Here is a 72,089-nt window from a genome sequence, read left to right on the forward strand (position 1 = left end):
AGTGGATTGATTGCGGCCATGGGTGTTCAGGTCGTCACCTGAAACGAGCGGGGAACCACTTGGGTATAGACGACCGAGTGCAACGCGGCGTTGTCCTCTTCTGAACTTCAGCTAATCAATTAACGTGATTTAATACACAGTCGCTACACGTGGACACCAGCATGGCTCAGTGTTCTCCTAATTTATACTGTATCGACCGTCGCACACAAATGCAGAGGACGGGAGAGAGAGAGAGAGAGAGGCGAAATCTGAAGAATTGTTGAATGATTCTGGGTAAATCCGGATCTCAAGGCAAACATTAAATGATTGTTTTATTTTTTACAGTCACACATTGCTGCTGTTTAGAGGGGCTGTAAAGAAAGCGTCGGAGAGCATGCGAGGCAAAGAGAGACTGACTCAGAGTCCTCTCCTGTGAGCCTTCGCCTACCCTTTGGCATAGAAAGTGAGCCTGCATATTACTCAGTCTATCACAACACAGCAGGAGAATGGGAGGAGAATTAATACACTTGGCTTTCATGCCAGCAGCAGTTCTCTCTCCCTCTTCGCCTTTCTACTCTCCTGCTCTAGCTCTCTTCTCTTCAAGCTCCACTGGGCAAAAGCACTTTGTGTGCTAATAAAATTAACTTCTACATTGCTTTAGTTTGTGTGTGTTTTTTCTTCTTCTTCTTCTTCTTCTCTATAGCCGATAACAACCACGCTTAAAGACAAGTAAAAAAAAAGAAAAGAAGAAGCATAAAAAATCCTTGAATCTTGAGATTGTTTAAAATGTTCTGTTCATTGTGTAAACACACGTCTGCATGGTGCTGCTGAGGCTCAGGGGCAAACATTTGTGTCTGTGTGCATTTCAATGACCCAAAATATATATATATATATATAATATATGAATAAACTGTATCTAGCCTGCCATTCCCTCAGCATCCATCTATCTGCCTCCCATAAATCTGAATGACATTAACATTTAAAAAAAAAAAAGAGAAATCCTGTGCGTGGATGGGCCTCTCAGACAGACAGGCCTCCATTTTATTTATCCACACGGCGAGCAGGGTAGACAGGCACTGCCACAGACAGGCATAAATCTGTGCAGGTTAGAGCCGTTGAACCTCCTCAGCCGGCAGGTTAAGTGAATATCACCCTCTGCCTCCTGAAAAAAGCTCACACTCCTATTTCCCACTCCCATTAAATATGTGTTTCATTTCTGCCTCTTTTTACCCTCTTTTATAGAAGGTCATAAAATATATAGTGTTTTTTTTCTCTCTCTCTTTTCCCTTTTTTTTTTTTACGCTCTGCATAACATTTACATTCTCTATTGTATAAATGTGATCGCCGCGACACGGGGGCTGAATAAAACATTCATGGCAAAAGCCATTTTCTTCTGTGACATTTGGTCTCCTATCTATCATCAGTTTTCTATATGCAGCCGGGAGAACAAACGCTGGTCAAATGTTTAAATGTGGCCTCTCCACATCAAATTCAAACCCCTGCTTTTCACATTAACACCCGCCGGCTATATATGGGAAAATGCATTTTTTTTTTGTGTGTGTGTGTGTGTGTGTGTGTGCAGATAAGAGAAAAGTCGAATGGAAATGACTCGCAGGGATGTTGTGGCAGTGGGGAGCGTACTGATGGGCCCGGGAAATTGAAGCATGTCAGTACAATTAGAAAAAAAGCCATCTCTGCCTCAATTGGCCGACATGTAAATGTGGCAGAGTCGCTCAGATGAGTCCATTACGGACCGTCGTCCCACGCAGCCTTTTCTCATCAGAAATCCCATCAGTATATTAAAAAGGTATAGCCTTGGCACTGACAAATTAATTCTTTTTGACACACCCCCCCCCTGACTGATTTGAATGGTTGCTGAACTCGGTGATGGGCAGCAATTCAATATTATCATTCATCTTCCTTCAGCAGATGAAAAGTGAAAATGATTTATTGGAATAAAATTGTCTTTTCTAAATCTTTGATATTAACATGTGATAAAAAAAACTGTTTTATCAAACTTTAGATGTTAAGAACGGGGCATAGATGTTCTGCCACAGAGTCTTCTGAACAAAGCACCATTATTTTTTATTCCAGTTATATTCTATATAGTAAGTTTAACTCTCTCTGGCAATTTTGAGGAGGTTTTGTGTCCCATTAGAAAATAGCAAAATGCAATTTGACTTCTTACACATTTTTACTGGATGATGGAGCTGTAGATGAAAAGTCCGGGCGTCACCGAATTTCACAAAGACACTGGACGTCTGCACCAAATTGCATAATAATCCATCCAAACGCTGGCGAGATCTTTCACTTTGTGTAACCTCACGCACGGAAAGTCAGCGGGATAAATGAAGTCATTGTGATTCATAATTTGGGGAAAAAACGAATGTCTGTATCACAAATTTGTGCCAATCCATCGTGTAGATTTTGAGATATTTCCCTAGATAAGTGAAGATGGTGGCGCTAAAATGAAAAAAAAGTCATCACGATTCATCGTCTGAGAAATTTCCTAGCGGTTCATCCAAAAGATGTCAAGACATTTAACTAAAATCCCAAAATGTCAATGGAGCTAGAGAGAAAGGAATCAATAAATCCTGTCGGCTTCATCCTCTGGGGACAAAGACTGTTTCTGTACAACAGGTCATGAAAACCTACAGACTGATATTACCATCCTAATCACGGATAAAAGGTAAGGCTGATTTTTATTAAATGCAACCTCATTAGTACAGTGAGGTTGCCAGGACAACAAATCTCAAGTCAATAAGGTCAGAAGGTCGGAAAAAGTAGCCAGCAAGCAACCCTTTAAGTGTAGTATAACAAGGTTCCTTTGTGCTTTGAAGACAGCAAACCTCATTTTGAATTAAACCGCTGTTGTTATTGAGGTTTGGTTTATTCATTCAGTAAAAAAATAAATACTACATTTCAACACATGCGAGACAAAATCAAGACCAGCTTTCTCTCCAGACTTCCCTGTATAATTTAGTGAATTGACAATCAAGGAGTTAACCCCTTATGATCAGGAAGGCTGTTTTTACACCAGCTTTTTCCCAGTTTGGAAACTGTGCTGCCCCATTTCAGGCTGCGTGAAGGACTCCCACAGGTACTCATTAGTATTGTTTACTCGTGCACCCAAAGGGGCCGTGTGTGTGTGTGTCTTCTAATCATAGATTTCGCAACACCTTCTCTCGCAACGTTTTCCCACGTGACTGATCTTGGGAAGAAATATTTCAGGTCAACAATTGCACAGAATTAAAACGTACAGCGTTTTCAGTATGGAAACCTGTCTTAGTTAGTTCAAGCTCAAATGAAGAGTACGTCTGTGGCGCTCGGGTGCCCCCGATTATTTCAATAAGTCCAATTTTAAAAAAATGCATCTGTTGTATCCGGATCTCGCCATTAGTGTCCATCACGACCAAGACAATCGATTAGTTTCAGCGTGTGTGCTGGTTTATAAACGAGGCAGTGTATGTCGAGTTCAAGGTGCACGCAAGCGCAATATTGAATACCGCATACGATTTCATGGGAGGAGATCAATAACCTTCTTATTATGCCATGTCATGAAGCCTCGCAGCCTGAAGTAAACATACCATAATAAAACCTTTCTTATGGCCAACAGAAGACACGCAGAGATGAAAGACACCAACAGTCAATTCAGCATGTTTCTGTTATCGGTGTCTCCAGCAGGATTAAAGTAATCAGGGAGTGTGGATGTTGAAGGGCTTGTTTAGGGGTTGTAACACGATTTGAGAACTTAAAATTAAAACGCAATCAATGGCTATCAAATCATTGAATCATGCTTTATAGATCCGTAATAAGCCGCTAATAAATAGAGCCTCTAATTACCAGGTTGTAGAAGAAAATTCCTCTTGTAGCAAATGTTTATTAATCATCCGTTATTTAGCTTTTATAAAGCCAAAAAACGTCTAAGTTATTAATTAAGTAAACCATTAATTAATTGAAAGAGAAAATATGTTTATAGTACATAAAAATGTATACAGCCAGAAAACGATTGAATAAGGTATTAACTTTTACATTGTAGAAAAGAAAAGGGATCAATTAGTATAAATTTGTTTTTGTTTTTTTAATATGGGTAATTAAGGAAATATGTGTATTATGTGTAATTATGGATTTTGGCCTAATTTAGTCGCAAATCGCTGCTGCCTTGTCAAGTGCAACTTGGTAGCAATGTCATTTCCGACAGCAAGTGAATGCAGCATTGAGGAAGAGCGGGACTGCCCGACCGCCCCACTCCCCTCCCCTCCCCTCTCGCGCCTCGCCGCGCGCGAGCCCGCCGGCGAGGGCGCGCGCACAGGAGGTGGCGGGGGGGTTGTGCTCGCTCTTGCTCTCTCTCTGCTCTCTGACCCCAGTGGCAGCTCCGACTCACTACACTCCGGCTCCCCCTCCGTCACACGGAGGCTGCTCTCTCTCTCTCTCTCTCTCTCTCTCGCGCGCGCGCTCCCTCTCTCGCTCTCTCTCTCTCTCTCTCTCTCTCTCCCCCTCTTGTCTGTCAGTGTCTCTCGCCCTCCTCCCCGGCTCTATCTCTCCCCCTTCGCTTTCTTGTCTGGTTTCTTTCCACAGGAGCCAGCCGAGGTCCCGCCGGGTCGAAGGTTCTGCCCTATCCGCCCAGACTGCCGCAACCCCGGCACGGCCGCGTACGACCCCCGCTCTCCCGCTGCTGCTGCTGCTGCCGCATGGACCCGCGTCTCTCAACCGCCTCCGCCGCCGCCGCCGCCGCCGCCGCCGCCGCGTAGAGGGCGACCCCGACCCGACACTCTTTCTCCGGCCAGCTAAAAAAAAAAAAAAAGAAAAAAAAAAAAAGAAAACGCCAAAAAAAACCAAAAAAAACCCTCCACGACGAAGGTAGAGCAACCTTTCCGCTTTTGAGTACCGAAGAGGGAGGGAAGGGGAGGGGGAGAGAAAGAGAGAGAGAGAGAGAGAGAGAGAAGGGTAGACGGGGAGAAAAAAAAAGAAAGAAATTCCTGACACAAAGCCGTTGGTTAAAAGGTGGCTTGTCTTTTACGAGGACGAGCAAGAGGTTAGCGCCGCGGCGCCGTGACACTGACAACCTTTGGGTGTTTTTTATTATTCCAGGAGCAGAGTTCAGGATTGCACGGACCTCCTTTTTTTTCCTTTTCTTTTTGTGTACATTTCTGCAACAACAAGAGGCGCATAGCTCACCTCGTGCGTGTATATTTATTTATATATTTATATATATATATATGCACATGCATGGTATCAGTAAGGGTCAATTGATTCGCCTTTTACCCTCTCTGCTTTCTACCCGTGAAGTTAGCTATTGTACGTGTAGTAGCTGGAGGGGGGTGGAGGGGGCTCTGTATATTCAAAAGCACAGGACTTGCCGTGTGTGTGTGTGTGTGTGTGTGTGTGTGTGTGCACCGCAGTTATAGAAAAGCAGATCAGGGCGAAGGTACAACCTGCGTAATATATTCATTATTTTTTTTGTTTAATCTAGTGCCAGTGCAGGTTTAGCAAGCTAAGCTACAGAGCTAGTTGCTGCTACTGTAGCCATAAGATAGATCACACACACACACACCCGTACACACGCATTCATACATACGTGCACGCGCACACGGCGAGGAGTCGTGGAGCATGCTGCACACAAATCGGCCTGCATTTGCACACACACACACACACACACACACACAAAAAGAGAGCATATTTTCAGAGCATCGGGAGTACTTGACGGTTTTAGGTTTTGAGAGAAGTGATTGCTGAGGAGAAGGAAGTGTGTACAAAGCATCTGACAGGGTGGCTTTTAATTTAAGTGATTTAAAAAAATATATATATATTTTAAGATCTGCCAACTTGTACTTACAGCAGCAAGGATCAAATGGGAGTTGGAATAAATACCTTTTTTTTAACACTGTCTGCAGGAATTGAGTTTACCCTCCTTTTTTGTTTTCTAGGCTGGCATGAATCTTTCTGACTTAAATGCACAGCACATATCATAGGAAGTAGTATCCAGCTGACCCAGAAAACATAAATCAATGCTTCTGTGAAAATAGGACAGTCTTCTTTTTTTTTTTTTTTTTTTTATATTGGGAGGTTTGCTTTAAGATATTCCACAACTGGAGTTTTCTTTCTTTTTTTTTTTTACTCCCCACAGGATTTTATCATCAAATGAACTCCGAAGCTGCTGTTTACCCTAAAAAACAAGTTGAATATAACTATTTTTTTCTTCTTTCTTCTTCAATTGCTCGTGGCTGCATCAGGAGGTCTGGTATAAAAAGCCCACAGTGGCCACTTCACTATCAGTCAGGGAGGTCAGGCAGGAGGGAAGCTCAGGGGTTTACAAGGAGACGCACACAGAGAAGCCCGGTGAGTGAGCTCGACAACGACAACAACACACTTGTTGTGCAGCATTTTAGCAGCTTTTCCCTGCAGAATTTAAGTATGTTTTTACCTAGTTTTAGTCTTTGATGTATGGTTTTTACAACGCTATCGAAGCCGTTCAGATTGCAGATTAATTGTATGGATCTTTTCAGACTTGGGCATGGAATAAGAAAAGTTTGTCTTATTTTTGCATGTTTTCGGAGTTTGTAATCAAATCTTTTCCGTGTCGTCGTAAATTGTGGGGGAAGGTTTTTTCCTGGAGGCATATTTGATCATTTGCTTGGTTTAATTTCAATAGGCTAATGCCGTAGAGGCCATGCCTGCAGTCATATTTTCACATTTGATTATATTAGTTTGCATTAAAACCAGCTGTGTTATGAGCAGAAGAGCAGCAATTAAAAACGTGTCTTCCAGATTGTAAATTGTCTCCCTCAACGGTCCAGTGTTCCGTTTAAAAAAAAAAAAAAGAATTTCTATTCCCTTAACATAATGCCGTATTGTTTGAAAAGGTAGAATACGTCTGCTTATTGTATTTATTTTGCCTCGGTGCATTTATTTGCTCTAATTAGGACTTTATGAGAAATGTTTTTTTTCCCCCAAAATGAAATTGTGACAGCAAAAAAATAGAAATGATTAGAAAACAATCCACTCCTTATTTCACGTGTGCTCAGTCAATTCAGCTCCTCAAGCCACCTGTTTGTTTGTTTTTTGCTGGTGCATTTAGTTTTTTCCACTGAAAAAAACACGTGTTTTATTTATTCAGAGGTTCTTCTTATGTGAAAGACTTTTCTACCAGTGTATTCAGAAGTGTGTGTGTGCGTGCCTTGTGGTCCTGTTTGAAGCAGCTGTGTGTGTGTGTGTCTCCTGTCGGTGCAGACTGCAGTGTGTCGTGGTTGAGTCGGTCGGGCCAAGTCGCTGCCGCTGGGAGACTTCCTGGGCTTCTTGAGCGGCCCTGAAGGATGACCGCTACACGGCTCGCTGCTGAATCCCGGTGAGCGAACGGCGTCTCATGTCCAAACGGCGGAAGGATGGCTCATGGCAAAGTGACCATCGCGGTGGACGAGTACAGCTCCAACCCCACGCAGGCCTTCACACACTACAACATCAACCAGAGCCGCTTCCAACCTCCACATGTCCACATGTAAGTGTCTACAGACACACACACATGATCTCACACACACACACTGTGGATCACCTGCCATGGGAACTTAAATCAGAATGAATAATTAGTCATTTGTACTTTTCATCCTGCCTGTTTGTTAATCTTTAATGGACAACTGTAACTTTTAAACAGGACTTTTTCTCTTTAAAACATTTTTTAATTAATTAAATTACCCATTTTAATTTTTTTGTGGTTTAAGGCTGGTTTTTCAGAAGATGTAATAATTCAGACTGCAGAAATGTAGATATTCTTGAGATGCGATAGGAAGCCAATCAGGTGCCTGTTTGATGCAGAGTCTTTGTTTATACTCTCATTTAATTGGTCCAAGCTCAGAGCGTACGGTGGCCATGGAGGACAAAACTTTGAGAACAGACGGTAGACTGAAAAAAAAAAAAAAAAACTGCTCAGAACTGTGCTGTGAAACTTTTGAGGACATTAGATATCACCGGTCCCAGGAGAGTGGCGGATGAACACAGAAGTTAGATTTTAAAAACATGCAACGCTTGAAAACTAAACGCTTTCTGTGGTTCACTCAGATTGAAGTGAAAAGCTTTCTTGTCCTCCCTGTTCTGCTCTCGTTGCCGTTTCCTGCGAGAGTGTGATCACTTGTGCCATGTTGTCATTGTGGTGCGTGAACGCTTTGTCCGCATTAGGGCGCTCTTTTTATTTTATTTATCAGACCGCTTGGCGTGTCTCTTGTCTGATGTGGTTACGCTCTGCCTCTCATTAGTGGGTCAGAGTGCTGTGACCCGTCGGCCCCTCGGCCACGCACACACTCGCCAGAGTGCAGTGTTTTTTTTTTTTTTATATCTGTGGAAGATATTGGCCTCCCACACAGCTGCATGCTTTGTGTCTTCTCCCAGTTACAGTAGATTTAAGCTTCTTGGTTGTGGTTTCATGCACAGTGTGCTTGAGATATTGCATCTTCACTGACAGCTGCAGTAGGGACAGGAAGTGGTTGAAGGATTAAGCGGCCTGTCCGATGTTTTCACAGCGGATCTGTGTGTCGTGTCTCATTTTATTTTTGCTCTTTTATTGAACTCTATTCTTTGTTGGGTAACTTTGGCGTGGTTTGGCTGCTTTTGTATTCGATGTACGATGTTTATTTCGGAAGAGGGGAGAAAAGCCGACGCACAATCCTGTTTCTTTCTCTTTCTCTTTGGCATTTTCTATATTATAACCGCCACAAATAATGATAGATGAAATTTGCTTTTGCTAAATACTTTTAACGTGACGCATGTTGGTTTTAGGAAGTCACACACCGAACAGGCTTTTAATGTGAGAAAATAGAGACTGTCGGATTTGACTGTTGTGTAAATATGTAAAAACAACACAACCAGGTTCTGATATTGTTGAGGGTAAAAACAGAAAGCTTATTTTCACTTTTGTCCTTAAAGGACATGTTTTTTTCCTGGTGACATCTTGATCAAGTAGCATGCCTTCAACCGACTCACGCAAACACTTTTTACATGCAACTTATTTCAGGAATTCACGTATCATGTGTATCTTATTAAAAAAAAAGTCCTTGGCTGTTCAATCCTCATCTGCAGTTTTCTGTTGTGGTCCCCGATAATATTTATATTATATAAGTGTACTAAAGTAGAATATCACGTGCCACGGTGAAGCCACAAATACCGTTTTACAAATTATCTTGTATGTTTTTGCCATATACAGATTTTTCTATATAATTTATTTTGACTAGTTTACTTCCTAATTTGATTTATTTGCATCGATCATGTCCTGCAGATGTCTGTTTGAACATTTGTATTAGATACAAAGTGGACTGTTTTTTGTTTTCTTCACCGTCAAAGACGTCGCTGTCGGAAAACAACACCGGTGGTGGGCGCCTCGCCATTTTGAAAGCGCGACAACCAATGGTGTCACTTCCTCACTCGCTCCCTGGTTCAAACAGATGCTTATTCGGGAAACCGCATCGCCGTAATGCCGCCTGCCGTTTTAAAATGACGCCAAATCCACAAAGTGCAATGCTTGTAAAACGCCTCCATGAAGACACCTGTGAGACGGAGAGAGCTTGAGGCGGGATGACATTTGACAAAGTAATTGTCTATAAAGGCAAAAAACCCGGCCACAGATTGTCAAGGGAGGTTAAAAAAGACGGACTAATACTTGACTGTTAAAGAACCATTTCTTTACCACAAGTTTTTAAAACCCTTTTGATTGACTTTGGAGATCCTGAAACACATATAACTCCGTGTTACGGTGAGGTGGACGTGAAGTGGCGTCTTCATCCAGTTAAACCAATGGCGGCCGGTGGGGTTGACACTCGGTACATGAGTTTATGTTACATGACATATATATATATATATATATATATATATATATATATATATATATATATATATATATATATATATATATATATATATATATATATATATATTAGAGGAAGATTTGTGCAGCAGTGTCAAATCTATGAGAGACGAAAAGCAAACCAGCCGCTCTCCCTCAACATCCGGCAAATTAAGATTTTTTTATTTTTTATTTGTTTACCTGAAACGCTCAAATTCCCACAATTCTGTTTGCATAATCCCGTTGATGTAAACGTTATTATTTTGGGGGAGATAAGGTCAAAATGAACGGCGTAACTGGCCGAGTGAGAGTCTTACCCTTCCTCCCGCCGGTGTTGGCAGAGTTCACATTAATTGTGCCATTGTGTTGGTTTGGGATTCCTCAGGGGTGAGTGAGCCGCGGTGCCAGCACGGCGAGCGCCGTTGCCTCCCCAATGTGCACAAGGCGCCGAGGTCACCCGGCAGTTTGTGTTGCGTCGGTCCATTTTAATGGTTGACAAAGACGACAGTGAATCGGGGGCCAAATGCTTCAATAGGAATCAAGGTTAACAAACGGCAGACGGAATAAATTATAGTCTGAAGAGTGGTTTAAAAAAAAAAAAAAAAAAAAAATTGTCCTTTTCAAATAGGAAAATAATAAATAATACTAACAATGTTTTCGCGGCTCTAAAACTCGGATTACCCGTGCAACGTTCCATTTTTTTTGGTGAAATTTCACGGCTTATTTGGGGATTTGTTATTTCGGATAGACGGATCGTGTTGAAAGGTGTGGTTCATCTCAGCCTTTTTATTGTGTATAGTGTTGCACCGTTTGACCTTAAGCGTCGTTCAGTTAGAGAAGCACCTTGCATGAGAAAAACCTCTTTTGTAGGAAAATGGAGAAACAATGTGGTTCTGTCTGATGTTTAAGAGGAAAATCCTTAAAAACGCTTACGTTTTTTTTTATCAGCCAACATCATTTTTATTCGAAACGATGTAAAGCAGGAGCAGATTGTGGACGATACTGTAAAATAAACTGTTTATTGAGTGCAGTCAGACAGCAGAAAACAAGATCTTGCAGCTTCTGCATCTCTTGAGAAGCACGGGCGATGAAAAAATGACACGGTGACGGTGGGAAAGCAGTTTGAATTCCTGAAACTTGGAAGAAATAATCAAAACGCTGATCTAGCTAATCAGTATAATCTGTATTTTTTTTTGTGTTCGCATTGTGCTGCCCTGCAGTTTCTTCCAGTTTTTGGGAGGTGAAGCCTCAGTAGGAAAGGGATGTGTTGAAGCCGTGGGGCCTCTCAGCAGATATGTGTTTGGATAAATACATTAGGCTGTTTCCTGGCTTCCACAGAGCTCGCACTGTTTTACTCTGCCATTCTTAAACTCAGACTGGGAACCCCAGGATCACACACACACACACACACACACACACACACACACACACACACACACACACACACACACACACGCATGCACACACTCCTATAAGCCCATCCCCCCGCTATGTTTAAGTGCTTATAGAATAAGCGCTCTGTTCTGGGAAAGTAAAGGCTTGTTTAGATTTGGGAGATAATGATCCGACTTGCTTAGGAGGTCTCGCTCGCCGCATCCACAGTATTTGGACATAAATAAAGTTGTTGCTTCTCTCGACACACGAAGATAGAGAGAGAGAGAGAGAAATCCAAGCATGAGCGAGGGGGTTGCCCGCCATTTGAAATACAATCTCTGCTCTAATGTTTTTTTCCCCTCCCGAGTCAGAATATTTAGATTTCCGTGATGGAGTACAGCGGCACCTTTTTGTGTGGTGTGGAGGGCGCTCTCTGAACCGCGTATGAAAACACGCATGGAGAGCATGCACACACTCACGCACGCACGCACACACACACATGCTCAGGAACGTGACCCTGAAGTCAAAGTGGGCTTTTTTTATGCGGAGCATTGGACGTCTCCCTCTCTGTCTGTAAGTAAGCGACAGACTCGGTCCAGCCCTGTTTGGCTCTGGTTTATTTTTCTGCGCCGTCTTTTTTTTTTTTCCTCGGCCCCCTCTTCATCTTCTCGTGAAATGAAATGCTCAGCAACTTGAAACATATGCTTCGAGTTGGGACACTAATGGTTTCAAATCCAATTTGAGCAGGATCTGGGCCAGACTGCACGACGCAGACAGACAAACTGGCCGAGTAGGAACTAAAAGGACTCGGAACTGGAGATCTGGGGGGCCGTTTGAATCGTTTTTTTGCGAGCCCTAAAATAGTCTGGAAAAGTCTTGAATTTTAAAGAACCAAAAAAAAAGTCTTGGAAGCGTCTCCTGTTATTGGAAAAATGCGCCTCACGTTTATTTTCTCAAAGCTTCAGAGAAAATCCATTCCCCTCAGAATGAAATCCTAATTTTCGTTATCAATTCATCTTTCAGAATGCGCTTGTCATAATGTGTCACAGCCCAATGTGACGTCTTCAAGTCAGCAATGAAGCAGAGAGTCGGGAAAACGACCCGGTCCCCAAATAACATGGAGTTCATCATTTGCTCCACGTTAGATTTTGCAGGGATGATGATGATGATGATGATGATGCTGTTCGTGGTTGATCTTGATCGCAGATGTGTTTGCATTCCTCACTCGGTGGCTTAACTACATTACACCATTAACAAGTGTTAATGTATTTAATTCTCGCCGCGCGCGTGCCATGCAAGCCATCAAAACTGTGTCAGAGGAGGAAGTGCGGCCAGTGTCGGCAATGAGAAGTTTTATTCTGATTTTATATGTATCGGGTTTTTCTTTTTCTTTTTAGTAATCGGTAAAACCCTGAAATCACTGAAAAGAAGCGCGGTGGGACCAGCGAGGCTGCCGAAGAGAAAGCAAACCTGATCAAGTCGTCGTCGTCGTCATCCACTCCCCGCTTGAAGCTTTTCCAAATAGCACTTAAGACGTGACTCTGCTGAGTTAAGAGCTGTCGGAGCATCTTTGAATCACTTGTGTCTTTCTCAGTTTCCCAGACTGCATGCGTCTGCCACCGGCTTTGTTCTTGCATTGACACGGTCTTCGGTTCAACTGAATCCGTCCTTGTAAAAACTCCACATGTTGCGTTTTTTTTGATGAGGTGACATATATATATATATATATATATATATATATATATATATATATATATATATATATATATATATGTTTGCAGCGTTTCAGCCGGTCGGGTGAAATCCCTTCAGACATTTTGTGTTCCTAGATACAGCTTCTCCTCCGGGTCAATTCAGGGTTAAAGTGTACGTGTGAAAGGGGACTTTATGCATAGTTCAATTCTGATAAAACAATACGTCGTTTGCACAGGACTTATCCTAAACGGTGGCTTGATATTTTTTTAAGGGGTATTGAAGGAGAATATTTCAAGAAAGAATTCGCTGCATCGACCCAACGACTTAAATGTTTATGTACAACCTAAAAAGTTTTGAGGGAGACGAAACAAAAATAACAACTTAAAACTGTTGACTGCAGCGAGTATTTTCTGAGGCTCAGAAGAACTAATAAACCCCGGACAAGATGTTGCATCCCTTTCCCTGTTTTTATTTACACTCTATAAAACATAATTCACTCAAGGCACCTGAGCTCCAATACGTTCGTTTTTAATGCTGGGAAATGGAAATTCTCTAAACCCCCCCCCCCCCCCCCAATGTTGGTTGGGGGGGAATCCACATTTAACAAACTCCTTCTCCTCCAGATGCCTTGTTAATTATTCCCGCCCTCTGAATAATTGAGGCGCTCGTAAGTATGAATCATTTAATGGCGCCGCCGCCTGCATCCATACACGTGGATATTTATTCTGACTCAAGCCGGTGAGGAAACGGCTCCAGGAGATCGCGGCCTTTTTGACGTCGTCCTAGTTTTTATTAATGAACTCCTCGAGGATGTTCTCGGTATCGAGGAACAATGCTGTCAATGCGGTCGAGGAAATTGTTTTGACTTGATGTATACTTGATGAGAGGAGCAGCCCCAGGTTTTAAAAAAGAAATATATCTTTATCTTTTGCCGTCTCCGTTTACGAGTTTTTTTTTTTTGAAAGGATGATGCTCAGTGTGTTGAGGCCCTTGACTGATGATAATTACACATTTCCTCTCCTGCGTTATTGGCTTGACTGCTGATCCGACGCCACACAAAATGGACTGTCGAAGGGAGGAAGGGACCCCCCCTGTGTTCTGGAGGTTAGACGTTGTTTACTTCAACAGCGGGGAACGCTTTAAAGACGAAAATACTGGCGATTTTTAACTGTGGACAAATGTGTGACTTTCACACGGATAAGTGGGCATTTCAAAACCCGCCGGGTTGTCTGATTTTTACCGTTGGACACATCACAGTCTCTCTAAATGTTCCTCCCTTTCAAGTGGATGAGTGTTTTTAGTTGTTTGCTGCGTTTCCAGCAGTTTTTATAAAGTTTGTGGTGCGGCTACAACCTGAAGCTAAACTCCATCCAGTGTCTGTTCTTGTTTGTGGTCGTCTGTTAGGGAAAACAAGTGTCTCCAGATGATGGGGATGCTTTTTTTTCTATTTCCGTGTCGCGTGTGGCTCTGATCGTTCCACAGATACTTTGTGTTGGTTTCACGGTTCTGATCGGTCACTTGTGATGGAAACAGTTGTTCTTCCAGCCTTGTTCTAGACCTTTTTTGAGTGTCTTCACTGTATTTTTCTTTTGGGGCCAGAATCTGCTCCACCGACCTGTATGAGATAGATGAAGTGTGTGGTTTCCACTTACAGATATAATGGCTTTAAAATCATTTCCTTTGGTCGAAATAAGAAACGGAAAGGGGATCGTTCAGATGTTTTGAAGTGGGGGTTTGTATGAGGTACTTATCCTATTAACCGGTCTGTTTCTCAACACCGCACTGTACCACAATGCAACTTTTTGGGGTTTGAAAATGCCTCCGTGGTCCGTAACTCTATGATTTTAATAATCCAAAAGAGTTTTTCCGATTTTAATGGTGCAGACTCTTTTTTTTTTTTTTTTATACTTTTGTTCTATTTTTCATCCCGAGCCATTTGAGGAGCAGCAGCAGCAGTCGGGCTTCAGAGAACAAAGAGCCGGTCCCATTTTGTGGCCTTTTTTTATTTCTCTCAGCCTGCCCGCTGCTCGCCTGCAGGAGTGGAGGGGCTTTGGTAACTGGAGAACCCTTGATTAAGTTCCCTCTCCACCCCTGACCTGCTGCTGGAGCCCGGCGGGACGGTGCTGGTGGTGTAGTTGATGGTGGTGGAGGGGGTGGAGGGGGTGGGGTTAAGTGACAGTTGACAGAGGACAGGTCTGCTGTTTTTGAGATTGAAGCTCTTTTGATGTCTTTGAGATTTTTGGACTCTTAGCCCGCGCAGCCTGGCATCGCAGGGTACGGTCTGCTGATGACGTCACTTCCCACTTGACATAAAAAAAAAAAAGGAGGCAAAGCTGCCCGAGCCTGCAACTTCTCAACGTGACACGTCCTCCATTCATGCTTTTTACCGGTAATCGCGATACTTTTCCTCGACGAGTGCATCCCCACTCTGCCTTCAGAGACGTTAGATTTATCCTGTGAGTCGGTGAGAAGGGAGACAGAGCACGTTTTTATTTGTTCACATTGTTGTCGTTCTTCTGCTTTAACAGAAGCAGCAACTTAATAGTTTTATTGGGAGGTGTTAAACTCACACTGAATCATTTGTTTCTTTCTGTTTGTTTGTTTGTTGAGACCTGTTACTAGCTTCACACAAGTGTTATGATGCAGGTATTTGTGTGTTGTGTCACACACCCGTGATTTACATTTCCTTCATTTCTCATGATCGTCGTACTGTAAGGGCTGTGTGGAAACCTTTAGTTTAAGGTATAGAAACATGCTTTTTTTTTACCTTTCTTTCAATCAACAAAAGAAACCTCAAATGTTGTTTTGAAACAAGAGTTTTGCTTTAAATAAAGTTTATTTATAGCATAAATTAAAAAGATTATGAATCTGAACATTAGTCGCCAGCTGAGATACCTACAAACAAATACCAAAACAGTATTGAGGTTCAACACCCAATCCTATGTGTAAACATATTCTAAAAGTATGATTAATGTTTTCTGTTTTTGGAGTCCTTAGCTTATGTAAAGATCCGGTTGACTATCCTGGATAATGAAAAGAGCTCAATAAACCGTTTGAATGCTTCCTTTCAAAACATCCGCACTGAAGGCCGCGTGTTTTGTTGTTGTTGTTGTTATCTTTACTTTTCTGCTGAGAGCCGTGTCTGTCCAAACTGCTCCACAAGCCTGGTTGTTGTTTTGGCCCCCAGGGGCCACGTCGTACCCGTCTCCTCAGCCCTCCTCCCGTCGCCCCTGCAGCCGGGCGGACTGTCAGCAGCACAATTAAAGGCTGTGTCGTAATGAAAGGGGCATTAGCAGAAGCAATTTATTTCCCAGCGCAGCGCCGGAAGGTTTTTCCGGTGCTGATATTCCAATGCAGGCTTTGTGTGCCGCACTTGGTCATTATGTGTGTGTGTGAGGGGAGGGGGGGGGGGGGCGCATCCTGCCTAAACAAATGGAGTAAAGAGGTAGGGGGTGTATTAAGGCAAGAGGCCATCATTCAAATCACTTATCATTTGAATATTTTTGTATATCTTGCTAATTATTCCTGTGAATTTCCATCACTCTGCATCTACATCCTACATTAGTGCTCCTGCCTCTTCTTCCTGTTGGGTTTTCTTGTTTTGCTTGTTTCTCTCTCCCACCTTTGCTTCTTTCTCTGCTCCCTTGAGCATCTCCTCTCTCCCCCCCCCCCCCACCACCACCACCACAAGCACCACCACCTCCCTCTCCGTTATTCCTGTGTTCATTTTGTTCCTCTGAAGTTTATTGAATTAGCGCAGACAGCTGAAATGCAGAAGATAAGAGAGGCGCTCTCTCTGCTCCTCTCAGAGAAATGGTATTTCACCGTGGATGAGTGAGCGGTGTGTGTGTGTGTGTGTGTGTATGAGAGAGAGTCTGCAATAGGGGGGAGGGGAACTGATGCAGAGGTTATAGACAGAAGAAATGGAGAGCGTTGTGTTTTGATGTTTTCTCCTGAAAGAGCGATAAAAGACGACATGAGCTCAGTGGATGAACGGCCACTATTTGGTCTCCTGTTCAGCTGTGATTTATCTTTTTTAAATTTTTAAATTTTAATTTCCTATTACTGTTGGCGTCGCGGACACGCAAACATCAAATGTTCTCCGGCTGTCTTTGTTGTGAAGTTCGACAAGGAAGCGCGAAAGAGCCAGAGGTCCGTTTACCGTCTGCTTTGATGGGAGGAATTGCCTTTTGTGTGGGCACACCCTGCTGAGTTTAATAAGATCCATAAGAGGTCAATCAAACTAGCCTCAAATACTGATTTTGTTTAATGTCATAGATAGGGAAAATCTGTCTTAGTGGTAACATTATTCAACCAGAAAGAAGTTCCCAGACAGTAATTTCACCACACGATCTTCTCGAGAAGCATCTTGTTTACTCCAAAAAAACCTTTCGTTTTTAGAAGTATTTTAAATTCAGGAGGCGAAGTGGAAGGCGATGGAAATTCTGTTTGCTCGTGATTCAAATCTTCATGACCTGCAGCTCACCTCCAGTCAAACCTGCACGCGGTGCAGTTTTATATTTAGATTAAATCAACGTCAAATGCGATCAGCCGACATTTCTTTCAAAATGCATGACGGTGTTTTGGAGGGATGATTAATCCTGCAGGCGCGTGGTGTGCTGCGTATGGACACTGAGTGAATTCTATTGTGTTGCACGCGCAGTAAATAAACAACAACAACAATCACTGGCTGTAGAGTCGGGTTAATTGGAGCTCCGTCTTTTCCGATAGCCTTTTGAACCAGCGAGCGTACGAGTCTTGAACCCGTTTGTCTCGTATGAACAGGTCGGCTTTAGTTGAGCACAAGTCTTTGTTTTTCACGGTTCCCCTTTGAACCCTGGAGGTTTTAGGTGACTGTCCCCACTGGTGGTCTTTATTGATGAGAAATCATTAGCAGGACGACTCCGTTAACAATGGAGGAAGGAGAGAGGAGGCTAATCCTTCTGGAGCAGGTATGAAACAGACAGAGACCTGGACCGAGCCGTGATTGACATGTGTTTCTGTCTGAGACAAGTGCAGCTCAGAGGTCGTTGACCCCATTAACCCTTCCAGAGCTAGAAGGGGGGGGGGGGGGGTCAACGCCGACCAGAACTCAGCATCAGAATAATCAATCTGGCTTTAATATTCAATGCTACTCTACAAGTAAAAAGGTTTTATGGACTCGCCGTGTCCACATACTTCTTTGTTCTTTACGCCTCATTACACGTGCGCATATGACATCACGCGTCAGCAGCACTGTGCTGGACCGCGTAGCTGAGGGAGATGATAACGGCCAGCTGTTTGGAGGTATTTCACGCTCGCTACCGCCAACAATGTTTTACGGTTTTGGCACCGAAAATATATAACGCAAACGACTCCAATCGAGTCCCTCCCAGAAGCACACGCACACCGGCAACTTTCACCGAGTTGTCGGTAAACATGTCGGTTAGCATTTCAGACCCTAACCCTAACCGTCTTTCAAAGGCGTTATCACCATTATAACCAAGATCCCATGATGAAACTGAATGTCTTCTACGAGCCGTCACTACAACCTGGACTGTACATTTGGTGAAAATACTCTAAAATACGCCATTCAAGTTTTAAAGGTATACTCAGGCGGTCTCCGTGTTTAGGCCATGGCCAACTCGCGCTTGTATGTACGAGGGTTATATTTCTATGACTTTTAATGTCAAAATACTTCGTAATAAGTGAGGATCATATCGTCTTCCATCACAACCTTTTGTGGACCCGGTACCTGACGAGTTAAAAATGTTTTGCCCGTGAGAGCTCGGTGAGGAGTTGCGACTTTTAAGAGCGAAAAAAGATTTGGATAACGTCTTTTTTTTTTTTTCTTTCTTCATAGTTGAAATTGTTGAGAGATTACATTTCTGCAATGCTTCCTCCTTCTGGTCCGGTCTGTATTTCACACATTAGCGGTGTTTACACGTGAAGTTATCTCTTGCCGTGATGGATAGCGGCGGGGGCCTTTTTTAAATTTAACTAATTCTAAAACGCTACGATAAGAGCTTCGACAGTTTTTTGGCCCGCGCGGCAAACGAAACCTTCCTCGGCCTGTTGTGGACGCCGTGAGTTACTTCGAGAGGAAGCGTTGCAATCAATCACGGTGATTATGTGGCTTAAAGAGCCGGACGAGCCGGAGAGTGACACAGACCGCGACCTTCTTATCTGCCGCGAGTTAAGTGTCGCGTTTGAAGAAGCAAGCTCGGTCTGAACTCTGACCCCTGTTTGCTTGTGTGTGTGTTTTCTTTAAAAAAAAAATTTAAATACCACATAGCCAAGTGTGCTCAGTCCAATTGAATATCCTCCTCCAGACATCCGAGAGCACTGCTCCTTCCCGCCGTCTGTCTCCCCCACAGCGATGTACTCTTCGCTCACCTCTTCTAAGTCTCTTCTAAATATGACACCTTTAAGGTGGAATTAGGGAGAGAATCAATCCAGTTTCTCCAATTTAGTTGCGTTTCACATTTTCCTTGCATAGTTTTCTAATCTGCGAGCACGTTTAAGGGCAAAGCTCCCGCAAGCTTGTCAGTCTTATTTTTGTATTGATATTATAAATGTCAATTCACAAGGTAGCATTTGATGTGGAAAAAAGAGAACTTTGGATTTGAAAGCAGACGAGAAAAGTGGAAAAATGCTTTCATTCCCAAACGTGGAACATCTTCTGTCATCAGTGAATTTCTTTTGCAATCAAGAAGCGGTGCAGTTGGAATAAAACGTGCGTGTCTGCCGTGCGTTTGCTCGGGAGGCACTGAGCGCAAAATGAATGTCAAGTCGCAGAAGGACCGACGTCGCAGCTGTAGGTGAGACGACGTTAACGCGGCGATGGTTTCCCCCCCCACCCCACCCTCGCAGACATTTCTTCATCCAGCAGATATTTCTGCAGCCGCAGACCTCGGTTTTGTGTCAGCTCCGATGTCACGGCGGATTTGAGAGAGTGTGCTCCTGCCCTCCTCCAGTGCATTAGCATTTCTGCCGCTCCCCCACTCTCTCTCTTTTTTTTTCCTCCTCCGCAGTCTTCCCTCTGATGTCACGCCTAAGCTCAGACATGTTAACACGAACCTTCATGCTAACACAGTTCAGGCTGTCACTGGAGAATATTCTCTTACCTGCTGCCGGAGCGCAACAAGACTTTTTCATTTTCTCTGTCTCCGTTTACAATAGATCAGAGGCCTTTGCTGCCCTGCTGAACTCCTGAACTCTTGTATACATTACTAATGAACCTCTGGATTGTTATACAGTCATATGTTAACAGGAAAGACAGGGGCCCTCTCTCTCTCTCTGCGTGTGTGTGTGTGTGTGTGTGTGTGTGTGTGTGTGTGTGTGTGTGTGAGAGAGACTTATGCAGCACTATCATGAAGGTTTCTTGGCCCGGGCCTGCTCTTAATTGATAGGGGCTGCTGGTATTTACTTACATTCTCAGGGTGGATTAAATCTCAAAGGAAAGGGGAGGAGATGGTGGTTGTTTTTCTCCCGGCTTTGTCTTAATATGCTTGTGTGTGTGTGTGTGTGTGTGTGTGTGTGTGTGTGTGTGTGTGTGTGCATATATACATTTACATATGTGTGTGTGTGTTTTGTCATCCCATGTGGTTCCGCGTTCGTCCTTCCTCCATGACGAGAACTGTCGAATCCTGTAAAGCTGCACCACAGAGCACCAAATCTAATCGCCTAGCTACGCCGCGATGCACAGCGCCGCTCTGCTGGCTCGAGTTAATGCGTTTGTGTGCATATTGGGAGCATTCTTTACTGCACACATTTGATGGTGAATACCATTATCTCGACCTAGTTTTTTCCATTTAGTCCAATGTGTTTTAAATATGAAGTCCAGGTCTGCTCGGGTGACGGAGAATGCTCCAGTGTCTCAGAGCGAAGCTGAGATCTCCAAAACTGAAGCCATGAATGTTTTAAAGGAGGGACAATGGCCACCAAATACTCACAGACTGCAGGCTACGAAGGAGACTAAATACCTCATTCTGGTAAAACAAGATGGATCCACGATGTCCAGTCATGCCACCAGCAATGAATTCACCTTGTTGCAAACAAAAATAAACTGTAGGAATACAGCGCAATTCAGATTTAGTAATCTACCAAGATTTTAAAGGGTTTTTTAAACCGAGTCGCCTCATTCGAATGAATGATGGTGCTGCTGTTTTTAAGGCACTGCTGTTGTCTGTTAGCATGTCAGAGAAAGGGTTTGGAGCAGCCCCCCCCCTCCAGCTTCTAATTCATCCAGTTTTGCAGAGGCTGAAATGACACATGGGTGGAGGACTCGCGATGCAGCGAGTTTGCAGCTGCTGCCTCAGACAGTGGCACAGATGGTGACAACAAATGGTGGTTAGACTACAGACAAGAATTGTTTGATATGGTGTATGTGTATATATATATATATACATCCCATTACTACAGATTTCCATTTTAATATCTCTAGTTGGCATTTTTGGTCGGTGTGTAGATCTTTAAGTTTGACTGCTTTATGGCAACATTGGTTTATCATGAAGAAGTCCAGATATTCACTGGACTGACCTAAAACATTCACACATCGTTACTTTGTCTATGAACAGTTTCCAAATATATCTTAACAAATAAAATGTAACTATGAATCACAATACACATAATGGGTGAGATAAGCGACAAAAAACTAGATAATAAACGACGTATGTACACCCCGATGGAAGACTTGATCCACACTCCGTTACAGACGTTGACCAGCTTGTCCACCGTTATTAAAACAGCCTTGCACATGAGTGTTTAGGTCAAAAGCTGAGCAGCAACAACAACAACAGACTCCAAGCTGTTTGTGAACGGAGAGAGGGGTGAAAAACAGGAAAAATTGCTTCCTAAATAAGACTCCTCAAACACAACGGTGCCTCCTCCCCCTTCAGTGAGATTTTTCTTTTGTGCCAAGGTGCCCATTTTTCCCCCTTCTCCAGTCTGAAACCTTTTTGATTTCATCTGCTTCTGTGGCTGCCTTCATGCCATGTTTGTGCACAGATGCGAGTAGAATAAGTGTGTGTGTGTGTGTGTGTGTGTGTGTGCCAGCGCCAGCCAGATTGGAGATTGCAGCGTTGATTATGTGTCTGATGTTTTCGACAGAGTGACATCCCTTCTAATGAAATAATGGTCTGGTGGCAGAGTGCTAGAGGATTGCACATTGTAGACTTCAATTACAGACAAGATGATTCCACCCCCCCTCCTCCTTCCTTTCAGTCAGAAAAAAGTACAGGTTTTTCTTCCTTTTTAACGGACGTACTTACATCGAACAAAAAGGCTGAATAAAAGGCTTTCTTTGCAGCCAGACTTACGGTCTAAGTGTTTTTTTTCTTTTCTTTAGATAATGGACAGAAAGAACATGGCATGCCTTTAATTTACCGTCTCTTTAGCCAATCTGATGCCACAAAACAGCCATTGCCCTCCTCGTGAGCCCAAATCAACCCGGGCGCTGGTTGTTTTCCAGCCCAGACGACCACATATATATTTTTTTTCACCGTTGTAATGTCTCCTCCTTTTCTTCCAGATGCATTTTTTGCTCCGCTGCATTTATTTATGCCCTTTTTTTTGTTATTCTGTAGACCGTGTAATTTATTTTTCCCCAACAAATGATCTTTTTAAGGTTCCAGTTTTCTGCTGTGCACCCTTCTGCTATCTGTTATGAAATTAGCATACATTTCCCCCAAAAATATGCTTCTGGATCAAGTAAGGTATATTTTTTCTTTTTTTTTGTATATCACAGAGGATATAAAATTGCAGCTCTTTTTCACAGAAATAATGTTCAAAATACAACCAAAGGCAGATGTCTCATAAAGAAGTGGAACATTTCTTTTTTTGCAAATTAGTTTTTTTTTTTTCATAGTTGATAACATGGAATCAACTTGACTGTTGACACTGTCTCTTTAAAATGTGCACGGTGCCTTTTTAACGGCTGAAAGCATTATGAGAGCGCCGCGCCTGAAGACGTCAAGGTCTAAAAGATATTCACAAACTGTGTCGACGACTTCTGATGTCGAGGATGAATTATAAATCATTGTCATGATTAAAATGCACCTTTGTTTGGAGACAAAATAATGTTCATTTAAAAGGAAAAACACAATTGTTTGAGTTCGTTCTTGTAAAGTCAACCTGTTCACAGCATCTTTTTTTCTCACATTATTTGGTTTCTAACGTTACTCAAACATAACTCGGGATTCACTGCAGTTCGTATTCGGCAGCATGTTGTGAAAAGAGACTCTTCTTGTTGGAGGGAGGGAGCCAAAAAACAACAACAACAACAACAACAAACTGGTTCAGTGAAACGGAGTTGCTGACATTGTAAATGTCAACCCATCGATGCATAATTCACTGTTTTATTAGTTTTCTTTTTTTGTATGTTATGTAACCTCTTTTCTTTCTTTTTTTTTAAAGCCCCATGGGGTGAGGTGGGGGGGGGGGGCGTCGGGCAAAGTTCCCCATCTGAACTCAAACAATAATTCGAGGAAAAGAATAATATCAGAACTCATGAATTCGTTGGCTGCTGTATCACTATGGAGGTAAATGTGACCTTTCATCATGACGTGGAGTCGAGGACTTACTGTCTCTTTGGTGTCGTTGTCTTTTTCAGGGTGGACCCCATTCCTTATGACAATCCCAAGCCAGCAGGACACACCAGGTTTGTGTGCGTGTCGGACACACACTCGCGTACAGACGGCATCCAGATGCCCTACGGCGACGTGCTGCTGCACACGGGCGACTTCACCGAGCTGGGCCTGCCCTCCGAGGTTAAGAAGTTCAACGACTGGCTAGGTAATAATCCGCTTACGTCACTCGCGTGCTTTACACACTCTCACAAGCTCTCACGTCAACACGACGCACGCACAACCAGGAGCTGGACCACACAGTAACCCCCACTGTTGACCTAAATCCGCTGCGCTAAAGTGTCCAGTTTAACCTAACACCCTGACTCAGTTAACCTTTGACCTCTCCCTCTGGCCCCATGCTGTGGGTGGGAGTGCTGGGGCTGTCTGTGTGTTTCATCTCTAGACCCTCCAGGGGAGAGCTGTAGCACTTTGTCATGTTTCACGCACACAGACATCGTCTTGACGTTCCCCCTCTCGCCGAGGGCATAAAGCAATGAGTGCCACCCACTCGCACCGGCCTGTAAAGTTTTGAACACATTTTTATTATTGTGTCTGTGCTTCAGTCGTTTGTGGTCGGAGGTAGGAGCACAATGTCTAAAAGAGGCAGATTGTAGAGGCATCGCGATTTCGCATATGGAAAATTAGCATTGGTGCATTTGTAATTAAAGTTTTCTGTGAGGCTCGTTTGCAATGAACAGTTTAGCCTGCTGGAAATGAGAAATAATGTACGTTTCAGGCTCTTCTGCATTGGCTTCACTTTTCATAACCGGCGGTTACTGCCTGGTTTAAACTCCAGCTCATGAACATACTATGACGAGAGTAAAAAAGGACAAGAGTTCGCAAACACACTCTTACCGAATAAAACTGGTGTGCATGATGCTAGCTAGTTGCACACAAAGACTCTCATTGGCTGTTGGGGGAGAGAAAACATCCCAAAGTCCTGTGGCCAAGGAGAAAATCTACTTTTTGTTCCATCTGAACGTAACTCTGCGATTTTCACTTAGTTAAGTTTAATTACATTTCTTGAATGGGACGAGACGGTGAATAATTACAAGAATGTCAAAGAAAACAGATCCTGATGTATTTTTCATTATATCAGAGAGTAAGAACCTTTTTTTAGATGTATTTTATTCATTTTTTTTTTTTTTTTTTAAACTAAACTTTAGATTTTGAGAGCAATGTCCCCTTTGATCCATGTTTGGAGTATCAGACACTCCCCCCTGCAGAGTTGAAAGGTAGCTGTCAAAGTTTGGCCTCTCCAAAGACGTCTGGCTTCACAGCGGTTCCACTGGATACCAACATTGACCCAGTTTTCACAGAAACCCAGAGGTCTGCAGAGACCTCTCAACTCCTCTCCTGCAGCATGATCCACTCCTCTATACCGTCCGTCTGCATGATCAAACGTCATATTTTCAGCCGAATTTACCTAAAACATGGCTTCCAATCTCGATCCTCATGCACATCCTGTCAAAAAAAAAAAACGCCATTTGTTCGACAAACCAGGGTCCCGTCTTTTTTCGGGGTTGATGGACACAGACATGGTTGAATCTCGTCTTCGGGCGTCTTTCAAAACGTCGGTGGCGCAAAATGTCGTTGCAATGTGAATATTGGACATAAACGCTCTCCCATAGGTGCCCGCTGTCTGGCTGCTCTGAATGTGGCAATCAGCACCTGCTTACACTCTTGTTGAAAAAAGAGTGTATTTTTTTTTTTCCGAGTATTGCTCTGTGAAAAACACTTTCAATGGAGAAGCTCATCTGTGTTTTTGCCTCCTTTTTTAAAATCTTTAGACAAATGTAACTATGCTTGTTTGAGAGGCGTGACAACACATTTCTATGCACACGTAGTTCTGCAGAGCTCTGCTTTTGATTTTTGTCTTTAGTGGGCGACCAATAAGAAATAAATCTCGGTGTATCACTCCATCAGCCCTCTGGAAGATGTTTCACGGCAGCAATAAAAAGCAGCAGAAATTCCCAGTAGAGTAATGGAGATGGAGTTGTTTGATGGTAATTATGTTTTCCCCATCTTTTCTCTGCGTGGTGGTGGAGAAGGTGTGTGTGTGTGTGTGTGTGTGTGATCCAGTTAGAGTGCTGGGGGAACTGAGAGACGGCGCTCTCATATAAGGTTAGACTGAAATTTATGATCCTGAGACGCGACAAGAGCTAATTTAAAGTAGCGGGAATGAAACCTGTGGACCGGGGAACCATAATTCTTTCATTTTCAGCATTAGAGAACGAACACACACACACACACACACACACACACACACTCGATCTCACACACACTCTATTCACACGATCCCTTTAGACGGATGCGGTGGAATCATTTTATCTATTTGTAGTGAAGCGGCGTATCCTGATGGGATTTTTTGTTTATTCTGTTTGGTTTCTTATTATCTTTATTTCCAATTGTGTACTTGACCGCTGCAAAAAATTGAGCGGTGCATTTAAATCTTTTCTTTCACTCGCTTTCACGTGGTAAAAAGTATTTATATTCAAATCTGTTTTTATTGGATTCTTTATTAAATGTGCCCTTTTTGTTGGCATGTGTCATAACCTTCTGCTGTTCCTGGTCAGAGCCGAGGAACCAACGGGATGTTGATGAGCAGAATACTTTTCCTTCATCCAGTCACCACGTTGTATGTGACGGATATTACTTTTGCACAGTTTATGTCAATTCATTTTGAATCCACTAAACGTTAAATATAGCTGCTGTTGCAAAAGATATGGGAAGTCTAAACCTTTTAAATCGAACTGAATTCAGCTCCGTTTAATCGGCTTCCCAGGTGACTTTAAACCTGCGACCGTAAACTGAAACCTTCTAAAGACGCATTACTTGTTGTGGTTTTGGCCAGTGAAAGATAATCTAATTTAACTCCAATTTTAACCTTTTGAGTATTTAATTTTTAGTCCGTATGACATTGTTGTGTTGTGTTTTTTTTTTTGTTTTTTTAATCAATGAAGACATTTTGGTTGGTTATTACAGAATGCATGTATTCCCACATTTTGTAATTGCCACTGAAATATAAAATAACTTACTGGTCCTTTTTAGACTGTTTATCACCAAATGCAGTAGATTATAACTCAATAATAACGTGAACATGTGTGCTGTGTAGTCGTGACATAATGATGTGTTGTTACAAGCTGCTTTATAGATTATATTGCCCCGGGGTGGGGGATCTGCTGGTTACCTCTAGTCATAAATTAGCCTGCGAATAAGTGCAAACAGAACCTTCAGCGCTGGCTTTAAGAGACCGAGAAGGAACAAAGTCAACAGGAAAACCAGAATGAAGGAGGAGGAAAAGGAGAAATGTAGAGAAGGAGCAGAGGGGTGATGAAGGCCTCAGCCTTTTCGTTGAGTGCTCAATCTGCTGGAATAAAGCAGTGAGTCAGTCTCTCGACGGGCGAAGGGGAACCGGGACAAATCACCTGGCAGAGGAGAGCGAAAAGGGCACGGCCGAAGTTGAAAGATGAGGGGATGAGAATTGTAATAGATGTTCTTCTCCATTTAGTTCAGGTTCATGCTTCTTTTTTTTCTTTTCTTTTTTCCAGCCGCCCGCCGTCTGCAGAGATGGACGGTGGTCTGCTGTGGGGTGGGGGGTGGGTGGGTGGGTGGGGGGGTCAAGCAGAGCCGACTGCTTGAGTTCAGTGTATTTTTTCCCCTCCACTAATTCTCTTTCCGGGCCTGATCTGTGGCTCCCGGTGAGGCGTTCAGGGAGAGTTTTGTATGCTGCAAGTAGAACATATGAGGTCAACCTGCTGTGTGTCTGTGAAAACATATTTATAAGAATGTGTGGACAAAATATGAGGTGTGAAAAATGTGTTCGTCCTAAAGAATTGTTACGGGTTTAATAAAATCGGAAGAATGTGTTGTCATTTCAATATTCCATCTAATATTCTACTGATTCAGTGTTCATGGATAAGATCCTTTACTGGCTCGCTCAACAACAACAACAACAAACAACTTGCAGTAAAATATGTACAAAATTATAGAATCAGAAATACTTTTGGAAAATGTGCATTCTTGGCTCAGTCAGACATTTGTAAGTCAAAGCCTGATTTTTCTTAGGAATGCTGAATCACTGCTGAGTTGGTCTAAATCTGTATTTGCTCTTTTTTTAAAATGAAAAGAATAGATTTAAACTCGTCTCAGTATGTATGAACTTGATGGCTACATGTCCAATAATGTCACATACATTTAATTTTGCGGTAATAAAAAGGCAATACGTCGTACATCTGAACGGAAGTAAAGGATGCTGGATATTACAACTATCGGACAATATTTATGCAAAACTAGTGACCAAGCCATATTAATGGTCCAATAGGAAGTCCAGACCGCTCCCGTGTAACTGCCACGTCCTCAGCTCTGTTCATCACGTCAGTCGGTCGGTCCAAAAGGGAAAAAAACGTCCTCGTCAGCGACGTGTTGGTGGAGCGAGTTGTTCCTGATGTGCTTTGCAGTCACACGTTCAGCAAATGGTTTTCTTTTCAGGTCCGGGGGCTTTAGAAAATGTCAGCCAGGAGGAAATATGTGCCCGAACAAAGTATGAAAAGAAAGAGTTGCCGACTAGAGCTTAACATGCGGATGCTTCTCTGTGTGTGTGTGTGTGTGTGTGTGTGTGTGTGTGTGACTTCAGCTCACCCACTTCTCCCACCTCGTCCTCTCTTCCAGGTGGCCTCCCATACGAGTTTAAGGTGGTGATCGCCGGCAACCACGAGCTGACCTTCGATAAGGACTTTATGGCCGAGCTGGTCAAGCAGGATTACTACCGATTCCCCTCGGTGTCCAAACTCAAACCGGAGGACTTTGACAATGTCCAGACGCTCCTCACAAACTGTGTGTACCTGAAGGACTCGGACGTCACCATAAAGGGATTCCGGATATACGGGGCGCCATGGTAGGATCACCGACCTTCCCTTATGTCCTGCTCTCATAACTGTCTTGTCTTTTCATAACCCGCCGAGTCGTATTTCTGTGTCATTGCGGCGTGGATCCCCGAGGTGAAGTTGTGCCTTCCCCCTGGGTTTGGCCGCTCTCCAGCGGGGGCCCCCCTCCCCGCGGTAGCTCTCGGTGAGGTGCCTCTCTCACATGCGAGGGTGCTATTCCCGGGTCGCACATTCCTCTATGAGCTCAGGACCTCGCCTGCTCCCCCGAGCTTGCGTTACACCTGTGTTTTGACACAGGGTTAAGTGATACGCGTGGTACCGGGACACTTGTCAATAGGCTCTCAGGTGGGGAAAGAACGGATAGAGAGAGACCCCGGGGGGGGGGGGGGTTGGGGGAATGGTGTAAGCAGCCTGTGTTCAACAAACAGAGGCAGGTGGGGGAGCGAGAGGTGTTTGTGCGGATGAAGTACTTCCAGTCACGATGGACGACCTCCTGAGATCCGAGCTGCGTTCATGGATGTATAACTTCTCATTAAGCCAAAAGATTACTTCTTGTGTTCTTGAATTGGTGTCGTTTCAAAATTGACTTGTGCGTTCCGGAGCGTGGGGCGCATTAACGATGTTTTGTGTGTTTGTGGTTAAGTGTTTCCCGGATTTATGATCATGTAAGCAAACAAATATCCAGTATATTTTTAGCGGTTGAGGTATTTGCAGCCGTCTTATTTTTACAATAAGATAAATATCTTAAAACATGCTACGATACTTTTGGTAATTTAACTTTCAACCTTAAGAGAAGGCAACGTCTTGGTTTGGGAGATGGAGACACACACCTGGGGATCTAGTTTACTTCCATCTGTCAATTTAATGGGATTTCTAATGATTCAACATATAAAACTATTGTCTCAAGAATATAAAATATTATCTTAAAATGTCTCGCTTATTCTCACGTCCAATATTATAATGATATAACACACAATGAAGCAACAATTTGCTAAGTTGTCAACGATCAAATTTAGAATGGATTTTTTTTTTATAAGTGACTAATAATTCGGCGTTGTTTTAATACAGGAGACTTGATCTTGGATTTATGCTCCGTTAGCCGATGCAGTGTATTTGAACAGACTTGCAGCTTGACCTCGGCTCCGGTGTGTTTTTGTTATGCGACGGTCGTAGCTGAAACTTCCTCCATTCAGCTGTGTCTCTCTCGCTCTCTCTCGCTCTCGCTCTCTCTCTCTCGCTCTCTCTCTCTCTCTCTCTCTCTCTCTCTCCGTGCTCAATGGTTCTCACAAGTCTGCTCCAGACCCTAAAATAACTATTTAGGTCACACCTTCATCCTTTTTTAGTGGCTATAATTAGCAGGTTTGCTGCCTGGCTTCAGAAGTGGCAGTGGGTAGCTCCCAGCATTCACAGCAGCAGGAAGAAGCGATTAGCTGCTCTTTTTTTTCCCCCTCCCTCCCTCCATCCTTCCTCTCCTCCATCCTACAGTTTGAGAGAGGAAGGATGCTGCCCCCCCCCCCTCTCTTCTCCCTGGTGGGTGTTTAGTGTGAGGGCTGGTAAGTGTCTGTTGTGACAGCTGTGGGTCTCGTGAGAGGCTGAGTGGACAGCTCGGCCACCCCCCCCCCCCCCCCCTCCCTCCTCGACTTCAGCTTCCTTACATCCTTTACACCCATATGCCACCGTGGTCTGGCCTTCTTGTCCAGTGTGAGGTCTCACTTAGCCCCCGCGTTGACCCCTCACTTCATCAACAGCTCAACCAGCTCGCCGCCTGGGTGGCCCGAGCCCCTCCGAGTCTCCGGTGCTGTTAAGACGCAATCAAAATCGCATGTTCGGCTTCCAGCTCGCCGGTCGGGTTCATCCCGATCACGCAGCTGCTTTCTGACGTACGGAGGGAATATATGGATTTAGTTTTTCACCGATAATTACCTGCTTCTCAATGAGATATCCGATGGTTTCACATCTGTTTTTAAAAAGGAAGTTGTGCCCACTTAGGATATATGAGCAGAGGCTGACATTCTGTAGTCGTGACCGAACTAATCAATCAATCTAAATCGCTTTTTTGTTATCGCAACAAAAACAAAAGAAAAGTTCTGACAAAAGTTCGTTTTTTTTCTACAGCAAATTGCAATTGTGTTGTTTTCTTCTGTCTGATGCTGAACTTGTTAAAGTCAATGAAAATAATTTTGGCTTTGTATTTTCATCCGATAATTTATGAGGCGAGACACTTTTTTTTTTTTTTTTTTTTTTTTTTTTTTTTTTTTTTTTTTTGACCCCGTCTTAAATGTCAACGACAAACCATCGAAATTAAGTTTTCCTTTTTGTTTGTTTGTGTTCGAAAAAAAAGTTTGCTTTTCTCTTGGAATCCACATCGCTGCTCACACCCTTTTATGTATTTAAATTTGTTATCAATCAATCATTTTAAGATCTTTATAGATATAAAAAGGATATTCCGCTGCAGCACTTTTCAAACATTTTATAATTACCTGCTAGTCACAGTGGAAATATTTGGCTTAACCACCGAGGACCAGTCCAGTCAATGCAACGCGTGTTTCCTAAACGTGTTTTGGACACGTTCACGTCGGCCGTGCTCTCATCGGGGCCTGAAGGAGCACGAGAAACATGCTTTCACATCGCCAGTAAAAATCTCTACTTTCCCACGCAGATTGTCTTTTTATCTGTTAAAACTTAGAAGTAAAGCCGGTTCTGAACTCCACTCTTCGGGGATCGAGGTGAATTTTAATGTTCCACACACACACACACACACACACATATGTGTCCAACATGTTGCCTCAGTTAATTAATCTCACTAGAGTATCTCTTAAAATAAGAAAAAGGGGGGAATTTTGAGGAGAAAATTGCCCCAGATGTTGTAAATCTGAGGGCTCCCGTGGCTGTTGGTTTATTGCCAGAAATAAACGTATTCAGAGATGAAATTCATTTAAAAAAACGCAGTAATTAACGATGCTGATGAGAATTAGAACTCCTTCTATCACTCCGTTGTTATCATGCTGACGTGAATGGTCGGTTGTAAACCACCGTTTAGCGTCCCTTCGTGAAACCATTTCAGTGAAGTTGAGAAATTAAATGGCCATCATGACGCCACATTAGACGAGAATGTACTTCTCATTTCCTCCCAGAACCAAACTCTAATTTGCTACAGATTGCTTTCGTGTGGGAAACGTCATTTTCTTTTCTTTAATTTTTAAACTATTTCCACAGCTTGGTCTGCTCTCATTCAGGAAAAAGAAAAATCACTAATACAACAAACAAAAAAAACACTGAAGCATGAATGAGCTTTTATTATCCGATTTTAACGGGTTAACTGAATGATCGGCACACATTCTTCTACGCCTTCAACTGCAGATTACTTTCATTATTAAGGCAATAACTTTGTTCACTTGCCCCGTGTTTTATTTGAATGTTTTTTTAAAATAAATTAGGGCCACATTTAACGTCTCATCTATCAATCCATCAATTCATTTCTTCAAGCGCTCTGCAAGAGAGGGGCAGTACATTCTTCTTTTCTTTTTTTTTTTTTAAACAAATCACTTTATGGGACCTTTTTTTTTTTTAGGATTAATAATCGGCACCGTGTTCTTAAAAAAAAAATCTTGAGTAAAACTCTTTTTGGACCCTTTTCGCTCCTGCTTGGGAGTGAAAGCAGCGTAGCATGAAAGACACACAACTCACGCCGTTTAATGACAGATGCTCAACAGACCAAATACCTAAACCTCCTCTTCTCGTACTCACACACTCCCCCACACACACACACACACACACACACCGTGCAGGCTTCTGCACCTTGTCAATCAAGCCTCCTTTAGGAGGAGCTGAAGGTCTCTCAGAGCTGCGCGGTTTGGAGATTTTATTCACATCGTTAACTCTTTCTGCTCCGGGCAACAACATTTCAGTGGTTAAAAGTAAAACTGTGAGTCCTTTTTTTTTCTCTCTGAACTTTAAACCAAATTTAATGTAATCTGCTCTCTTCAAACTTTAAAGCAGCATATGAAATATTCCATTTTGGGTTAATCACCTAAATTTACTTTGTTATTGTTGGGACAATAATACCCCAAAGAGTGATATTTGAGTCATTCATCAACTACAATCTCAAATATATATCCTTCTGAAACATTAATATACGTTTTTGGTATCCCTGACATGCTCCGTTTACTTTCCTCCAGCGTTTTGTTTTCAGGACGGTGTATCATTTAAGTAGAGAGACGTTTCTAAATGCAGAGGAACCGATTATCCGCCCCCAAATATCGTCCCGATCATTTACTTCATCCGGCTTCTCCAATGTGACTTATTTTGCTGTTTTCCATCACAGTCAACCGAACCACTTTTTTAATATGCAATCGCGACGCTATTTGAATCACGTATTGGCGTATTACAAATATATATATATATATATATATATATATATATATATATATATATATATATATATATATATATATATATATATTACAACCACACACCGGGGGTTTGTGAGGCGTGGATACCGGGGAAATATAGATTTTTTTTTTTTTTTTTTTTTTAGCGTTATTTAAAATCTACCGTTTATAGATTAAATCGACTGTTTTTCTGAGTTTGTGTTTTGTCGACTAGTTTTAAATTGAGGGCTAAGAACAAATAATCTCCGGCGCGCAGACATCAATAACAGAAGAAGAAGGGACCCGTCGGTGCGGTCGCAGATATGTGAGGAATCCTGCTGCCTCTGTGGACTCCGATAAGCTCTGCTGACTGATTCAGAACAGAGGAGCAGAGCAGGGAGGAGAGGAGAGGCGGTCTGTAGGGATTAACCTGTTTTGTGATTCTAGACTTGACCGCAACTTAACTCCCGGGTCAAAGGTCAAACTGTTGCTGCTGCTGCCCTCCTCCCAGCCGAAGCCCTCCTCCCTCCTTTTCTGTCTCGTCCACTGGGGGGAAAGTCTCCTCCCTTCTTCTCGCTTCCTCTCGGGTCCTTTTATTCTTTTCCTCTCCTTCCTCCTTTTCATTTCTTCTTTCCACTTCTCTCTGTTCACACGGGCGCAACACCTCGCTTCTCATTTCTTGTCAATTCTTCCTCTCTTTTCTTCACAGTACTTAGTTTGGTTCCCGTTAGCAAATCGGTGTTTGCTTGGTTTATTCAATACCGTGTGTGTGTGTGTGTGTGCGTGTGCGTGTGCGTGTGCCTGAGGCGGCAGATTAAATCCGACTGCCCTCATTTGACTCTCTGAATTCCTCCTCGGGGGGGAAACCTGCAGGGCCGAATGCAAATTTGTCATTTGCAGATTTTAGTTGTATTCATTTCTCACTGTAAAGGTCAGGTGTGTGTGTGTGTGTGTGTGTGTGTGTGTGTGTGTGTGTGTGTGTGTGAGCGAGAGAGAGAGAGAGCGAGGAAGAGGGAGCGAGAGAGGGAGCAATGCACAGTGGTGGTGTTTGAATATCAGCATCATGTTTAGCCTCAGTTGTTTTCATTATGAGGAGGGCAGCGATCTGTGAGGTTTGTTTTCCTCCTCCTCCTCCTCCTCCTCCTCCTCCTCCTCCTCCTCCTCCTCCACGTCTCCGTCTCTCCGTCTACATTATGTGGCCAAAGGTTTATGGACACCCCGGTCTGTAGACTTTTGGTCCAGGGCTTCATTCTAGTCCAGGAAAATCCTAATTCTAGAGCGTACAATTGCATTTTAGACAATGCTGTGCTCCATTTTGGGGAAGATAATTCCCCCCGAGCATAAAGAAAGGTCAGTGTTCTGGACCTCAACCCGACCCGAACACCTTGGGGATATGAACCCTAACAAGCCAACCTTTTCTCTCTCTCTCTCTCTCTCTCTCTCTCTCTCTCTCTCTCTCTCTTTCTCATGCATGTTTACTCTCCTTCTGGGAAAATGCTCTTTTGAAAAATATTCTTTTAATTAGTGGTTTTATTTAAATATTTTTGCTATAGATGTATAAACAATGATCTCTTGTCTGACCACAACAAGACACGTCCTCATTATAAACTAAACAACAAAACTGCTGAATAAATTGGACAGAAACCAAGAAGAAACTTTTATTTGGATAGATTTTTGATGTGATCCACAGTGTATTCGTAACCTTCCAAGTCTGTTCGGCGGCGTAAAGGAAAGCTAATCAAACGGTAACCTAAAGTTTATTTGTTAACAAGGTTACTAATTAAACTTTTATATTCTTTTATCTTGAATAGATAAGTGAAATCCCCCGTGTTTATGCCACCTTAGGTTAAGTTACAGCACTGTGTATCCGAAAGAATCGGCAAAAAAGTTTACGAGACAACTTGTGTGTTTCTATTTCAAACCTAAGTGTATTTGGATAGAGTTTAGACTCCATGACACTCGAGTGGATGTGAATACAAACATTTCTAACTGCGTTGTTTTCATTTGTCCATGTTGTGGACATCTGACATTTTGTGTCTGCTGCTTTTAGCTTAATCACCCCTAAGTCACCTCTTTGCCGGCGCCAGCCTCTGTCAGTCAGTTTGTGTTGGCAGTCTGCCCGCACACGCACACACACACACACACACATACACACACACTGTTTTCTCGGTCTGAGTGTGAGCACATGGCAGCGTTGCCTCCGATGATGCAATGGGGTCCTGACAAATGTCCGTCACCAAGAAGTCAAGGGCTTCGTGGTCCCTCTGCCCTCGAAACTTTCTGAACTTCTAAAAATGTCACATTGGGGGTCAAAAAGTTTTTTGTTTTTTTTCTTCTAATTACGCATTCGCCGCTACAGTTTTACGACAATATTTTTTGACTGATTGTATAAGCAAATTAAACACTGCAGGCTTATTGGTTTTATTCGTTAACATTGTTTAAAACAACTTGTAGTGCTGACAGTCAGAGACTGGCAGTATAACACATGCCGTGTGTGTGTGTGTGTGTGTGTGTGCGCGTGTGTGTGTGTGTCTGTGTGTGCGTGCCGAATGGCCACTGCTGAATGGTGTGATTGAATGAATACAACCCTCAAATGGCGGTACACTCGGTTGTATATGTAGTTTCATTAGCAGTTAGCCAAGCACGCCGTCTAAAGCAATAGAAGTACACACACACACACACACACAGACACACCCTCCACCCCATCCCCACTGTTTCTTTGAGTAGCTGCTGGGGGGTCGGAGAAGCACTCCCTTTATACAGCCTTTCCCCGCTGATAAAGAAAAACACTCAAAGTCGAATTCCCACTAAAATCCAGGCATGTTTTTAAATGTCAAAAAATGTCCCATTGATTCAGGAGTTATTAGGCAGATAAGAAATAACAAAGAGAATCAATATTTGTCTTTTATCTCTTTCTGAGGATTACATGTTGAAACTTTCATAATGCGATCAGAGAAACACACAAACATTTAATAAAACAAACGTTTTCTAAATAAGCTGCAACAAAAGCATCAGTTTTTCTTTAAAAATGAATGAAATTAAATGTTTTCAGTCGACATCGATGTCACATTAATTTCAGTAATGTTTCGGAATTAATGAGATAATGATTTATTGATGTTTAAGTGTGACACCTTTTACTTAATGGAGCGTAAAATAGAAATCGTCCAGCATCTGTTAGCGGGGCCGGATTGTGGTGGACGCTCCTGCTGTGTGTGTGTGTGTGTCAGTGTTTGTATTGCTACTGCTGTTGCACCCATGGGTGCTGGTGCAGCTGGTCGTCAGGTAACGGACTGTATGGAGCCTCCTGCAGCTGGTGATGAAGGCTGGGAGGAGGAGGAGGAGATGTGTGTTTGTTCTTGGAAGGCTGTCGAGGTCTGCAGGTGTATTGTGTGTGTTTATTTGTGTGTGTGTGTGTGTGTGTGTGTGTGTGTGTTGAGTGAATGAGAGGGTTAAGTGATGGATTTATGACAGCACGCCTCGCACAGTGCTTCCTGTTAAACGACTCTGCACACACACACACACACACACACATTACATGCGACATACTGGAAACCAACAAACAACACCCTGTACGTCGTCACGTAGGTGTTAATAAAGACTGAGTAAATCTCCCTGGCCTCCCCACCCCCAAGGTGAGCCCCCAATATGTCAGAGGGAGAGTGATGGCTCCTCGCCGTCGTTTAATAAAGCTCTCCTCCGCGGCCTCGTGTGCATCAGTCACCGGCCGGGCAGCCAGAGGTCCTGCCACGCGACGGCCGGCAGCTCCATTAAACACTGTCGGCCTGGAAAAAGAGCTGACGCGGTTGAAACGCTGCTCTGGATTCAGGCCACAACACGAGAGCCGATGCCAAAAAGAAAAAAGTCCCTAATGCCCCCTTTTCCACTAAAATGTACGCGTATGTGCTGTTTAGTTTCTGTCAACTTTCCATGATCAGCTGTATAAAACCACTGCTGTCCGACTGGAGCTTTGGAGCCACATGGCATCGTACTGGAAGTGTCCCGTTTCCATCACTGCCGATGAATACCAGTCTGTCCTTGTCCCCCCCGAAGACAAAAAGCCAGATGTTTGGGGGTCTTTTGTCCAGCGGGAAAAGGGGCTTTACTGGTGTTACCGCTTGTTGTTTCTTTTGGAAGAAACATACAAATAATTCGTTTTTGAATGCAGTCCAAATCCAGTTTTCTGTAAAAAGCAATTTTACTTGAACTTAAAACAGATTTTAAAGATATCCATTTACATACGTAGGATGGAAATGACAACGTCTTGCTTGTATACTGTGTATATATATTTATATATCGTGTCCAAAAGGTTTATTCTGACTCAAGAAAAGAAAAATATACTTCCAGCAGGGAAAAATCCTCCTTTTGCTTTTTGTCCGCTCCATTTCAAATCCCCCTTTTTTTTTTCTTTTTTTTTTTTCTCCATTCTAGATCAAAGCACTCTGAGAATTGTGTTGACATTTTCTTGACACTTGTGGTTGGATCCAATAAAAGAATGATTAGTCATTTAGTTCGGTATTGATTTTGGAAACATCTCCAGACGTCAGGATATTGGACTGCATCGATTGTTTTGTTTTTTTGGATAGTATATCTTCCCGTTGGAGCCAGTCGTCTTTCTTTTGCAGCGTTGTATAAGAACTTTAAACAAACAACAATAAAAGAAAATGAATAGTAAAAAAAGTCACAGTCGATGTAGTTAATTTGACCACATGCTCGTCTCTCAGGATTATTAAAAGATGACGAATACTCTTGAGACTTGTCAGCGACACGGTTTTCCCACCTTTTTAATGGGACGTAAACCAAAAACTGAGCACTCTGTGAATAATGGAGAGAGACAGCTGTGTTTCAGCCGCTGGTGTGTTTCTGCTCTCTAGTTGTGGAACAGACTGTTGGCGCTGCTCTGAGGTCAGATCTCTGTTTGTCCCTGACTGTGTGCGGACAGACTGTGGTTACAACACACACACACACACACACACACACACACACACACACACACACACACACAGACAGAGAGAGAGAGCCTCCGGCTGGAGGGTAATCGGTCCTGTCGGTTTGCGTGTGTGTGTGCGTGTGTGTGTGTGTGCGTATGTGTGTGTTTCAGATAGTGTGAGAGCTCGGTTGACGATGTCTGAGATGTCGACGCCTTCGTCCCTTTTGATGAGGAGACGGAGAGACAGTCTGTCCACATTTATGGAAAGTAATGAATATATAAAAAGTGCATGAAAAAAAGAAAACGTGAAAAACGTCTTGAGATACGGCAAGTTTATTTTATTGTGTCTTTTTTTCACATCCGTCTGTGGCAGCGAGACACTTGAAAGGAAAATGCATCTTCGCCTCCAGTCTGAGCCGAGACGCGTCGGAAGTGTTTCCCGACATTTTAAATTTAACCTTATAATACTTCATTGTCTTTAGCACCACCGGAGCTAACCGCTAACGTAACGAGGTTCCATTGAATTACATTATGATGCATTAATGCTCTGGAGTAGTTTATAATACATTATTAAAACTACTTAAGGCAAAAACAGAAAGTACTGCATGTCATGCAGCAAATATCTTTTTTTTAACCTAATGTGCAATATTTGATATTGATTATAATATTTGGTTTTGAAGAGTACGGCCTCGGTATCATAAATGATACATATACAGGCCAATTTAAAAAATGTCGCTCATCTCTACTACTTAAATTTGAGTGTATTCTCCACACGGGTGTTTTTAAAATCGTCACACGCGTCACGATGTCTGATACAATGCATCGTAATTGTGTACCCAGTCTGTCAATGTCTGCTTGTTTTTGTCCGTGTCAAATAAACCACCAAAAAAAGAGCATGTAAACCCAATCAAGTCCCGGAAACGACCTCAAAGAAGGCTTCTGGGCAGCCGGAGGAGGAGGAGGAGGAGGAGGAGGAGGAGGTTGACATCTGACAGCCAGCAGCTCCTCGTGTCCGGAAAGCCGAGCAGCACAAAATCAAAAGAAATCTCTGTCGACGAAGCTGCAGTGACCATGTGACGCTGTCGACTCGCCTCCTTTGCAGCCCGCTGTGTGTGTGTGTGTGTGACCTCCGGGGTCGACACGCTGCTCTAACAAGAGACCTCTGAGTCCGCGTGACCTCTGTTTACAAGCTCTGGCTCACTTGGACTTGATCAAATACAACAAAGGACTCTTTTTACACTGTGGTTTTTTTCCTCCTTTTTTTCTGATGAATGGCTTTCTCCAACACACACACACACACACACACACACACACTCTCTCGCTACCTCAACGCCAACATCCTCGAATACCTGCTTTTAAAAGAATGGACGCGCAAAGGTCAACAGCACGCCTTTTGTTCTGGTGAACCGATATGATCATTCATATGAGAGAGGTGCACAGGGGAAGTTCACCTCTCCCCCCGACAGCATTTATTTTTCCAGTGACATGTTTGGCCCTCGGATGATGGCCTCGCGCCCTCGACGCGGCGTCCCCGCTCTTTCATCGCGCTGAAAGGGCTCTGAAGTGCCAGTTTCCTATAGATGTTCTGCTGAAAAGCCTTTCCTCTTCCTCCCCTCCCTCTTTCCTCCTTCTCTATTCTTTCGCTTCCATGTCATTGAGTGGATAAATGTGTGGAGGCGGGTGTTTTTTTTTTTCTTCTTCTTCTTCTTTTTCTGAGAGGAATTGGGATTGGAGGAAGAAAAAGGGGGAAGCGGGGGGCTCTATTGGGGGAGGACAGGTTAAGGAGGTGGAGGAGGAGGGGAGGCTGGTGGCAGCGTTTGGCTTGCCTTCCAGAGCGTTTCACAATGGCTGGCTACCTGCGTGTGTCAGTGGTTGCGTGGTGACCTTTGACCTCGGAGGCTGGCGGGCTTCAGTGGCAGCGTCAGCATTAATTAAGAGGGTCACACGACTTGAAGCTCTGCAGAGCCTCTGATCCTCTGCTGCAAACGCTCCCATTCGGGGCGGACCTTGCAGAAGGGAAAATGGATGCATGTAAAGACGGACACACACACACACACACACACACGGGGTGAGATCATCTAGTTCCAAAGAGAAGTAAAATAAAGAAACACACAGCAACACACAAAAAAAACCTAACTTTTCAATAAAAATATATAAGGTATGTGTGATACCTTTTTAATCTACCTAGCTTTTTATTATCATCTTTTTATTGAGAGAGAAATGGGGATGACCTCGAGAATAAATTCAAGGATACAAGAAACAATGTGCCGTCATTACGCAACACGTGTAAAGCACGCGTGCCGCCGTTGCCATAGCGACGTAAAACGGTACAAAGCCTCATACGTGCTGTGCAAACCTACGCTGATCATTAGAGGTGGGGGATCTTCGATTCTTGGGGTCATTCATAGAGTCTCGGTGGAAAAGCCTTTTTTAAATTTTTATGTTTTTTAAAGATGCACTCTGACTTACTAAATTTTATGTGAGAGGGAGCTCTAACAAAACACAGAGGGCTTTTTTCTTTTCTTTTTTTGTCCGGCGGCAACACAAAATCGATTTGACTTGTTAACGCGGCTCCGAGAGCTACGACATTACCGCTCTTGATTTGCACATGCTTCACTCTTTAAACGCTGCGTCTCATCCATCATGATCCGACGTAGAGCCGACCCATGTATTCATTTAAGTGTTGCACTCGATGCATTTTAGACTGCGTCCAGTCTACGGCTGCAGAAAAGAGCCTTTTAGCTTCAGGCTTCGGGTCAGCTGTGCTGCCAACATAAAGCATCCTTTGGGGGCTTCGGGCACATGTGATTAAAAGAAGGTTGCTCGTCTTTTATATCTTTTTGTTTTGTGACTCCTTGATGCGAAGACACTCTGGGACTGTAAGGTCCTGTGAGTCCAAGCGGTGGAGAGAACTGTCGTCTTTAACGATCGGTATCTGACTCTCAAAACTTCTCCCTGTAAGGATCCGTTTGTTTTTCCTCTGCGGTTCAGCGGCCGTCGGCTTTTTTACGGTCGGCCTTCAAAGTGCGCCACATTTCCAAGAGGATTAATTTGATTAAATAGAGTGTTCGCTCGCTCCTTTTTTTTAAAAAAGTGTTTGTGTTTTTCTCCTGCAGGACTGTGTGGCTTTGTTTTTTTTTTCTTTTAATTTCTACAGAGAATAATCAGTCACATTAAGGAATAATTAAGGGGATTGGTGGGCGGTTGGAGCCTGTGGGACCAGGCTGCTGTTTGTGGCTGCAACGGGAATTTACGCAGTGTTGATTTACAGTGTGTGTGCGTGTTAAATGTGCACCCCCACCCCCACCCCCACCTGGTCTGCACACTAAACCCCCCCCACAACCCCCCAGTCAGGACTGTTTAACTGCTTTTGCCTGACAGCAGCATGTTCATGTTTTTGAGGTGTGTGGTGGTTGAGATTGATGTTTTTCTACTGAAGCACCTGATTAGTGGCAAAGAATAGGAGTCTGCAGTAGAGAGGTACACGGCAGCCAAGGTTACTGATGTTTAAGAAACTCAAGGACTCAAGTTTACTGCTTATGTAACTAGTGATGCACAGATTGTGAAATTCTGGGCCAATACAGATGCTTTTGTTTATTTCGTTCTTGCATTTTTTTATGTATGCTTGATTATTTTTCTTGTTGTGCAAGGGAAGCAATTGCATCATTATCAAAAATAAATAATTCAGCATTTCATTGGACCGTCTTTGAATGAGCAAAGATTTTTTTTTAAACAACCTTTATTTATAAACTTATTTCCAATGGAAACGTTCCTTTTTTTAAAATATATATATATAACTTTCAAAAGCTTTTTAGCTGCTATACTGTCCAAAAAAACAAGCATATAATGCAAGTTCAATTAGTAACACAAGCAGTGTTTCCAACACATAGACTACTCGGGCGGGCCACCCACGTTTATTAACGACCGTCCAAGTTTTATGACCCATTTTAGTAGTTTATTTTTATTTATTTTTTTAACCAAGCCAAGGTAACAACGCCATCTGCCATCGATTAACGAGTGGACTAGTGGCTGCGAGGCCCCTCTTCATGCCACAGTCTGAATCAGCAGCCGGTTGCTTGTTGTCCGAGTCCGACCACAAATAACCAACACAACATTTAGCCGCCGCGAAAAAAATCGATGTGACACAGTGGATAAACATTGGCCACTGGAAAATGTCCTCTTGATTACTGATAGAACGATCTCACTCAACGAGGCAAATATCAACAGATAGCGATGTTTGGCCAATAAATCGGTGCATCCCTGATATAGATCCCTACTATTGTTTCCGGTTTGTGTAAAAGCCCTTAATGAGTTTTCGTGTGTGTGTGTGTGTGTGTGTGTGTGTGTGTGTGTGTGTGTGTGTGTGTGTGTGTGTGTGTGTGTGTGTGTGTGTGTGTGTGTGTGTGTGTGTGTGTGTGTGTGTGTGTATGTGTGTATGTGTGTATGTGTGTATGTGTGTATGTGTGTATGTGTGTGTGTGTGTGTGTGTGTGTGTGTGTGTCTCTTGTCTATCATTTTGACCTCCAGCCTCTGTTAGCTTGCAGCACGGTGACTTTGGTTTTGTTCACAGTGGAAGTGGAATTACCGTTAAGTCCGAGCAGGGAGCAGCTTCCTCTTGCCGGCATCGCCTACCAAGGTGAAACGTGCAGCAGCTACACCTTATGGAGGTGTGTGTGTGTTCAGAAACATTAATACTTCTTCTGAACTAAAAATGTGTTTGTTTTTTTCTTGCTTGGTGGTCAAATAATTTCTTCAAAACGGGGAGAAAAGAATCGACAGAAGAAACCTGAAACAGCGGTGCGATCCTTTATGTTTTAATCAAGCCAGCAAAAGATTGTTGTGAAGCAAATGGACGCAGATGCGAGAGGGCGAGAAGGAGCGAGGGATGAAAAGCAAAGCCGGTGTTGGGAATCCAGCGGGGGATTAAAGACAGTGAGCGAGTGTTACAGACCCCTGGCCAGTTTGCTGCTGTAATGAACATTAGGGCTGCGGCATAAATTTAATGACCTGTGAAACAAACAGCGTGGCTGAGACCAGTGCCTCTGAATGCTAAGTGGCTCTATTATTAATACCAGCTCAGAGATGCCACTGTGTAAACACACTGCGAGTCTCTCTTTCCCCTGTGAGGCCCGTTAAGCACACGGCAGCAGTGTGCTTTTTTTTTTTGTACCGGCAGAATTAATGCCACGGGCGAACCTGCGCGTACTAACAGGAAACGAATAGCATTGGCGCTAATGGCCGTGCAGGTTGTTCACCTTTTTGATAAGGAATAGCTTAGCGACGGTGGCAGGTGAGCAAGAGGGGATGAATAGGTTCCATGCTGCTCGGGAATTAACAGGGCGAGCGAAGTGCGAATGAAAAGCAAGAGTTCCTCCTCCTGCATTGTTTGGGTGGGGGCGTGTCATCAATTGATTCTACTGGAGGCAATGTGTTTCTATACCGGAATGTATTTGTGCAAAATAAGACAAAGGACCTTAGAAATAACGTGTCAAAGAAGGTGCAGAGAGGGGGGTAAACAAAGCTCCAGAAGGGCTGGTTAATTACCTTCTTACTTGAATGATGTATTCTAGAGCTGCTCCAAAAAAACAAACATTATCACGATTATTCTGGTCCACATATAGAGGTAGCGATTATTTGACACGATTACGGTAAATGTCGCAGCATACATTTTAATTAAAGATTGTACGGCAGGCTCTATGAAGAACTTTGTGCTCTAGTAAACGGTTTAATGCAACGAAGGAAAGGGATGCGCCGCATTCGTGAAGCGAGACAAAACGGCACAATAATCAATTCATGGTCGATTTATCTTGTTTTCATAATCGTTGGAAGCCGAAATCGTTATTGAAATTCTATCAATTGCACCGCCTGAATATATTCATGATATCTTGAATACAAATCCATATTTGAAAAAAAAAACACCGTCACAAATTCGGTTCACCCCTGAAAACTTTCTTCTTCTTTTTTTTATTGCCTCGCATCTCGCCCCAAACTTTTCTGTTTTGAACCGCCGTGTCAAATTTGAGAAGCATGCACTCAAAACTTGGCCTTGGAGGCAGTCGGGGTGCGTTCGGGTGTCTGCAGGTATACGAGCTCTCTCTGAGTATGATTGGGAGCGATGCAGGCTTAATCAAACGATCCGGCACGGCGGGGAGTCGAGAAGAGAGCCCAGAGCTAACCAGATGTCTGCAACATGAGGAGGGATACATGACATGAGGTGGCTGCTCCGGGCTATAAAATGCAATCACGATCTCCTTGGACGAGTGCCCGAGATGGCGCAGCAACCAGCCGGGGAGTAACGGCGATCCGTCAGCAGCCGGTCCCCCTGAACCCGACCTCGGGCTACCTGCTCATTCAACAGAGAAGACGCTTATGGACTCCAGGCTGCTCTTTCAGCAGACACACAGCAGTGGGTTTACATCATCATCATCATCATCATCATCAAGGGGTTTGCACGTATGTCTCTGTGTTTGTGTGTGTGTGTGTGTGTGTGTGTCTGCACTGGCAGATCCTGGACCCAGTGGGACTCATCTTGTTTTCTGTCCCGTGCTGCGTCTCACGCTATGAGGGGATAAATATTTGAAAAGCAGAGGACGCCCTGTGTCCCCAGCTGCTGTGGCCTGAGCTGTGGCACCTGCATTAGCTGCACCTTTTTTCTTTACCTTTCTTTTTTTTAAAAAGCTCAAAGAGTACCTTTCTGTCCATGCCATTATTCTCTGCAGAGTTTGGTGTGAAAGGTCACCCAACCTAAGTGCTGGCACAGCTGAAGCTCAGATGAATAAGTAATACCTTCAATGACGACAAGCTTGGGGATGTAGCGGTACAGACGCTAAGTGCTCGAAGGTTTTTGATGGAGAGAGAGAAGGAGTGCAAGCTCCACTGAGTTAGCGTGCATGTTTTAGAGGGAAGGCAACATTGATTTAAGATTGAGTGGAATGGGGGGAAAAAGACAAAGAAAAGGCTGTTCAAGGTGTTATTTTTCCTTTTAAAAGCAGTGTACACTCCAAGCTTGGGCCTATAGTTAGGATTATACTGTTTTAATTTCACTGAACTGTAATTAAACCATGTGTGTGTATAGCTTTGTTTTTAGTGGTTTGGGCCCTTTAGTTCCAGTTCAGGGAGCTGCGTTATCCAATGATATTGAGATAGTAGTGCTCTTGCATCTTTGCGGCAGCAGTTTTTTGGGGGAATGACAATGTCCTCCGTAAAGACAAGGTTCTGAAAACATTACGGCGTTACCTGTTCTTCTTATCGGGGCTCGAGCGACTTCGTTCTTGCAAGAATGAAACATTTTCCCGATGATGCAAAGTTGATAACGTGAATTTTCACAGCGTAGGACATCTGGGTACTTAAAATGGACTCAACATCCGCTCAGCTGGAACTGTTTTACCCCCAAACACGCTCACACACCTCTGCTTCTCCCACGTCGTCTCCCACTCACACTGTGTGGCCCCCGCGAGGGAGATGTGAATTGTCTGTAGCGAGCCATCAATCACGGTGGCAACGACGGCTCCATAAACAGAAGGGCAGCCTGCCTACTGGTATCTGCTGGGCGGTGATAGCGTTCACGTTGTCCCGCGGCACTTCCCTTTCCTTTCCCGCTGACCTCTGCGAAGCTTCAGTGGCAAGGACGAGACTCTGCTTATCTCCACCGGCTGAATTTAGAAACACCCGATGTGGGTGGCAGGAACACCCGGGTGTCGGCGGGGGGTGGGGGGGGTCGTGAATTAAGAAGGTGGGCAAACAAGCAACAATAGGAAGTTATATTTAGGGGATGTGTTTAAAGGTGAAATGATTTATTTGGGCAGTTTTAATAGCTGTGGGGCTGCAACCAACAAGTCTGACATCTCCATGGGTTTTAGCGATTCCCTTTTAATTCGATCCACTGATGACGAACTGTGACGATAAAACATTTGATTCTGAGCCAAAAGAAGTCAAAGGCACAAGACCGTGTGCATAATTATTTTAGGAGGGAAGTAACTACCGATCCCATAAACCATTGCGAATAGCGATCGACGCCTCTGGAATTTCCCGAAAAACGTTCAAACTAATCGATGGAGAAAAATAAAAAAAATGGGGAGCACGCCGTTTGCAGGCGCAATGAACATTACCGAGGTAACGGCGAGCTCAACCAATCATCAACATCACTATCACACTAGTTAATATTGCGGGGTAGTTGTCTACCTTCTCCGTGACGAATAGAAACGAGTAGATATCGTGGACTTCTACCAGGAGCGTACGTCATCAATCCACAATCTCACACCTCGTGTTAAGTTTACGGCTAATAATGGAGCTCCTTTTCACTTCCAGGGCCTCCGGTGTCGAGCTCTGCGGGGGGGGGGGGGGGGGGGGCGTCTGTACAACTGCCGGTCCACTTTGCACAGGCTGCCCCCGTTCAGCCCTCGTGTGCTTGCGTTTGGTCCCTGTTCCGGCTCTTTTGTATACAAACCCACGAGACTAACAATGCCAGCTTGTGTGCTTTCCTGTTGCCTATTGTTGCCACTGCGTCTCCGTGCCCCGGCTAGCATCCACTCGTCGTAAGGTCGAGACAATGACCAGCGTTCAGAGTGCCGCGTATCGGCGCTGGCTTGACCCCTTTTGGCCCTTCCTGTTGCCTTTTTAACACTCCCTCCTCGTCCCCCCCCCCCCCCCCCCCCCCCCCCCCCTTGACCTTTGCCCTCTCCCAGCAGTAACTGGCCTGTCATGTCAGGACGAGGCGGGGTGTGCTCCCGGCCTTTTGACAGTAATCTGTGGGAACCCGCTGCTCTCTTTCTCTTAATCCTCAGGAGGAGAGTTATTCCACACTGACAAATATCAATATAATCAAAGCAGCGTTGTCAGTAAACGTCCTGCAGCGGGCTTTGTTAATGTTAGTTTCCATCTGAGTGTGAAAGCTGTGAGGAGAAACGAACCAGAGCACCGTTGTGTTATAAAGTATTCATATAAATAAGACCATTCTGGTAACTAATGGCACGTAATTGAGCGTTGAGTGCTGGCTCACGCCGATGTCGAGGCTTAAAAATGTCCTTAAAATCTTTTAATAGCACGAAAACTTCTAAAATGAAATCACACTGTGTTCAGAGTTCACGTTTTGTTCAGGCGCAACGATGTTTGATTGTCGTAACGGGCTCGTCATTGACCAATATGTGTTCACTACTTTTTGGATTGCCTTGTCGGATACATTGCGTCAGCTATACTGGTATAGGGTGTAATAATTGTTGCTATAAAATGCGATACTTGCCCCTCCCTCACTGTGCGTTTATGATGTAGTTTTTGGGGTTATCAGCCAATGGAAATACAAATTCCACAGCGAACTGTTGGCGACGTAGAGGAATTGTGGGTAATGTAGGTGCCGGGTTTTGACGAGCAAGAAGAATGATAAAAGGAATATATTTCTGGATTTGGATGAATCATTTTTTTTTAACTGTCTAACATCGTTGGTTTTTTTTAATGCAGGAAGGTTAACATGACGATGCACGGCAGCCTAGAACAAGAATGCAGAGCAGGAAAGATGATTAGTGTGGTGAATGATTTTGGATTCTTTTATTAAAGTAACAAAGATCCTCTGAATGCACTAGCTTCCAATCAATGTCACATCTCCGGGCTAGTTTAATCTTTTTTTTTAATTTATTTTTTACCAATACAGACTGAAGGTCTGAAGAGCAGCAGACCTTCAGTCTGTATTGGCAGAGGCTAAAACACACAATGGTCCTTTTTTTTAAATTTTTTATTTTTAAATAGTTTTCTTTCATCTCCTTTCTGCTCTCGGTTTTTGAACGTCACAAATGAAAGTTTTGAGATGTTGTTTGTTTTTTCAATTAACTTTTCAAAAAAGCTTTTTAAGTCTTTTGTGCCGAGGAAGAAAAGCCGTGAGAGCCGACCGCTTTGTGAAACGGCCTGAAAGACGCACCTGTGTAACGGAGTGCGTTCATTTAGTCTTTTCAGATCTCCTTTAATCCCGTTTCAGCCCCGGTCCTTTGGAGCAGAGTTTGGGGGGGAAATGAAACGGTGCCTGTCAGTTATTGTCACTGAGGGGGAAAAGCTCGCTCATTTCCCAGAGATATTATCCTCCCACCTGCCTCCCTTCACTCCCCCTCCCCCCTCCTCCTCTCGTACATTGTTCCCCAGGATCAAGTTCACGGAGGTCGGGGCTAGATGAGGGTAATGGGACCCTTGTCCCGACGTCTCAGGGCGGGTTGAATGGGTCTCGGCCCCCTGCCCCCATACAGGCTCTCTGAATAGGACCCCCTCTCGCTATTAGTCTGGTCTCCGGTTTCTCAAGGCCTGTCTGGCCTCCCGACGATCCATATCCATATTTCAAAGTGTTTGGATTCCATGTTGGCATGTAGGACACATCCGTGTTCCCATAGCACCTCAGTGAACCCCACCTGCAGCCTCCACGGGCAGCTTGGCACCCGCATGTCTTGAATGTGAAGGAGTTGGAAGTATTTGCCGTCGTAGAGCACTGGCGTATATTTTAAAGCGGTTTCTAGCAAATGTGAAAATATGATGCCGAGATAAACCTGCCAGAGCTTCAGGGTCCTTCAGAATAAATTCACAGTTCCGATTCATGCATTTTTTTTTGGGGGGGGGGAACTTAAGGAACTTGTTGAAACTTTCATGTCATTCAGCTCGATGTCTAGGAGACTGGGAGTGATGCTCCTCGTCGAAAAAGTTGGGTTTTTGTATAATTATTTTGGTCAATATTAGTTACAAAATTATACAATTTAAATTGATTAAATTGCTGGCTGAAGTACATGTAGTTTAAATATATATTTTACCCCCGTTAACAGCCTGTTATCGTGCGGCCGCGGCCACATGCAAGTCGTTTTCTTCACTCGGTGAACTCTCACTCTGCCGCAGACGCTCACATTATCAACATGTCGTGGTTTAATATGTTTTTACACTTTGTCAATATAAATCGGCGCTCGGCAGGACGCGGGGACAGATGCGTGCACACTGGGAAACGCTTCCAGACAGGCAGTTTCGGTTAGTGTAGCTTGAGGTGACTTTGATGTCTGTGCTAATCCAGTGTATCTCCCCCTTCAGAGAGGGAGGGAGGGAGAGGGGTGGGGGTTGTTAAGAAGGAAGTCTCTTAGATGTAATGATGGCAGAGGATACACTCTGAACATCCCTGCTCTCATTTGAATATATATATATATATATATATTGCCTTTCTCCCGTCTCCCTCCGTCTTCACATGCACTCAGACCTGCATGTGGCGGATCGCTGGAAGCCGCCGGGTCGTCGAGAGCAGCTGTGTTTGCTGCGAAGCGTCTGCTGGCTGATGCAGCGGTTGTTTTACATTAGCGGCCCTGCAGGTCAAACTGCAGCTGGCTGCATCTCAGCGTGGAGACAAACCCTGAGGGTGTGTGTGTGTGTGTGTGTGTTTGTGTGTGAACCAAACCGTCCCCATGGTTGTAGCCTTTCCTAAGCGGGCTAAGTCTGGTGGCTAACCCTCAGCGCCTCTGAGTTTGGCAGCATGACTGCAGCAAGATTAATCCATTCCACACTCCATCAGTCACTGGGCACAGGTTATTAGTGCCGGGGCCGAGCGGAGCACACAAACACACACACTCGTACGCACACAGCCCCTTCACCCTTGCGACTTTCGCCTTCTACCTCGTCCCCAAAGTTTGCAAAGGTGGCCTTGGTGTTGAGAGGCCATTTGTCAAAACCTAGCCAGAGTCTCCACTTGGCTCCTTTTAATAAGGCTACCTGGGCTCTGGGATTACACACACACACACACACACACACACACACGCGCACACGTACACACACGCACACAGGGCTTTCAGCTTTGCACATACTCATACAGCGTAGTGTCAGGTGGTGCGTCCCGCGGGGCTTATAAAAGTTCCATTAACATGGCCCTCCTCATTGGTTCTGACAGGTTGATCAATTAGACCCCTCCCCCCCCCTGACCCTGGGGCTGCTCTGACTCAGAGGTCAGACACGATGGATCGCTGGACCTGCACGCACACACACACACACACACACAGTCACTCTCTCAGCTCTCCCCTATCTCTCCTGTTATCTCTGGGCTGGTCACGGTGCAGCTTGTTCGTCCCACCCGTGTATCCAGCACCGGGGCCGATATCCCAGAATGCAGCAGGATATATAGGTGGAGGATCATACTTTACCTGAGACTCTTGTTTCGATGTAATTCCTCTTGTGTGAGGAGTCGCCATTCATCACCTTTTTTTCTCCTTATTTTATCATTTAAACCAAACCAAATAGATTTGGACATCGTTCCCCTGATGACGAAGATTAATTCACCTTCATCGCTCTTGATGTAATTACACTGAGGCTCTGCTGGACTGGTTTAGTCCAGCAGAGCAGGTCCACGAGCGGTCAGGCAATCAAAGACGGCGTCGTCACAGTAACTCGTAAAAAATAAATAAAAATAAAAGGTTTTGTTTCACCGTCAGCACTCGATCGGTTTGATCCGATAACATTTGGAAAGTTCAGAAGAAGCTGCACGATTTCAAGGAAATCTACTCTGGTTATTAAAAAATGAGGACGAATTTTAGTATTTTTTTTTATTAGATTTTATTACTCGTACACCGGAAATTGTTAGATATGATGGGCCGATTCTCACATTTATTCTCCTCCCGAGTCTGAACTCGTATCCTCTCACGCCATCTCAGTACCAACTGGGAAGACTTCAAGGCTGTTGACCTTGACCTCGGTGAACATGAATGTAACTTGAACTTGAATATATTGTTGAGTCTTTTTCTGGGTAGCGGGTGTGCAGTCAGACATTTTGTAGGACATTTATAAGACTTTAAAAGCTTGTCACAATGTCTGAGGGGTCAATCTCCTTTCAGCTCTCGGCCCACAGAATGAATCCAGGTGACGTTACACAGAAGGACAGAATGTGCCTCATCTGTCCAGCTGGAGTCTGGCATCAGCTGTCCGTTGAATTGAGACGCAACCAGAGGAGGCTGAGAGTCTGTTTGGTAAACGGGGTGCATGAAGGTACCCGTGTGTGTGTGTGTGTGTGTGTGTGTGTGTACATAAACCGGGTAAAGGAGAGGTCGACCTGAGCTTGTTGAGCAGAGAGAGAGAGGAATGAGAAGCGTTTTGTCGGGTCAGTCGGTGAACAAGCAGCAGGTTAGAAGGAGAGAACGGGAAGAAAAAAAACGTAGCGTATGTCGTCATGATATAGGAACAAAACTGCAATAATTCTTTCTCCGCGTTACGAATAAATAAAGATCTCTTTTTCGCCAGACGAGGACAAAGTAGTCCGACCTGTTTTTGAAGGAAACGTTTTCCCTTTGAGGTTAAATGCTTCAATCAGGAGCAAAATTCAAAGGCTGGAATCGGTGACGGATTTTCCTGTAAACAATTGAATCATGAACACTTTTGGTTGTATGATCGATACGATGGGATTCAACAGTAAGATTATGCTATGGTTTCATTGATTCAACTATAAAGTAGTCTTCGGATCACAATTATTTAACACTGAGAAAAAGTATAAAATTGGAGCAAAAGTTTAATTTGGAACAAACATTCGACCTGGTAAAGCAATAACATGTTTATTATCATGTCGGTACAATAACAATACACAAATAATTATTGCGCTGCCCCTTTCGAGGGGGCTTCAAGAGGGGTTCAGGGTCCGTGACACGAAAACGTCAGAAAAAAACCCGCTGATTCAGTCAACTGGAAGACGATTGTTCAAATGAGGAGGAGTCAGACTAACAGGCCTAATGATGTATATGTGTGTGTGTGGGGGGGATCAGGGGGGTATCATAGGGGGGGGTAGTTCGGGGAGGGGGGGGGGGGGGCTTAAGAGCGGTGTCCCGCCCAGAGAGACGCTGCGCCGCCGTCCTAATGATGTCCAGCGGCCTAATTGAATATCGACCTTCTGCACACGGCGTCTAAATGTCCACAGTTTAATTCCTTCTTTTATTGTGGGTGGGGGGGGGGGGGGGTCGTTAAATGTCCCCGTTACCGACTTTTTTTTGTTGCCCTTTTTTGATGCAGTGTTTCATGCATAGTTTTGTGCATCGCTGCTGGATTTTTTGAGCATTCATAGTTTCTCGTTCAGGTTCGGTGACGCTTTCAACGCCTTTTTTTTTTTTTAAAACATCGACGCGCGATCGTCCCGCGAACGCTGCGACGACGTTATCGTTCCACGTCTCTCCTTTTCCTTTTCCTCTTCTTTCTTTTGTTCATCTTTTCTATTTTCTCTCTGATCGTCTCCTCCCCTCGTCCTTTCTAGTCTCTCTTTCGCTCACTCCTGCTTCTGTTTCCTTGACGGTGTTTCACTTCCCACTGTGCCCGCCTCCAGACGCTTCTCCTTTGTTGCCACGGCGACGCTCTCCAGATGGCAAGTGTCAAGGCGAGACTGCTCCGAATGTAGTCTGATTACAACACACACACACACACTCAAAGAACAGACTGAGACACTGGCAGCGCACATTCTGTTCAACACTCACATCCTACTCAGATGCTGGTGGACGTGCACACTGCCCACCACACACACACACACACACACACACACAGACACACACACAGCAGTACAGTATAATAAAACATGTGCCACACAGGAAACAATCTCTCCTTTATGTGGCCGGGATGTCATTAATCTTGGCGGAGGTTAACAAATGCACTTGCGGGGAAAGGTATATTTCATAGGCAGACAGCCGACAATGGGGCCATTGTGGCGTCGAGCTGCAGCGCCTCGCTCTGCATTCATTCAGGACCTTTTGGTTGGCTGCGGATCCACGGCTCATGTCTGTGGGGGGGGGGTATGTTTCATCCCCCAGATAAATGTGTTTATGCGCAAGAAAATGTGTGAAACACAGAGCGAAAAATCAGCACCCCGGCTATTTATTTGTTTTCGCTGCCTGAAACCACGATTTATTTTTTTTCTGAATCGGTCGGGGGAAAATGAATGCGTTTGGTGGCCATTTTTCAAAAGTTTTGCCCTGTTGCTATTAGTCAAAACCAGAGCCAGACAAACCCCCCTCTCCACGTTTCCCCCGGCGCGATATTTTCCATCGCACCAAGCGACGAGTCTTCCCCAGTAATCCATTAGACTTCCATTAGCTCCGATTTGTGCGATTAGTTCTAATTAATCAGTCGAGTCCGTGGCCTTCGCTCTCCTGCGCGCTCCTCACATTTCATTTCTAACCTCATTTCTCAGCTTCTCTCTCACCGAGCGAGAGGACGAGGCGACGAGCGAGCGAACCAGAAGAGCGAGCTCTCCGAGGTTCTGAGCGCACAAACTCTCGATATACCGCCCAACGACAGACCCAAACCGGGCCGCATAATGCTGAATGAATGGTGGTTTGTTCTGGGGTGGGGGGGGGGGTCTTACTTTAAGAACAGATACTTCAGGAGTCTGTGGGTCTCGGCCCTCCAACACTTAGTATTGATTAGCGTTGGAGCTTCCATCCCTCACTGCAACAGAAGCCTATTGATGTTTTTCGGTCAAAAAACCATTTTGCTTAACGGACTCGGCGCCGTCTCAAAGTAACGTGAAGAACCGGGAAAAAAAAATCACCTTTTTCATCAGCGGATCTTCTGCTGCACACAAAAAAAAACTCCAAATTAAAGTTAAAAGATGTTCTTTTTTTTTCTTTTTTCCCCCGGGGGCTCGTTGCAGTAAGTCGGCATATATATATATATATATATATATATACGGAGGTATTATGTGGCGATGATCTGTCTTCCTTTCCTCTGTTGTCGGCCTTCTTCTGCCATTCCAACTATTGTGATAAATGAAGGCTCAATTTATCAACCGGCCTCGACTCGATTTCTTCTTCTTCTTCTTCTTCTCCCTCTTGGTTTCTTTTCCCCGCCCCCGCTCCCATAGCTAACCTCTCTGCGCAGTGCTTTATTTCTTCATCTGTTTCCAACCCCCTCCTCTCCCCCCTCCTCCCGCGCATCCATCCATCCCTTTTTTTTTTTTCCCCCACTCCCCCTTATTTTCTTTGTGTCTGCTGAGGAAGGCTGAGATGCTGCCTGTCACCCTGAAGCTGCAGACTCCCATCCAGGCTGCCTGGAGGTGGCTGCTGTCAATCAATCTCTAGGGGATGGGGGGGGGGGGTTGACAACATGATGTGGCTCTCCGACTGCTTAGAAATTCACTTATTTGTATTATTTAAAATATAATATAAGTCAGTCGTTTTTAGTTTGGGCTTCTAAAATGATTTCAACTCGATTGTGCCTCTTTGAATTTAAAGCGCCCTCTCCCTGTTTCTTTCATGCAACGTTCATTTTCGTGTACACGTGCATCCTGCTGTGCCATAATCAGTATTTTAGGTTCCATGTTGTTTATAAACCTGTTTTGATTTTGAGTTTTATGCATTTTAATTCCAGTTTTGCTCACTTTAAAATGTTCCCGCTGCTAAAAGAACATACTGTTTGTTTGTGATTGTCATTAGAATTCTCTTACTGACGTTATTGCTTTAAGAAAAACAACGATGTACAAAATGATTGTCCAATAAAAGCTGAAGAGAGAGAGACCCACATAGATACATACAGAGAAAAAGCAAAGTATAGACCGTAAGCAGGACTTTACCAAAGAGCATGCTGGGATCAATAAATCAGATCAAAAGTATCTATATATTGATCTCATAGCTAAGTTAAAAGCACTTCTACACAAGCCAACTTGTATATAATAAACATAATCACTTCCCTCAAAGCATTCAACAGCAACGTTGTTTTTATCGTTAACATTTGATGCACCTGCTCTCTGACAACTTGTAGCCGTCTGCCTTTGTGTGCACAGCCTCTCTTTTTGGTCATAAAGTATAAACATCATTATTTTTTTGTCACTGCCGTGGGGTTTAGGGACCCCCCCCCCCCCCCCCCCCCCGTTGGTTCCTTAAACACGCGTCATCGTCTCAAACCCAAATATTCACACTCTCCTAATGAACCTTACAGCAAACGGGAGAGCAAGATAATGATAAAGTAAAACAAGAGTTTCTGCAGAAAAGCTGCATGTATTTTTATGCTTCCGGATATCAATTTAGCTTATTTTTTTTTGCGCCATAATCGCGGTCAGAGTCGGCCTCCGGATCAAACCCGTTAACGCGGCCGCTCTCCCTCCCCGTCTCCGCAGGACTCCGTGGTTTAACGGCTGGGGGTTCAACCTGCCTCGGGGTCAGTCTCTGCTGGATAAATGGAACCTCGTCCCCGAAGGCATCGACATCCTGATGACCCACGGACCTCCGCTCGGTGAGTCCAATTAACCAATCACACCCCCCACCCCCTCCCCCGGATCATCACCATAGATAATGAGGTTGTCCCTCATTATGCGGAATCTGTATGGAGTCACAGGAGGCGGCGCAGCAGGCGGGGGTGTGTGTGTGTGTGTGTGTTCATATAAATCCACCAGTATCTTGAGAGAACCCCCCCCCCCCCTCCCCTCCCCAACACAGTCTGATTCAATATTTGTGTTTGACTGTATGAAAAAAGAAAATACATATTGTTTGGTTTTCACTACAGACTGATTCAGTTTTCCTTCTAGTTGTTTTTTTCCCCAGTTGTTTCTCTTTCTTCTTTTTTTTTTATTTGCGCCCTCCATCTGGCTTTATTGAGTGATTTCCTTCCCTCTCGCCTACGGAGAGCCGCCGCCGTGGCCGGTTGATTGCATGGAAACTCGATTTTTGCACCAGTGTGACAGACGCTGCAAACGATTGGAGAGAGAGACCATGAGAGAGAGAGAGAGAGAGAGAGAGAGAGAGAGAGAGAGAGAGAGAGAGAGAGAGAGAGAGAGAGAGAGAGAGAGAGAGAGAGAGAGAGAGAGAGAGAGAGAGAGAGAGAGAGAGAGAGAGAGAGAGAGAGAGAGAGAGAGAGAGAGATGTAGGGAGGCTCTCCAAAAAAACGACTACGGAAGTCGTACAACCCTGATTTTGAATTCTGAGGAAAAAGCAGCAAATTAACAATTGTGAGGTTATTCCACATATTTACAGAGCATGAAGAGCTGGTTCTGATGTGCCAGTATGTAACTACACATGTTTCTCTCCTCCGGGTACCGGTTCTGATACCTGAACTGGGTATGCTGGGATGGGGAATGCTGATCCTTGACCAGTGTGTTGACGACTAACCCTGTGCGAAAGTGATATTATATGATATGGAAAACTTCAGCATTTCAGGCCAACATATGGCATCCTGAATATGCAAAGAAAATAAAAATACAGTTTTTTACTCAAACCAAATGACAGGAACCAGAACCGGGATTTTATAACGAATACTTTTCAATAAGGAATTTGGAATTGCTGAACTTAGACGAAAGCTGAACCACGGCTACCGTCTGCATGCTGCATGTTAAAATGTATTTGCGACAATTGCAGTTACTGAACTTAACTGATGCAACAGGAGATCAAATGTTATGAATTTTTTGTGTTTTTTTTCGCCCGTCACCATCACGTTAAAACCATCAACGTGTCCGTCTGTGCAGGTTTCAGAGACTGGGTACCGAAGGAGCTGCAGCGGGTCGGCTGTGTGGAGCTGCTCAACACGGTCCAGAAGAGGGTGCGACCCAAACTTCACGCCTTCGGAGGCATACACGAAGGTACTGAGAATAACAGCCCGGGGGTCAGAGGTCAGGAGAGTTGTCCCGAGGTCCACAGTGACATGCAGAGGAGTCACTTGAGACTTTTCATGTTGTCCAACTTGGTTCTGAATGACTTGACTGTGAGGCGCACAAATTAAGAGATTTAGGGGAACAATTCATCAAAAACTTTGTCTCTGGCTGTAAAGTTTCTGAGGTGGTTGAATGTGACCTGTTGCTGACGTTTGTTCTTCCTTTTCCTCCTCTTCCTCCTCCCCCCTTCAGGCTACGGGATCATGACAGACGGCTACACGACGTTCGTCAACGCGTCGACCTGCACCGTCAGCTTCCAGCCCACCAACCCCCCCATTGTGTTCGACCTGCCCAACCCCTCCAGCTCCTGAGACCAGAGGGTGGGGGTGGGGGTGGGGGTGGGGGTGGGGGGGGGGGGGGGGGGGGGGGGGGGGGTGGAACGATAAACTACTTTTTTGTTTTCTATAAATATGTCAAGTAAAATTTAAAAAAAGCGAAAAATAAAAAAAAGTTCTAAGTGTTTCTTTGCAAACTTTTTGGTCTCCAAGCTGTCATTGAGATTTGGGAGGATTTGGAGTTGGGGGGGGGGGGGGGGTCGGGGTCAGGGAGGGTTAAAGGAGAATACCGGTGTTTTATTGAATTATTTTGTGCCAGCCTTGCTGTGTTCTACACATTCTCAATGTGCCGCTTCCTGTTGAACAGCCACGGGAGGAAATGGAAACCTCACCCAGGAAGTAGTCCCTCAAAAATAAGTTTCCACAGGGCAGGTTTCTTTTGTTTGAGGTTGGGTTGGGGGGGGGGGTAATTTCTTGACATCACAAATCAATATTTCTGTTCAGTTACAGGAAAAGGTAAAAAAAAAAATCCCGACAAAAAAAGAATAATTTCCACTCGTCTTGTCCGTTAGTATCGTCACGTTTGCAACAAAAAAAAAAAACAAGTGTTAAAGTCTTCGTACGTATGCAATCCAACATTTATTTTAGGGGGGTGACGCAACGCCGGTATTCTCCTTCTCTTTTTTTTCAGTGGGATTTTGTGGTTAAACAATCTTGCTCTTGATAAATATTGGTCAGATCTGTAAGATAAATGATGCTTTGTGAATTTGTACAATTTCTTTTTATGTTTTTGGTTTTGCATTGGCCGGACAATGGATGCCATTGTTTTATGTCGTACCATCTGATATGTTTGTGTTTTTAGGTCTTTTTTTTTTTTCCTCTTCTCTTTTCTTATTGGCTGACTGGGACGCTGCCTTAAACTAGCTTTAATGTTCTCAGCTAGAGCCCCGCCACTCTCTGCGAGCTCAGAGAAAAAGTCCTTATTTATTACCCCGCAAAACAAAAACAACAACACCTGACTTAACGCAGGGGACAGAAAGCTATCGAATTACAGCCCCCGAAAAAAAATTTACTTGGGATTTATGATCTAATTTGGAAAATGTATGTATAAAAAAAAATATATATATTATATATTCATGTTGTGTTTGACGCAGAGAAAAAAAAAAAAAAAAAAAAAAAAAAAAAGAATCTTTTTCTGTATGCGCCTGTATAATTGACATGTTTCTTTAATGCTCCCATCAGACGCTCTTCATACATTTCTTTAATGTTTTTTTTGTTGTTTTTTTTGTATCGGCTCTCCCAGTGAGGTAGACATTTATTTGGGATGAGAGAGAGGATAACACTTGTCAGTCACAATCCAACAGGCGCTGGTGTGACCCAGCAACACGTTGCCTGCCTAAACCTGGTAAAGTTGTCCTTTTTAAAAAAAAGTGTAACTCTTGATAGTAATTTGTGTTTTATTGCTTTTTTTTTTTTTTTTTTTTTTTTATTGTTGTAATTTTTCAATGTGTAAATGCAATATTTCTAGCACAAAAAAAAAAAAATAATGTTGCCAATAGTTGTCTCAGATCTGCCGCTGTAAATGCTCTTTTTCCGTGCTCCGTTCCTCTCTCGCTCTTTCTCTTCATTGTATCCCTTCTTCATGGAAATGTTAGTTCTCTCTTTCAGTTCATTGTGATATATTTAGCTGCCTTTATATGCAAATAAAATTGCAAGATTTTTACATATCGGTCTGGCTGTTTTATTCTTTATAATGTGACCAGTCTTCCAAGTGCTGGATTTTGGGTTTTTTTAACCCCGACTTTGAGTCGAGAGCGTTTTGAAAATTGTCCGTTGCATGACCCCAAAAGCACATTATTCCAATTTTCTGCTAAGCTACCTGGAAGAGGAAGCTGAGCAGTTTGCCAGAGGGTGGGGGGGACAAGGGGGAGGGGGGGCAAAGCCACTTGCAGTGGCTTTGCCCCCCCTCCCCCCAGTTTGCAAGTCTTGGCCGTGAAGCCCAGAGTCTAGTCCAAATCCTGCTTGAGTTATTACGTCTCAAAATCTAACCCTGTTTGCGTCACCGATTTAAATCTCCAGAAATAATGAAAGCTTATTCGTGTTTGGTGCTCCAGTCCGATTTGAAGTCAATATCGTGTATATGTGTGTGTGTGTATATATATATGTATATGTATATATATATATGCACGATTGTGATGTGACGAGGCTTATTGTAAACCTGGCGGGTGCGTTTAGAGTCGCTGTAATGGAGGCCGTCTCATCACTAAACACGCGTTACAGGAGTATCAAGTTATTGAGACCATGTTGCTCCCTTGACACTAGCAACATTTTGCATATCGTGTAAATATTGACGACGATGACGATGATGGTGGTCATAGTTTGGACGAAGCAGTGGACACAGCAGGCATGGCGTCCTTATGAGAGCCATACCTCTAAAGTGTATACATGTATACTCCTCTACAGGCAGAACACCTGCTGGTCCTCGGCCAGAGGAGCAACGCGCTTAAAAGTCTTGACCCGCGCTGCGAGCGTGTAACTCCAAAGCGTTACAACTGAAATGTAAAACTTTTCGCACACAGTTGACCTCTCCGGCTGTGAGGTTCATACCGAAATTATTCTAAACGACGAGGTGAGAACTGAAGCCGAAAGTCTTCTTTTTTTACTGCATCGGTGCCGAAAACAAGGGACACACCTGACGGGGGTTAACATGTATTAAGAGCTGAGACGAAAGGACTCTTTTAAACATGTGCCAATCTTAATATAAACCGGTTTCATCCGGTTTCATTCCCGAAACGCCGTTCAGCTCGGATCCTTCGTAGGCCCCAAAAAATATTAAAAAATGGGCTTGAGTCCAGCCTCTCCCACCGACCTCCTTTCTCTCATCGCCTCAACATCAAAGCAACCCAACCCATTAACTATTCCCCGAAACGAGAGCAGCAAAGCCCCCCCCCCCCCTCCACATTACCATAATCCAGTCTAATCATATTAACATAGGCCACAGATGAGCAGGAGGAGACACGGCTGCTCTGGATTCAGTGTGCGGGTTCTTTAACGACCTGCATCTCTGTACGGCCGCATTCCTTTGAATATGATACATAAATATAGACCTACTCACCCGGTGATATGCTACGATAGCAGCGTTACATGCTAATAACTGGAGTGCTAGCATGCTAACGAGCACACCGCATGTCAACACGCTAATTGATTGATGCTAATTGCTTAGCGCGTTAGCTTGTTACAGCGGTGGGAAGAAGCGAAGTACATTTACTAAAACGCAATATTAAAAAAAAATATGTGGATTTAAGTGGAGTGTTTCTTTTTTTATGCTACTTTATACTTCTGTTCCACCACGTTTTAGAGGGGAAACATTGTACTTTTAACTCCGTCCACATATATTTTATGACATTACTTACTTTGCCGTTTCGGATTATTAATGCAAAGTATGAGTATAATAATGAAATGTGACGTATTGTTATGAAGACACGTTTAAAAAAACGTTGATTTTCCTTCACCTTTACATTCGGGCGATGAACGCATTAATGTGTCAGTAATTATAATCCAGTAATATTCAATCATTAAATGTGCATAAATTCTGCATAATGAGTATTTTTACTGTCACTTTCCATATATAATGATGCTTATACTTTTTTTTTTTGTGAGATTACTATCATCCGACATGGATACAATGCAACAGTGCGAAAAGAAGAAGAAGAAGAAGAAGAAGAAGAAGAAGAAGAAATCGAGTTGAGTTGATAAATTGAGCCTTCATTTATCACAATAGTTGTAATGGCAGAAGAAGGCCGAGCGACCCAGAAAAGAGGGCCGTGTATTTAACTTGTCGTGGGCTTTTTTTGTGCAATATCTTTAAAATAATAGCATTCGTAAAAAAATATATAAAAATATAGTACAAGTTGTACATTTGTACGTGTTTGTCCTCCCTTACACCCCTTGCATTAATTCGCCTAAAGCCGTCTGTACATGTGGATTATCTCTCTCTCTCTCTCTCTCTCTCCTCTGCCCTCTCTGTTCGCGATGGTCTCTCCACCATTCACCCTTTCATGTCTCGGCGTCAGGACGTTTATAGCTCTGCCAAATTGCCGGCTGTATTAATTATCCTCAGCCAGGCAGCTGCTGCTGGTGGTGTTGGGTGTTTGTCAGGTTAGCCTTCGTCTGCTGCTGATGGATACGGGGGCAGGACACGGTGAAGGCTGACGGGGGCTCAGCACAACGTCGACCTGTATGTGCGCGCGTGTGTGTGTGTGTGTGTGTGTGTGTGTGTGTGTGTGTGTGTGTGTGTGGCTCACTCTGATGCCAGCGCTCTGCAGGCAGTGTTTATATGGACCTAATTGCTCGCCAGTGGTATTATTGTAATCTGGAGCTCATTTGGCCCGAGTGCAGTTGGGTATGAAATAATACTCTAAATCGGAGTCATGCAGGCTCGTGCTTTTCCAATGCGCTCATCTCTCCCATGTGGCCTTCACTTAGCATCTTCAGAATCAATATTTTATAGTGACAGTTTACATTATTTGGGAGCTAAATTTAAGGACCGAGCTCCTGAGAGTTTTTTTTTTTTTTAAATTTAGTATTTTTTTCTCACAGAAATGTGAACGAGACAGCCGCCGGTTCACTCGTCATGTAGTCAGACCCCGAAGTCAAACTTGATCTAATTAAATTAAAAGTTCATCGGCTAATTGAAGAACTTTGCTAATTGTTATTTTCAAGTTAATGGACCGATGATGTCATTCCTGCGCTTTAGAGGAATCTGATTGAAGTGGAGGAGAACTGACCTTTTCCGACCTCCCCCCGTTAACAATAAGAGTGGGTCGGCTGAATGACGGGAGATGATTAGTACCCGCGTAGACAAAAGCTACATTTGTCTAATGGCATATCATTTACCTCCTTCCTGATTTCCACTCTCTCCCGTCTCCCTCTTTTCTCGCCCGCCTGCTCATTGATTAGTTTGCGTTGGAGAGTTGAGAAAATGACCGTGATTACAGGTTGTTGGGCCCCGTTGTTCCATTATTCACTCATCAAGAATTCAACCGGACAATAACATTTTTTTTAAAAAGCCCCTTCACAATCGAATACATCATGCGTAGCTCTTCCTCACAATTTGTAAAACACTGGGCACCGTTAATATGTTTATTTACAGATAATTAGATGTTTTTTGTTTTTTTTTAAACCTTTTATTCTTCCAGATTCTACAGAAATGGTAAAAACGTTAATTTACCCCAAAACGCAGCAGCTTCAGATTAGTGGAAAGCAGACCACGAAGAAAAGCTTGGGAGCAGCCGGTCGATGGGACTCCAAACGCAAACAGGCAGCAGACACCGTGAACAGCGGCGCGGTGCAGAGGTCAATACTTCATTAATGTCTGATTAATGTCTTCAAGCTGATTAATTCAATTGAGCCCCTTTATTGCACTGTGTGTATTAATAGGAGTGAAGGAGCCTCTCAGCAGGGGGGGGGGTGGCAGCTGGAGCCCGAGGATGCTGGGAGGTACGACCACAATCTGCATTTCTACGTCATGCGTCTTTCACTTATGGAATTTATTTAGTTTTCATTACTTTGAGGCGGTAATAAAGCCTAACACCACGATATCATTATGAACATTTTTATATTGTATTCTGTTGCTGATGCTAAAAAACGACACACTTTTCTTTATGGATTCCCCAAAAGCAGGACTTCAGTAGAGGACATGTGGGGCAGGAAGCATTGCCCTTATATGGTATTATGAGGGGGATTCATTATGTTATGGCATTCCTCATGTTTATGCTGGTTACAGTTCTTTTTTTACTAAACTACTGGATTGAAGTACAATTTTGAAGGTGCACGGTGTAATTACATCTAATTTCATTATGTGTACGTTATGTTATGTTAATCTGGTCTTTGTCTGCACTTCATTTTAAATGCAGAGCTCACGGAGTATTGTACATCTTCCATGACTGTAAGTTTAAATCAAGACTTTTTCACTTCCATTCTTTTTGTGGTTGCTTCAAATTCATCATGCAAAATGTTGGGAACCACTAGAAGTACACAATAATAATAAACTACAGCAAAACAAAATGTACACTTGAAAGAAGACAACTCTCCAAGTTCTCCAGAGAAGAATTGAACAAACTTAATGTCCTTTTTAAGCCAGTAATCGTGTATATATATATATATATATATATATATATATATATATATATATAACTGGTTATCAAAAAAACCTAAAAGGAAATCCACTTAATAAATCAGGAGCAACACAGCAATCACATACAAGGTAAACAGAACTTCATTTCTGGCCCCGCGCTGCAAATAAAATGAAAAATGGATGAGACCCAGCAGGCGAAAGAGTATCTGAGGAGGATCTCTCCTTTAATCCTGTGAAACAGTCAGTTGGCGCCAGTGTTTCTTCTTTTACCGCGATGACGCAAACCCCTGGCACACACACACACACATACACACACACACTCACACATATATGTGCTCTCGGGCTCACTCAGGCGCGCTACAGCTGTTACACTTGGCACACGGTGTCAATAGTGTTTGCCCTGGGAGTTAACCGGACGCCCTCGGCCCCCTTCTGCCTTCACACCACGAAAAGATCGGCTTCCATCTCGCCGACGGAGGCTCAATTGAGTCCGATCGCCTCCGTGTCACAGTTGTTTATCCAGCCGCTCTCCTTTTTAGTATTTGAAACTAAGGTGAAGGAGGCGGGCTTCTCTAGCTCTTAACTTCGGGGTGTCGATGCTGCGAACCAGGACTTGAAAGGTGACTTGAATGGAGACGAAATTATCTCCTACCTTTTTGTGTGAGCTCATAAAGGAAGGCCAAACCTTGAATTCCACTTGAGGAAACCCTCTGATTGGCTGTTCAGCTTCAGCCAATCGGTGCTCGAGAAGAGGAACACAAGTGAGGAAAGCAAGCAAAATGAGTAAATCACATTTTTCATTTTTTCAAGTAACAACATGGCTGCTTGTGTGTATCATATGAAAGAGCTTGTACACCTGCTAGCCTGGAGCGTTATCTCCTCTCACGCAGGCGTTGAAACGTATGCAGCCGGCAACCTCCGAGTCTGAAGAGTGTCTTAAACTCCTATTCTCTCTAATGGCCAGCAGGGGGCGACATCAAGAAGTCTCATTGTATAAAAGTGACTCTACTTCTCTCTTGTAAACATGAGTTCATGGTCTCAATCTCTAGTTTCAAATCTTCTTCAATACAGCTCGATGTTCATTTAGTAAATTACGCTCCTGTTTTGAATACAATAGACGATGAAGCAAGGTATGCTTTGAGGCGGGCTTCCTGTGATTGACAGGTAGCTACCGCTCCCTCCAAGTCCAAATATGGTAACTGTCTTTCCACTGGTTGCAAAGATGTATTCAAAGATGGCGTCCCATACCCAAACACATACCGAACTCTTGTGCTGCTTTTGTTTTTTTAATGACTGAATGAAGACCTCGTCGGCTTTACAGGAAATGTGTTGTTCCTTAATTTCAAAAAAATTGTCTTTAATTTTACACTGTGATCTGTAGCTTTCACTTCTATCTTCTTCTCCAGTTTTTTCGCTGCTGAATCAGTTTGACATCCATGGATACATCCTTCCAACGCATGTTGTAGACCCCTCTGCAGTTAGTGGCAGTGTGGGCTCCACGGTAACTTGACAGAGTAGCAGTCGGGTCCATTGAAGAAGTCCTCACAGACATTTGACTGGACACAATCAAGTTTTTTTATGACAGGAGATTCCTGTATGAACGGGTTTGAATCCTGTAATCATCCACGGGCTTTTCTTTGTTTGCGTGGTTGTGACGAGGCGCGTAGGCGCACGGCCTCCTTTAATCGAATGACCTTCTGTGTAATTACTGTCTTTGTGAGCGCGAAGGGACGCGACGAGGACGTGCCCCGTCTCAGAAGTAAGTGTGCAATCAGGTATCTGGTCTGTGTGTTTAGAGTAGAATTATTAAAGGGCAGGTCCGTCAAATGGAAAACGCCCACTCAGCTGAAGCAAATCACGGATGAGAGTCAGCTACTAGCTGAGTTAACACAAGCTGTCCTGAGAAACAACAGAAAAAGGCTATATGTATAAATGAGTCTGGTGGATTTGAAGAGAGTCCTAAAATAGCTCCAGTTCCACGTCGCAAAGGGCCGTCTGATGGCACGATAACACGTCTGAGGACAGGAGCAGCAGGAAGAAATATTTGAACCACCTAAAGACCACACTGTGTATGCTGTACGGAATATAGACGGCCCTTTTTAATGGCGTTATCTATGCTCTCCTTTGAACCACAAGACTCCATTAACAAAAACAGTAAGAACCAATGTTGCCTTGATCGGTCAGCCTGTTTGTGTTATTGTTGTTGTTCATAACTACGTTTTTCTTTCCTGAAACTAAGAATCGTTGTGTTTCCGTGACCTCAGCCCTTCACATCTACATAAGGAGCAGATCTTCTTGCACCGCCATGTTTTTTTTTTTTTTTTTACAGGAGCCCCGGACGTACAAACCAAACACTGGCTCTAGCAGAGGGCCTTTCACATTGTTACGTCACCTGAAGGCCACCGTAGTTCTCCGACACAAGTGGAGCGGGTATTCAGTTGGTTGCAATCTGCAACATCACCACTAGAGGCCACTAAATCATACACACTCGACCTTTAAGAGTGTCAGTTTATGTAAGGGGAAAAAAATACATGCTGGGGGGTGAAATATGAAGCATCTGCTTACTGTCTGTATGATGTACACAAGTCTCCTGAACCGGCAGAGAAGGTCAAGCTGTCTTTGTTCTCTGACTAATTAAATCTCCAGTAATTATGGCGCTGCAGAGGATGTCAGGGAAATACAACCGATGAGGAGAGATTCAGGAGCAGAGTTGATCTGTATGAATGCAGGCAACATTCTTCACATGTTTCATGAAGCCGAGGGATGTAATGAGGAGACGGAGCCTCGTTTCACAAAGCTCACCGTTAGGTCCACCGGCAAACGGAGAGAGAGAGCGAGAGCTTAAAGGGTTGAAGAAGCGTTCATCATTGTTCTTGTTGCTATGCAACTCACTAATTAGCCGTGAAGCAAAGGGGATCGGATTGTTAAAAAAAAATGCATAGGAGGAGGTGAGTATTTGCTCTTCTTGCTCCTGGTTTAGAGGTTGAGAAGCTCCTCTTGACCCCAGAGGACTGGAGGATTCAAATTTGAACCTGCTAAAAAAGAAACGTCATTTTGAGCTGCGTTTCCTCCTTTTTTCCTCTCAGATAACTGAAGGATGTGTTCTTCTGAGCTCAGCTCTGCTTCTGATTGGTCGACTGACTTGATTCTTTTGATGTCAATAATTGCCCTCTTTCTACTCGGCCTACTTTTCACATTCAAATCAATACTTTTTAAAAACAACGACACCCCCCTCGTCTTTCTGTGCACAACCAATAATTTTGTCCGTCAAAAAGGTGTTTTCTGGTTGGCAATAATCTGACTTTAGGAGAGTTAAAGTTCCCTATCCGGCCGTACAAGGAAACGGTAAACTCCTCCAAGCTAACTTGATAACATGATAACGTCACATAGATGACGGATGGTATTGATTTATTATTACTTCATAATGACAAATACTTTTTTCCCCCTGGAAGACGCGGGCTCTATTTATCTTCATCTGACTTAATCTGCAGCTTAAACCTCCGAGGGCGACGGCAAACCTCTGATGAATGAGCGCGTCGTGGGAGATAAGGGGAGGAGCTGCAGGAGGAAAAACCTGGGACAGGCAGCTCTGTACTGCCCCTCCGATGTGAAGCCGCTGGCCATCAAAAACCTTTTCTACCTCGTTCACATTTTTCTTTTACTGCTAAGTATGTGTACTTAAAGAACGAGTGCAGAGAACCGCAGCTTGATTACTTTGAGAGGGTCGCACATGAACAACTGAAGGCCGGCTAACCACCGAAAAGGAAGGCATTTTAAAAAAAAGACCCCGCTAAATGCAAAACAGGAATATTGTACATTACTCGATGGCGACATAGATTTATAGTGTGTAACAATGTCTGTCTCGGGTTTGTTTTCCACCTTCCCTCATCAGCCCTGCAGTGTAAAACCAGCCTATTTCCACTGGTCCCCTGCCACATTGTCAATGTTGTGTTTGTGTGTTGCTTTCTTTTTCTGAACCCTTACCTGTACCTTGATTTCGTCTATAAACTGTTCTACACCTGTTCCATTCTGCCTGGACTCTCTGAATGTGGGTCCTTCGCCTGCTCCCTTGCAAACCACCCCAGTTCATTTGCTTTCTTGCTGAGAGTAAGACGAGAGGTTTGACACCACGCTAATAAGTTAGCTTAGCTTAGCACAAAGACTGAAGATAGTGAGGGAGCAGCCAGCCTACTCACGCTTGCTGTTGACTTGAATAAAGGGTGGAAAGCATGTGCAAAAGCTTTCGTTTGAACATATACTTTATTGGTATGGTTCAACAAAAAGTAGCCATTCGTAACATCTACCAGAAGGCGAAGACGTCGTTGTTTACGAAATAATAATGGATTTTAAAGTCAGTTATGGGGAATATTTGCATGTGAGTACATGCAGCAGAGCGGAGCCCCCTCCCATGTACTCCAATACAAACCCATACCCGCTGTACAGTCCTTCAGTGGTGCTACAATAAGCTAACTGTCGCTAGCTAATGCTTGATTATTTTTTTTTAAATAATGTAGTAATAATAATAATAACGTAAATCTGAAAATAACTATTGAAAAATGCCTAGATTAAATGTAATTGGTTTAAAAAGCCGTTTGCGAATAAAATCCGAGATTCGGTGCTACATTTTTTTTCTAAAGAAAAATAATTCCAATTCGGAATCGGCTTGATTCAACCAATTTTCTTTTCTTTTTGTATTTTGATCCTCCCCTCTTGCCCCTCAAAAAATGAGGATGGGGGTGGCGACCACCTCCTCCGCCTCTATGGACCAGCCTCCTCTGATCACAAGCTACCCCCCCCAAAAAAAAAAATCCATTTCAGGCTCGGCTATGTCATTAAGAATGTGGCTCACATACCCAAGGCCACTCAGCTCCATCTCTGATTGGTCGGCGGTCTTTGTTTCCCGCAGCGGTCCTTTCCAAGGGCACAAAGGTCAGGCTTGAAAGCTCTCATTGGTAGAAAAAAAAAAAAAACTGAAATGATGAAAGAAGGGCAACAGTGAAGAGGCTACAGATTGATGCTCCCCAGTAAGCAGACAGAGAAGAGGATTTGTGTCCTGGGGGAGAAAGAGACAAATGTTGAAAGAGTTGTTTGTTGCACTGATTGAAAGGATTTGAGGAGTTGACAGAACATTTTGGTTGCGTGAGGCCCGCTCGCTGTTTCTGCCGCCTGCAACCGGTTTAATGCCTCCTTCCCGTGTGCGTATTGATTCAAATGATGTGCAAACACGAGAAATATGCACGCGCAAAATAGTAATATACATCCCTGAATCGGACGTGTGCTTTTATTAAAGTAAGCAGCTGCTCGATATAGTGCTAAGGAGTAATGGGGATTGACTCTGGCGTAATTATACAAACCCCATGCACGAAGTTGGTCCAAATGGAAGCTGAACACTTAACCCCAGACTAAATGCAGAAGGGCAGATCAATGCTGAGGGGCGTTTGTTTTTGTGTGTGTGTTGTTTCCTCACTTGAGAAGCAGCCAGCTCTCTCTCACCAAACAGCACATTTACATATGCAATGCATCTCCTTTACGATAATCTCAGGGAGGCGAGAGCCCTCCGGGTGCCTTGGGAGTCAGGTGGTGATACGTTACAGGGGCTTCAAAAAAAAAAATGAAGATGCATGTCTGAAAAACCCTCTTGTGAAGGGAAATTTACAGCCGGGGCGAACACGCTCTTGCATGCTTGAACGCCGCCCCGTTTTTCAGGTTATTTCTATATAAACGCGCACGAAAAGACGCCGTGGAACCCAAATTGAGGTCACGCATCGTGAGAGGCCCAGAAGCCACGACGACCCCTCTCGTGTTTCAAGCTGCAGGAACACAGCTCACCACCCCCGCCTCATCTTCACGCAGCAATCAATAGCTTTAATACCCCGTCTTGCCCCACATCACCCCATATGGTACCCCCAGGTAGGGTGGATTTTATTCATGTTTATTTTTCTTTTATTGTACATGCTGTAAAATGGAACTAAACATCGTCACGATGTGTCTCCAGCGGTGAGCTTCACCAGGAGGGCGCGGGAGGAACGCGGCCCACAAAAAGTCGGTGGGAATGTCGAATCGTTATATACGCCGTCGAGGTTTTTTTCGCTAATTGTGGGTTCACTGGCATTATAAACACCTTTTTTTTTTTTTTTGCAACGCCGCAGGGAATATTCATTGGAAAATATCGATGGTACTTCATCGTTAGCGAAGCGACGCGTGGCATTTGTTGGCCAGTTTAACTCTTGTGTATGTTAATAATCCTTTCAGTAATCAAAATATGTGGCGCACACAAAGCTTCTTCGTCACCGCAGAAGCCGCAAATGCAGCGTTACAGCCACTGCGTTAAGGACACGGGAGTCGGCACACTCTGCCTCTCTTTTGTCTGGCCCATTGACATGTAAATGTCCTCCTGCTATAAGGAATCAGCCGAGAGCAGCGAGAGAGGGGAGGGGGGAGAAAAACCACTGAATTGAAATGTCAATAGTAATTTTTGGCATGCGAGGGACATCTGAGAGTCAAGGGCGGCCTCCCGGGAGAAATGTATTAAAAAAAAGAAAAAGGAAGAGAGCGAAGGGAAGTACTGAGAATGTGGAGGCAGGATAGTGAGTGTGTGTGTGAGAGAGAGAGAGAGAGAGAGAGAGATGGGAGATGTAATAGAGGGGGCAGATAAAGTGGAAGACAGTGTGATGGAGGAGAGGAAGAAGGGGGAGTAATAGCAGTCAGAAGGTGAGCTGTCAGAGGAGAAGAAGGGCAGGGACGTCCAGGGGGGGGGGGGAGGAAGGGGTGGGAGGAAAGCAAGTGTGGGAGGGGGGGAGAAAGATGGACGAAGGACGGCCGAGAGCCGGTCCTCCTCTGGGAATCTCTGCCCATCCTCCTCATCCTCCTCCTCCTCCTCCTCCTCCACTGATGGACAGGCTGAAATACCACAGGAGCCACCTCCCGTAATGACTTGATGAATGAGCTTCTCCAACCGGCCCCCTTACCCCCCACCCCACCGCCTCCACCAATACCACCTTCACACTTCACCCTCTCTCCCTCCCCCATCACAACATCACACACCAGGAAGCGGGCAGTATCTGCATGTACACTAAAAGGTATTTACATACAGGGCTCAGTGTGTGATTCTCCTCAGCGCCTATTTTAACACGTAAGTGATGCTGTGACCAAAGGATTGCTGTCCTCTATTTCATCATAAATATATATATATATATATAGTAATGCATTTATTGACATTGAAAGTCAGTGAAACTGTGTTTGCTTTTTGCCTGATTTGATTCCTCTTGTAATTCTGCAGCGATAACATTGTGTACTGTGCTGAGCAAAGTCATTAATAGTGGATTTTCTAATCAATGGCTCTCCGTCTTGTTTGTCAGATCAATGTTGTGCTCTGATGCCGCTTTTATTTTATCTGACATGTCCCTCCGTGTCCCCTGTACTTTTTTCCCTCCTCGGACAAAGCACGTTTCACATTTTTAGAAAAAACATCTCGCATTGCTTTTATTTTGGCGGCGTTTTGAAATAAAACATAAATAATTCTGTATCCCAATTCTGTATCCCAATTCATTCTGGAATGCCCAAAGATGATTTTTTTTTTATCAATGACCCAGAAACCTCCGGGTTCACTCGCAAAGCATCGAATATTCATGCTCTCGGAGGAAAATATGGAAAAATACTGCCATTACGTCATTAGAAGAAAAGGTCGAGCTGTATTCAAAATGCTTAAGAAAACGAATCATGAATTCAAGTTTGTCATAAAAACAGACGGCGCTGCCTGAAAAGAAAAGAAAAGGACGATATTTGAATGAATCCTTGTGTCTATATTTTTTAGAGGGGTCAAAACGGCTCAAATTATATAACCTATATAATCTTCCATGCACGGATACTCAAAAAAACTGAATATCCCACTCAAAACGTATAGAATTATCAGCTTTTTATTCCTCCTACCTAAAATCCAGGTAACAAAAAAAGCATATCGATCTCCCCTCTTTAATCAGGAAGAGCAGGAAAAGAGTGATTTTTGTGGATTGTTGTGCATTAAAAAGGGAGAGCAGCTGCTGCTGCACATCAGGAGGAAGTCTGTGACACTTCAGGATATTTCTCATGCACTCGATAGTAAATGTGGCCGCGGCTTCAGGAGGATTTATTACTGCTGCCACGTTGTGCTCGTTGTCTCTGTGAATTAGAAGGAGACCAGAGACCAATGCGGTTTACCTGATTACTAGATGATAACATTCTACACATGCTGCAAGACGGCTCAGCGATAACTCACGTGGGTACATTCTCCAAAGAAGGATGGGGTTATTTTTCTTTTTTTTGGGGGAGGGGGGGGGGGGCATTTTTTTTGCCCCGTTCCGTCTTTTATTTATTGTTGCACTACAGTATTGTTAAAAAAAAGATGAAAGATGAAAGAGGGGAGAGGATGCAGGGATGAAACAAATCATCTCAGTTATGAGACTCTTCGCCCTGCAAAGCATAAAACGACATGAGGTTGCACAAATGTCTCAAGGACACATCGGCTTCTCCCCCCCCCCCTGATGCCATTATTCTGTAATTGGATGAATCTGCCGATGCTTTTGAGAAAGCAAACTCAGAAATACATATATATATATATATATATATATATATATATATATATATATATATACTGCAATGAAAACCACTGTATCCACATCTGAGTAGCATACGTTAGCTTTCCAGATACAAAATCCCAAGCAGCCGTGCACCTGATATGGATGGAAGAAGAAGAAACACCGTTTCATGACAAATAGAGTTTGTTGGGCTCACGTTGTTCTCAGTTTAGCTCGCTGGTCACATGCGTTCTCTTCCAGCAATGTTAAAACACACAAAATGTTTCAAAAATAAGAGCTTGCATGGGAAATATTGGGAAAACGCGCTGGAACTTGTCGGCAGATGATAATACCTTTCTGGATTTCTTTTTTTTTTGTGTCACGTTCGACATTTTACGGAAGATACTTAAAAAAATAACATCATTTACATATTCATTCGTCAGTCATTTGTCCTGGGAATGAATGGCGATTGTAACCTTTCCCACTGAAGACAAAAAGCCAGACGTGAAGAGGGTGCTGGTGTATAAAAGAAGTATAAATCCTGTGTTATTACAAGTTACTCCTAATTTCAATGTGCTGTTAATTTACCAAGTTTGATAGCGTTTTTTTGTTGTCGTTTTACGGCCCAAAAAAAGAAACTTCTAGAAATAATATTATTTCACCCAGCGAGTTGAACAACAGCAGGGAGGCTTCATCTGTGGCATTTATCTGGAGGCCCTCAAGGCAAACACACACACACACACACACACACACACACACACACACACACACTCACTCGACCCATGGGGTTAGCGGTCTAATCCTAGAGGCCGCACCCTGACAGAGGGCAGAGTAATCTCCAGGACAGGCCACTTCAGG

At 43.8% G+C, this 72,089-nt stretch overlaps 1 protein-coding gene across 4 annotated transcripts; it reads left to right on the forward strand.

Moving 5' to 3' along the window:
• Window positions 1-4,349: 4,349 nt before the first annotated feature.
• mpped2a (metallophosphoesterase domain containing 2a) lies at window positions 4,350-56,797 on the forward strand. 4 transcript variants are annotated; one of them, XM_034527625.1, is made up of 8 exons: window positions 4,350-4,839; window positions 6,213-6,318; window positions 7,210-7,474; window positions 23,466-23,647; window positions 28,153-28,378; window positions 54,742-54,857; window positions 56,083-56,196; window positions 56,461-56,588. In XM_034527625.1, exons 3-8 carry the CDS (start codon window positions 7,362-7,364, stop codon window positions 56,577-56,579), a joined length of 870 nt encoding a protein of 289 aa, XP_034383516.1. In that variant the 5' UTR covers window positions 4,350-4,839; window positions 6,213-6,318; window positions 7,210-7,361; the 3' UTR covers window positions 56,580-56,588. The 4 variants fall into 4 exon arrangements, with proteins under 4 accessions (XP_034383516.1, XP_034383532.1, XP_034383525.1 ...); XM_034527634.1 differs by lacking the exon at window positions 4,350-4,839 and adding an exon at window positions 4,996-5,014; XM_034527641.1 differs by lacking the exon at window positions 6,213-6,318 and having other exon boundaries at window positions 56,461-56,797.
• Window positions 56,798-72,089: the final 15,292 nt, after the last annotated feature.

Source organism: Cyclopterus lumpus, chromosome 3, assembly GCF_009769545.1.
Source record: "Cyclopterus lumpus isolate fCycLum1 chromosome 3, fCycLum1.pri, whole genome shotgun sequence".
Taxonomy (NCBI): domain Eukaryota; kingdom Metazoa; phylum Chordata; class Actinopteri; order Perciformes; family Cyclopteridae; genus Cyclopterus; species Cyclopterus lumpus.

What these genes read in the sequence shown, in the direction of transcription:
- mpped2a (XM_034527641.1), top strand. Translation starts at nt 7,362, where the DNA reads ATGGCTCATGGCAAAGTGACCATCGCGGTGGACGAGTACAGCTCCAAC. An exon ending in GAAGTTCAACGACTGGCTAG is followed by an intron (nt 23,648 to 28,152) that starts GTAATAATCCGC and finishes CCTCTCTTCCAG; the next exon opens with GTGGCCTCCCATACGAGTTT. An exon ending in CGGATATACGGGGCGCCATG is followed by an intron (nt 28,379 to 54,741) that starts GTAGGATCACCG and finishes CCGTCTCCGCAG; the next exon opens with GACTCCGTGGTTTAACGGCT.